Below are 72,089 nucleotides of genomic sequence, written 5' to 3'. Positions count from 1 at the left end.
CTAGCAAGACAGGGAGAAGACTCCGTTAAGAGTAAGTGAAAAAGGTTTGGGTTTTTTTTGCCACATGCAGTGTTGCATTTAAATATGCAATCCCCCACATGCAATCTGAAGTGGTTCAGACCTAGTAGAGAAGTACCACATGAGTATTCTAAATATACATATTGTAGGGATAGATAAGTCAATCTCTTTCCAGTACATGTTACTCTTGTAGGTGTCTCATTTAAATAATCATTTCTAAATACACTTTCTCTCAAAATATACATTTTAAAAAACGTTTTTATACATGTTTTTGAACTATGTTCAAACAATGTTCAAATGATCAAACAGCCCACCCAGGCTTATTTAAGCCATGTTGGGTTGCAGGGTGTGCCAGCAGCCATTTTGAATACTCAAGACTGTGTGGCTTGTTGTGTCCTCCTATCTCAATGGAGTGGATTGTGTGAGGGTTAACAACCCTCACAGAATCCAGGGCCTGTTTTAGGGTTATATGGGCACAACTGAACCCTGCCAGATTCGGACAACACAACAAGCCATGGTCATGGCTTGAATTTTCAGGATGGCACCCATAGGCACTACAGCTTGTCGTGGCTTAAATAAGCCACGACAAGCTATGGTGATCATGCAAACCCTGTCACTGTGATCCACACATTAGTCTGGGAGGTGTGGATTCAGTAAATTCATATCAGATTTCGCAAAGATTGATTTCTTCAAGCATCCTAGTAGATGCTATTAGTAGTTGTTATATTTTTCTCAGACTGAGAAAACTTCCTCCTGGATCCGCATTCCAAATTCTACATTGTTGGATAAAGTTTCTGTTTTTCCTTTCATCACTTTTACCAGCAGAACAACACAGAGATTAAGTAGTTGACACACCACAACAAGAAAGAAAATATTCACTGTAAATTACTAACAGAGACCTGGCTATATAGAAAAGAAAGAAAGAAAAGCAGGCTTTTAAAGAGAGTCTGTATTGATTCCACTCATTAATATCTAGCACAACTTTCTAACAAGCCACTTCTCATTATACTACATACATACTCTGTCCTCTAGTGTTCATTGGATAGAAGTGCCTAGATCATCAATTCTCAAAATCTAAGTTTTTCATCTTATTTATTTATTTATTTGTTACATTTCTATACTGCCCAATAGCTGGAGCTCTCTGGGCGGTTCACAAAAATTAAAACCATTCAAAATATAAAACAACAGTACAAAACCACAATATAATATACAATATAAAAGCCCAACCAGATAAAAACAGCAGCAATGCAAAATTACAAATTTAAAACATCAAGTTAAAATTTATTTATAGACTGTTAAAATGCTGGGAGAATAAAAAGGTCTTCACCTGGCATCTAAAAGCATATAATGTAGATGCCAAGTGAACCTCCTTAGGGAGCTCATTCCACAGCCGGGGTGCCACAGCAGAGAAGGCCCTCCTCCTGGTAGCCACCTGCATCACTTCCTTTGGCAGGGGCTTGCAGAAAAGGACCCCCGAGGATGACCTTAGGGTCTGGGCAGGTACATATGGGAAGAGGCGTTCCTTCAGAGAGCCTGGCCCCAAGCCGTTTAGGGGGCTTCACCAGATAAGGACCCCCTTACTACAGTAATTCCAATAAAGACAATAAAATCATGCAGTACATTAGTTGTTTCTACATCCCATTTTTTAAAGAGCAACAGAGCTATAATAACTCTTAATTTCTGAAACTGTAAGCTATGTTGTTTTAGAAAGTTCTAGCATCCTAGGAGCGAATCCTGTACTATGCATCGTGCCAGTCTAAAGACAACTGTGTTGGCTGTCAAATGGCTTCCAGGTTCAAATCACAATTCTGATTTCCACCTGAAAAGCCTTTAACAGGTCTGCCTCACCTGAAGGCACTCTTGCTTTTTCATGTGGGGAAATCCATGTGATTAACCCACAGCCACAGCAGCAGCCATAGAACAGCTTTCCCCAACCTGACCCGCTCCAGATGTGTTGGACCACAATTCCCATCATCCATAGCCAACATGACCCTGATATCACATGCAAAAGTGACATCACCTGTAAGTAGGGGTGTGCACGGACCCCCCGCTCCGCTTCACTTGCAGATCCGCCATTTTTCGGATCGGGCCGCTCCGCCCCCGCTCCGCCCACTTCCGCTCCGCTCCGCCCGGAGCTCCGGATCCGGATCCGGAGCTCCGTTTCCCCCCCCCCATAGGCTTGCATTGAAAGCTAAAAAATTATACAACTTTTTTTCTGTTCAAGTTAGAAACCTCATGTTTGGCACCATGACACCTCATGGGGATATACACATGCATGCCAAGTTTCAAAGCAATCCCATCATCCCCTGATTTTTGGCGAATTTTTGAAAATCGGGCACCCCACACACAACATCCCTGCGAGGTGGGCAGGGGAGGAGGGAGGGAAGGCAGGCAGGCATGCAGCTGGCATTTCTGGGGGCATAAGGAAGTGAGCCAAGGATAAGCCAGTAATGCATATAAAATGGAATAAATCAATCAATAAACAAAGGAGGGGTGGAATTAAAAGCAGCAGTGTTGCTGAATAAACAGCAAGAAGAATTTTTTTAAAAAGGCTATATCTGTCTTTTACCAGCAATAGGGGGACGTGCCCGGGGGAGGGGGAAGTAGCTGCCAGTTCAAGACACTGACAGCCACCAACAGCTCCGAGAAGAAGTAAAACGCTCACTTCGACTCAGAACAGGCATTGCTCCACCACTGAAAAGTGACCATTCACTTCAACTCATGATAGGCATTGCTCCACCGTTTTACTCTCTTTGGAAGGCTCTATGGCCTTCCAGTGCAGGAGAGAGTGGGGGCACGTCCACGATGAGATGCCCTAGGGGAGCTCATCCCCTTGCACCACATCGATTCAGTTGTTCACCAAGGTTAGGGTGGGGAGCAGTGCTGTGTTTCTATCTCTTATTCTTGGCTTAGTATATGATTTCAGGTTGTGTTTGTGCATTTGGTGGGGCTACTGTGTTAAAAAACACGGGGAAAAGCCCGTTCAGATGAAGAAAGAGAAGTTTCCCAGAATCCCAAGTTACCTGTTTTGCCTATGCCCTCCTCCAACTTTGGGATCATCATGACTGGGAGCTGACTCTGCCCCTCAGCCCTTTGAAAAAGGTATTTTTCCCGCCGATTTTTTAAAAACTTCTAGCCCGCGACCCGTACGATGCAGAAAGTTGAGAGTGGTCTCAAAATGACCCCCATCCACGACTCTCTGTGCACAAGAATTTTCAGAATGATAGCTTAAACCCCCCCCCCAGTTATCCCCGATTCTTTCCCTCAATGCAATCCTATGGGCGAAAAGCCGAAAACGCAGTTTGAGCCGTGCGGTTGACCCGATTTTCACAAAAACATTGCACGTGAACCACAGCACGCAGAAAGTTGAGAGTAGTCTCAAAATGACCCCCATCCACGACTCTCTGTGCACAAGAATTTTCAGAACGATAGCTTAAACCCCCCCCCAGTTATCCCCGATTCTTTCCCTCAATGCAATCCTATGGGCGAAAAGCCGAAACGCAGTTTGAGCCGCGCGGTTGACCCGATTTTCAAAAAAATATAGCACGCGACACGGACAACGCAGAGAGGTGAGAGTGGTCTCAAAATGACCCCCATCCACGACTCTCTGAGCACAAGAATTTCCAGAGCGATAGCTTCAAAAACAACGTAGTTATGCGCGATTATTTTCCGCAATGCAATCCTATGGCGAAATGTTTTCAAGATGGCGACTGGAGCGCTCCGCCTGAACTCGGAGCTCCGAAAAATGGTCGCTTCTCTTCGCCTTGCTTCTAGGGGGTCCACGGTCCGCTCCTACTCCGCCTCTGGGTAAGGCGGAGCAGGCCAATCCGCTACTGCTTCTACGCTCCTAATCGGAGCGGAGCACATCCCTACCTGTAAGTAGACTGGTTCATCCATCCTTGCAGTCTGTAGAGTGGGGGCATGGGTTGGTGGAAAATGCTTCCTCTTATGTAAATGAAGGAGCAATTTCAGATCCAAGGCACCAATATACATATACATACCAAGAAAAATACTTCCAAATCAGATTCAGATCCACACACTCCAAATTAACAATACTTAATTCTGCTGTTATATAATATACTGAGCCTGTTCAGAAGACACGCTAACCTAAGGTGACCATATGGAAAGGAGGACAGGGCTCCTATATCTTTAACAGTTGCATAGAAAAGGGCATTTCAGCAGGTGCCATTGGTATATAAATAAATATTCATAGTTTCCATAATGGTCTCCTTCAGCCATTCCCACAAAGCTTTTGCCCTGCCAGGAAACCAGCACAAGTGAATAAATGAATTGTAAATGAACAATTTCACTTTAGACCATTTAACATCTTTGTATGTTTCTTCTGTTCCTTTGCCGGCATCCTTTTTGTGCACCATCTTTTGTGCGAAAGGCAGCAAGATGCATACCAAGGAAGTAATGATTTATGGCTACCTAATGGCTCCTTTGTAACATGTAATGATGACGTTAACATGTAATCTCTGCCCACGGACATTTTTTATTTATTTTATTTTATTTTTTGCATCATGGTTACTTGTACATTGGAAACATCCTGCTCTGAAAAGCAATCCAATATGTTATCTAGCAACCTGTGTTCCTACCGTAGTTACATCGAAAGGCAGACGTGTTCCTTCTGGGCAGAGATTATGCATCACACATACTTCCACTGAGCAACGGTGAGAGGGTGTGGTATGATGCTCAGAAGGACAAGAGATCCCGAGTTCAATTACCTGCTCAGCTATGGCGCTCAAAGGGAGATTTTGTGATGGTTGATATTTACCAGCCAAATCTACTTCATCGGTTTGCTGCCGTACTCAAAATATGGGTTGGATGTTGGACTCAAAGGGGCCCAGCCCTCACTGTTTATTTATTTTTATTTATTATTTATTTATTTATTACATTTATTACATTTTTTTTTTACATTTTTATACCGCCCAATAGCCGAAGCTCTCTGGGCGGTTCACAAAAATTAAAACCATCATAAAACAAGCAACAAGTTAAAAATACAAATACAAAATACAATATAAAAAGCACAACCAGGTATTTATTTATTTATTACATTTATTTATTATTATTATTATTTATTTAGAATATTTATATACCGCTCCCCATTGAAAAATTTCGGAGCGGTGTACAAGGTAAAATGAAAATAAAAACAGAATAAAACAGTTAAAACAAAATTTAAAAAGAAGCAGAAAACAACAACACAGAAATCCAAGGCTGCATGTTAAAGAAAGGCTTCTTGGAATAAAGATATTTTCAGGAGGCGCCGAAAGGAGTACAAGGTTGGCGCATGTCTGACCTCCAGAGGCAGGGAATTCCGCAGGAGGGGCGCCACCACGCTGAAGGCTCTTCCCCTGGTGGATTCCAATCGGAGGATGGATCTAGGTGGAACCAACAGGAGCAGGCCCTTGGATGACCTCAGTGACCGGGCAGGTTGGTAAGGGAGAAGGCGCTCTCTCAGGTATCCTGGTCCCAAGTTGTGCCAACCAACCTAGCTACTGTTTTTAGAAGTCTACTGAAGAGAGCTTCACTCAACTAAACTGGGCTTGTGGGGTTCATTAAGCCCCCCCCACCTTTTCTCCCCATTAGTCAAGCACTCATTTGTTGCAAAGACAAATAGGATAAGCTCACACATGCCTTCCTGAGTTCCTCAGAGGAAGTGTGAGATACAAATGTAGTTAATAAATAAATGACCCATGGTGAGCTATTCGTGCAGTCAGACCCTCTTCCTCTCTCCCTCCCTCCCTCCCTCCCTCTCTCCGCAGAAGCGAAAGGAGGATTAGCCCTGGTGCCTTTTCTTTATCTCTCCTCATTTATCAAACCGACAGGAATTAAAAATGAATGTCCTCAGCATTATACAAGCTACTTCCTCGTGCATATTCATGGTTATTTCCTTCTTATAAAACATAATTTATATATTGTCCTGTGCAAAAGTTACCCATGTTCATGAGAATTTAGTGCGCTTTTCTGCATGAGGCTGTTAATCTGTTTTAATCCACTGCATCTGCTTTCGGTTTCATAGCAGACTTGGGATCTGAGCGCTACAAGAAGAGGGTTTCCTTTCCTGCTTTTCCACTGCATACCCTCTTGTAGCACTTTCTCACCCCCAGCAGGAACCACCTTCTCAGAGTGACCAAATGACAGGAAAAACCAGGATTTGTCAGGATTTTTGATAACAAATCCAGGAAAGGGGGGATTGTGAAATCTGAAGAAAAATTCTGATATTTTCGCCCTCCCCACTCAAAGGGCAGCTCTATATTTTTGTATATCTATGGCTGAAAACTACAGCGGCTATAAAGAGGAATGGCCTTTTATGGCTGCCATAGTTTACAGCCATAGATATAGAAAAAGTAAAGGTGCCATGACCCCAACTTCATAGGCTTGGGGAAGCAGGGCTGCCGCTGCTTGTGAAAAGGTCGGTTGGCCTGATTTTCTCACACACACACTTGCTTTTGCTGCCATCAGGACCTTTAAGATTCAGGCCCAACACTTTCACAGTCTTCACTCTCTGAGGATACGCAGACTTGATGCCTTAACCTTAAATTCTTCCTTTATTATCTCCCCCTTGCACAACCATGAGCAGAAGGCACAGGATTTTAGGAACAAAGAAAGCTTTATTAGTAAGTTGGTAAATAATAAAGAAATAAATCTTAATGGCTCTATCAATATTTATTTAGAATATATATATATATATATATATATATATATATATATATATATGATCTCTTCCACCAAATACTCTTAATGGAGGTTTTTTCCTAAGTTTAGCTGTCATGCAGCAGGAGAGGGGGGTGTTTCCAGGGGAAATCCAAGTTGGAAGGGAAGGGTTAACCCTCTCCTACTTGTGCACTCTGCCCCCCCCCAGATCTCCCCCACCCTCCATATGGCAATGAAGCTGAGAAAAAAAACTCCCATTGATGCCAATGGAAAGATTGGACTCCCAATTTTTTTAAGTGCCTAGTGAATGCCCCCAGACGTCCAAACTTAAGTTCCTGTTCATCCCTGAAGCTTACCATCTGGGCCAAATGCATCCTTCAGCCTCAATATCCTCATAAAGGGGAGAAAAGTGAAATAATCTGCATACACTGGAAGGGTGGGTGTCAATTTAACAAAGATGCTATATAGTACTTTTCAGAGGGCCAACTGCTTTATGATTGAGGTCCTGTTTGTTTATTCTCATAACAACCATGGGTAGGCGGAGAGACAAGCAGACATGTACAAGGCTACCCAGTGGGTTATTAAGCTGATGTTTCCTGTGCAGCCATAACAGTCTACTCATTGCATTGCATTGGTTCCTTTAAAAGCAACAGCTGGTGGACAGACAGGTCGCTGGAATCTGTGGAGTCTGTTGGGGCCGTGAATCCATTCTGGGTTTCAGTCAGAACCAGCCAGAACTTTAAAAGGAGCTATCGAGGGTGCTGAAACTTAGCACCAAAATAGTTTTAGTGCCTTGGATGTTCCTTTAGAGTTCTGGCTGGGTCTCACTAAAACCCCGAACGGATTCACAACCCCACTGAAATCAGAGCCACTAGCCTCCACTGCTTCGAATAGTAGTTGAATTACAGTGGGAAAGCACATGAAATTTATGAGCTCCGATTCATACGTAGCCATTTGTTCAACTTTTAACATGTTCGCCCTTCAATACTCCCTTCCTTAATAAATTACTTGTGAATGGCCTCTTTTTGCAACTATGCGAGTGGACGTCACACAGATTGGAACCTGAACCCTTGCAACTACCAAGGATTTGTTGCAAATCCTCATTCCACAACAGAAGATTGTGAAAATAAGCCTTCCAGGAAAGCTCTTCAGAGCATTGTTCTTGGTAAACACATGCTCTGAATCCCATCCTCTCTCATTACAGCTAGATACAGGCCTTAGCTGGACGTACCTGTTATCCCATGATGGAGGAGGGAAGATCTCGCGTTGTGTTTAACACGAGATCCCTCCTCTGTTTACACGCAATGTGCGATGACCTCAGAAGGAGAGGCGTTGCGCCCGCCATTTTTTATTTTTAAAGGACCAGCAGCGCACGAACGCTCGTGCGCAAAAGGTAATTTTTTAAAATTTGAATTACTTTCCTCGCTCCCCCACCCTACCCCCGATGGGCGCAGCGCTCCTGAGGAGCACTGTGCCCCGTGCACAGCTCACGGCTCCGTGGCACCCGGCCACACATTCTGCGATCTCGGGCTCAGCCCGGGACCCTGGAAAAACCAGGGCCAAAAGGGAGAGCTATATCCCGAGGCAGAGATCCCTCCCTGATCCCTCCCTGATCCCTGGATCCTCTGTGCATCATGTGGACGCACAGGGACGATCCCGGGGTTTGCCTGGGATAAAGCCCCGCCTAGCTAGGGCCACAGTTTTATCTGGAAGACAGTGATACATAACAGCAGGCAATGACAATGATTTGATTCAACTCCTCAATATATTTTGTGTATCTGATCCTGATTTTGTCCATGATTCAAAGCAGCGCAGAGATTTCCTCAGCGGTGAAACAGCTGATCCTCTGCTGATCTTCACCACAGCCCTGACGGATGAAGACAGCACCACTTTCCTTAAGAGATCAGCTGCTACAGAGAGTTTTTTCAGTGACTGCTCCTCAGAAGCCTATCCTGAAGCCCTCATTATCATTGTTTAGGCACTAGGCAAAGTGTTTCTGTTTTCCCAGGCTTTTAAGAACCGTTAATGTTAGTATTTTTAACTTAGAGCACTTTGCTTTTACTGTCTGTTTGAATGGACTATTACTTTTTAAAAAGTTTGTTGTGTTAGTTTTTCTGCTTTATTTATTTGTTTGTTGATTTCTAATTGTACTTTTGTTTCTTACTACTTTTTTAGCCACCCTGGGAACATACATTTATGTTGAAGTTATGCGATATAAACTATGTAAATAAATAAATAGATCAATCAATCAATGTGAGGCTGCTTCTTATCTGTGTCTCTCCCATAGATCTCCCCAGTAAAATCTTGGAAAAGAAATACCTGATAGGTTATCCTTACCTTCATTGGTGGCTGCTTGCAGTGGGCAGAAAAACACTGAATTACATCATGTTTAGTTAGGACATCAGAGCTGCTATAGAACAAGCAATCTATAGGAGATGGTGTCTGTGTTAGGTGCAGATAGAGGATCCAGAAGATCCTCAGAAGCAAGCATCCAATGGTTGGTGTTTGCTAAGGAGATGGTTAAAGATACCACTGGACTGTGGAAGGAATGCCAATCAAAAATTAGAAGTCTATGCTGTACTTATCAGAGAACAACAGGCATGTCTGCCATGTTCTGATCCCAAGGAGAAGCCCACAGGGACCAAGGTAGTAAAACAGGCTGGATGTTCAACACAAAAAAGAGGTCCAAGTGAGCAACTTGTTCTGACAAAGACTGAGCCAGCCTGAAGCTTTTCACACCTTCACAAGCAGAGTTCCCACTTAGACTTCACCCCTTCCTTGCAATGGGGGCAGGCTTAACGGGGGCAGGCCTCTGGCCTTGAGCCTAGCACTCCTTCATCTCTCCAAGAGCTCGTGCCAGGTGTGCTGCCTGTGTTGGCACATTGCTTCCATGGACTGTGGAGTTTTTGGAGGTGGGTGGGTGTTTCCTGGTAGAGCTAACCCAGGATAAGTGCAAAGCCTGGGGGATGCTTTCCCTTCCTGAAGTTCCTGGTGTTGCACAAAGGGCTTATGGATTCCTTTGCTGACGGGAATGAATGACTTCTATGAGACATGGGCCTTAGCTAGACCTAAGGTTTATCCCGGGATCATCCTGGGGTCATCCCTGTTCATGTAAATGACACACAGGGGATCCCGGGAGCAGGCAGGGACGACCCCAGGACAATCCCGGGATAAACCTTAGGTCTAGCTAAAGCCATGGTCTTCCAGCAAAAATGTTCAAGTTTCAAGATAGTTGCATGGATGTTTACCTGGTTTCCCTTGTCCTGGCTTACAAGAACATCCATCCTCTTTCCTGTTTGCCAACTGGCCACATCTGAAATTTTCCTCTCCCCTAAAGTGTAACTTTGTTCAGAGAGAATAGATTTTCTGGAGATTTAAGCACAGGGACGTGGAGGGCCCGTTAGACTTATAATATTTGGCAGACAGAAACAACACTTTTAGTCCAGCAACATTAGGGTTTGATCTGGCAGAAAATTGGGGGGAAAGCTGCAAGTTGGAAATTATTTGGGCTTGACCACCTGAATAACTTACTAAAAATCACAAACAAAACTACATGGGCGACAGCCACCGTCTGTGAAAAATGGCAGCCATTATGTGAGCATGGAAAATGGCCATAGCCTGGATTGCATATCACCTGGGCTATGATTCTGGCATCTACAACCAGGATTTCAGTATCAGCAGGTATTCCATTTATGACCACCACCACATTTTTTTGTTCACTAGTTATGATACCAAAAAAAAAAAACCTGCAAATGAGGCTGCTGGAATAGTGAAATGACCTCAACACGGGTTCTACATCAAGATTTTAACATCTACAATCAGGAAGAAAATTTGAAACAGATGAAGTCTTATGCACTGAAATCTACATGGCAAGGTTTTCTTTCAAACTTGAGCCCACTTCATGTTTAATCTCCACTTCATGTTCAGATTATATTCAAATTCCTTGTTTATTTCACACTGTGGCACCTGCTTGGAGATGTGTCATGGTCCTTACTTTATATTATTGTTACGCGCCTGCCCCTCAGTCCCCGAGATGGGTGAACTTGCAGGGGCCTCAGCACTTACTCCAACTTCAGTTTCTTAGAAGGAGGGCACTGGAGACTTCTGGTGTTTCTTTTATTTTTTAAAAAAGGGTTTATTTACACTGCACTCAGGACGAATGCTGAGTGCTGAGTGCTGAGCTCCCTTGGGGGAGCTAGGGGTGGCGACAGCCGACAGAAAGCTCTGGCGTGGGCTGGTCCATGAAGTCACGAAGAGTCGGAAGCGACTGAACGAATAAACAACAACAGGACGAATACCTACAATGTCACCACTTCCTCCCAGCTGCCCAAGGATCATCTTTTCCAAGGCAACCACCAAGCTCTCATTTTTGTCTTAGATTCACCCTCCCCTGCCCCAATTTCCTCCCTCCTACTCCCCCAGGCCTTGTAGAACAAAAAGGTTACCCATTCAAGAATTACAGTGTGCTGATGGGGGATCCTCAATCTCTTTTACTCAAAGACACTGAGTTGTAAGGTATCCCTGGAGGTAATTTAGACTTGTCCCCAAACACATAGCATTATTTTCACCAGAAGCATCAACCTCAAGCTTTTCATCAGTTCCTCTAGAAGGAACATCATCCTGAGGTTTTTTCATCAGAAAATCTCATTCTGAAGGTTGTCATGTGTACACCAATGAGAACATACCCACAGACTACATCCGCTATGGTAAGTAGATATCAATGGAACTACACCAGCTACTTATAAAGGTGCAGAGAGCTATTGCACAACGTCCAGTTTTTCTCCTTCTTTCCTGAGCAAAGTTGTCAATTTGAGCGGCGCTCTCTCAGAATTCCCTTCCTGCTTTTAATGACTTTGCCAATTTGATTCAAGTTGCTGCCCTCTCTCCAGCAGGATCCATATTTCAAACTGCAGGGGTTAAACAAAGCGACCAATTTCCTCTGACTAATCGGGCATGCAATTTGCCTGCTTGTATTTGGCCAAGAGGATTTATTACACTGAGCAACAATAAATGTTCCAAGTGCTGTTACGGGGCAGACCTGTGCCGCAGTTCATTAACTTAAAAGGGGGAGGATGCTAAAGTAGCATTTCTATTTCGGGTTACTTTGTTTCAAGTTCATTTTGTATTTACAGCTCCCAAAGCAATAAAATGCTTGAGAAGTCCACCACGGAAAGTAATTTTGCATGAGTGTTGCTAACTGTGTGGAAGGATGTGTGTGTCCCCCGCCGCCCTAATCCTCTCACCTTCAAGAGTGAACAGCTTCTACTGTATCACAGAGCACTTTACTTTTTCACATAGAAAACTGTAATCTTCAATCTCAGCTTCCTCACACTGAAAAGAAGTGGTCAAAACAGCACTTCTGTTTCGATTCTGAATTGAGGAATCTAGAATCGCATGGCTGAAATGGGTCTATTATATTATGCATGTATGTAACTCATCCATTTATGTAAAATATGTATAGCTAACCATTGCACCGTAATAAAAGGTGCCCGTAGTGGCTAAAATTATAAAAGAATTTATTTAATTTATTTATATTTATTTATTCGTTACATTTATATACCACCCCATAGCCGAAGCTCTCTGGGTGGTTTACAAAAGTTAAAAACAGTAAACATTTAAAAAGTATACAAATTTTAAAAACATAAAAAACAACAGTATAAAAACAACAGTATCCATTTAAAAACAACAGTTCTGGGGGCCGTTAAAAATAAACTTAGCGTTGTTAAATGGTGTTAAATGCCTGGGAGAAGAGAAAAGTCTTGACCTGGCGCCTAAAAGATAACAGTGTTGGCGCCAGGCGAGGCTCATCAGGGAGATCGTTCCACAGTCAGGGGGGCACCACTGAAAAGGCCCTCTCCCTTGTTGCCATCCTCCGAGCTTCCCTCAGTACAAGAACATACCTGATGTTGTCACTAAAAATGCATAGAACCGACAAAGCAGCCTAAATGATGTCTGGGTTTGGATTATCATGTAGGGGAAAGAATAGAGATATGAAGGCCTGGGGAAAAAAACCAGAAAAATTCAGGGAAAAAACGTCCCGTCCCCGTCCCCCCCGTCCCCGTTTTTTTCCAAAGACTTTTTTGGTTTTTTTCCGAAAAATGGAAAAAATGGAAAAAATGAAGAAAAAACGGATTACGGGATGTTTTATTTTAGCATGATGAATAAAATGTTTAAGACAAGGTGTTCAGATATTTACTTCTCCAAATGATTTCTAAAAACTGTACAGTATCAGATTATTACAATGTCTATTCACCAAGGACAAGCAAGTCCTAGGTTGCAAACTGAGACTACAACTCTCAAATGCAAGAGCAAGATGCATTTCTGCCTCTAGAGGGCACTTCCATGGAAGCAGAGACTGAATACTGATAGCTATAGGTCAGAAAATGAGTCTGATTAAATTTCATGCATATTCATTGAATCTTGGTGTGTGTGTCCCCGTCCCCCGTCCCCATTTTTCTCAGTTCTTTTTATGGGAATGGGGGCTTTATGTCTTGACACTGGAGGACTAGCAGAGACATAAATAATTTTCTTTGCTAATAATGTTGGTGGCTTCTTCAGTTGTTGTTTTTTAAAATTGTTTAAAATTGCCTGCTCCTCATAAACTGGCAGAACCTAAGAGGTTCCTTACAGTTCAGGTGTTCCTAACAGTTCAGGAGCTTGTAGCTCCATTTGTTACCAAAAAAAAGTTTAAAAAGTAAATTAAATTTGTAATAATTGTTTGAATACACTAGTTTTAATATACAAAATGTAATAATTTTATGCCAAACCAACTTGAACATAATTGCATTTTATGTTCCTAAAGTAACAAAGTGGCTTTCAATCTGTAAAAAGTGCTAATATTGCATTATTTCAATTTTTCTGAAAATTTCCATTTTTCCCCGAAAAAAAGGGCAAAACCCAGTTTTTTTCCATGGCTTCAAAATTTCCGGAAATTTTACATCTCTAGGGAAGAAGCCATTGTGGCTTCTCTACCTGCCCCTGGGTGTGCCACGCACATGGCCACCATTTGCATAATCCCCCACGATGCAGCATGGGTTGACATGACATCTGAACCTGGTGCAGGGTACAGCAGGCATGTATTGATACTCACCCTACAAGCCATAATGAGCAGTAGAGGTTGCAGGGTGAATATGAAGCCATCCCTACTGCGCTGCACACCAGGTTCAGATGACATGCCAACCCAGGCTGCTTTGCGGTGAGTTATACAAATGGCAGACACCACAATGGTGTTTCCCCCCTGCGTGATCATCCGAACACACCCGACATCACAGCAGCTAGGTAAAACATAAGCAGTAACAATAAACAGTGGGCGTCCATCCCTCCTCCCTCAAAAGCTCTCTGAAACATGATAAGGGAACCTGAAAGAGAAGAAGTGTCCTGGAGAGAAGGACTCCATCACTGTGAGGCCCCACTGAAATGGTCCTGTTCTCTAGTTTCTCTGTTTCATTGACCAGGAACACATATTCAAGATCATTGAAAATCAAGGCTAAGGTGTTGTTGTTTAAAAAAAGAGGGGGAAGTCCTCTATAGCCCCCCATATTCTGGAGTTCACACGTCTCCAAATATTTACTCTACCAGCATTCATGTAAATGTGGCAGCTTCATATGTGGACGACAGATAGATTATTGTCTTCTTTACTGGTGTTCCCCAGTGCCTGAAGACTTGTCTCTTTTGGCAAATTAACTCCACTGCTATTTAAGTTAAATATTATCTATTGACTTACTTTTTAAAGTTTTCCCTTAAGCTTCTTATAGTTATTGTTGTGTTATAAAGTTTATGATTTTAATTATGTGGACTATTGTTATTTTATTTTGTTGGATTCTATTAGCCAGTTTGACCAGCTCAGCAAAGAATGAGGAAAGCAGGATTTAAATAAATAAATAAATAAATAAATAAATAAATAGTCGGTCCATATAGTTAGGCTGCAGAAGCTATAGTAGGGTGACCAGACACAAAAGAGAGCAGGGCTCCTGCAGCTTTAACTGTTGTGATGAAGAGGGAATTCCACCAGGTCCTGCATGCAGACAAATGACACCTGCTGAAATTCCCTTTTCTATATGACTTTTAAAGATCCAGGAGCCCTGTCCTTCTTTCCATAGGGTCACCCTAATGTAGTTGCAGTTGTAAAGATATAAAGTGCTTCTTCATAACTGGCCATCTCATCCTGTTCTCCTGCTAAAATCAGCGCAGTAAAACAAGAGCTTTCTGTCAAATAACTTTGATAGTATTCTAGTTTTGTTTATAGCAGGAAGTATGAAGGCCATTTACTGCTCTGCCATATGTTAAATGACCAGAGGCGAAGGGCCCTGGCCTGTTCTTGTGCCTTTAACAGCATCCTCATCTACAGACATCAGCAAACACAGCTGTTATCACCTGCTGATGTCTGCAGATCAAGTGGCCATTAAAGGCACAGGAGCCAAGGCTGGTAAAATGAAGGAGCCTTAGAGAGACCACTGTTGCCTTCCTGAGATACAGAAAATGGTGTATAGAACCTAATTCCAGAAATGGGTGAGACATACTCGCCAATAACTTTAGGGTGACCATATGAAAAAGGAGGACAGGGCTCCTGTATTTTTAACAGTTGTATTGAAAAGGGAATTTCAGCAGGTGTCATTTGTATATATGGGGAAACTAGTGAAATTCCCTCTTCAGCACAACAGTTAAAGCTGCAGGAGCTATACTAGAGTGACCAGATTTAAAAGAGGGCAGGGTACTTACAGCTTGAAGTGTTGTGATGAAGAGGGAATTTCACCAGGTTCTCCATATATACAAATGACACCTGCTGAAATTCCTTTTTCAACACAACTGTTAAAGATACAGGAGCCCTGTCCTCCTTTTCATATGGTCACCCTAAATAACTTCATATTCTCCCATTATCTCCAGTGTAGAAGAGGTCCCTATGCCAGAGAGACCCTACAATCCAGTTTACTTAGCACAATGGTTAATCCAGACCTGTTTAATAATGACTAGTTAGTTTCCCCATACTCAGTTTTCACCTTCTTTCTATAGAAATAGTCAATATTCCCAAAGAGTAGGGAAACTGGCACTCCTTCCAATACTGATTCATGTTTGTTGGCAGACTGACGGGGAGAGGAAATCTTTTAATTGCTATATTCCACTTGTGGGAGTCATCCTATTAAGAGTGCAATTCTATGCATCTTTAAACAGAAAAAGTTCTACAACTCCTAGCACCCCTCCAGTCAGCCAATGGTGGCTAGGACTTGCTAGGAGTTGTAGGACATTTTTCTTCTAAACATGCATGGGATTTTGCACCCTAAATCAAAATTATCTTTTTGAATCAAGAGTTCAAGCACATCCTTTACTCTAAGCATTAGTATAAACAAAGGCATCAAAAGCCTTGATCTTTATGCTCCAGTGACCTCCTGGCATTTCTATTAAGAGGTTTAACAGGCTGCACTATAGCTGCTCTCCCAATGCCTGCTACAGTGCATGAGCCTTTTTCTGTAGGTTATCTCTGGGGTTCCATCTCCATCACCCCCAAAGGATTTAGAGCTTCTTTAAATGAGCATTTTATAACACGCTTGTCACTGGCCACTCACGGACATTTGCAGGTCATTCTGACAATGCTATCAGCCTCCTGTGCAGCTCCCACTCCCATTTTCCTGTTCTAATGCTATGCTAAAAATAAAACTCCAGAAAACCTGACTCTTCTGGGATAAAATCAATACATTCGGTGGGTTTTCCTGCCGTGTGCAGGTAAAGTTGCACTATAAAATGCCCACGAGAGGGCGCTGTCCCATTCAACTGCATTGAGGCTGGACAAGCCACGTGGTCATTGCGCTTTTCCTCATGTAATTACAGCTCATTGCAGAAATGGAAGAGATGCAGGAAGCAGAACCATGGTAAGGGAATGCAATTTCCCCCTATCTGAAGGAGCTCTTAGTTTAAAGCCCTCCTGATCAAACCTGCCATTCTTCAAGCAAACGTATTCTTCCCAGTCTCTATGACGTGCAGTCCCTCTCGTATCAGCAGGCCTTCATCCAGAAAGGATGAAGGGTCCATTCTCTCATACAAAATTGGGGAAACTCAGATTTATAAACTGGAAAGAAAGCATTTCTGTGGAGGACATGGACTGATCAGATGATTTCTACTTTGGATCAATTAATAGGCTCAGATTATGAGTTTTTGTCCTTTTCAGACTTGTGTGTTAATATAATTTACCTGCTACAGCTCAATGGCAATACTTACAATTGCAACACTTGCTGGAATCTAGGTTTGGCCCAGCTGCTTTTACAACTTTGGAGCCTCCAGCATTGTTTGGAACACTTATAACAGCTGAACTGACACGTCAATCCCCGACCTATGTATGTGTTTAATAGCAGCAAGTAAATATGATACCCACAGTTTAAGACTAGATTAGACTAGAGAATTGGAGTGCCCTATCTTGCCTAACCAATGGACGGTTGCTCTAGCATCTGTATCTGAAGCTTCTATGGAGCTCGGATTACGTCTTATTCAGAAAAAAAAATGTTTCGGGTCTATTGGACTCACAACGCCTTTTCAATAAGGGTTTGTCTAACTTGCATAATTGTTGGAGATGTAATGCATCTAATCCTTCTTTAACTCATATGTTTTGGCAATGCCCCATAGTTGCCCCTTTTTGGGAGGAGGTTATAATAAGAATGAACTTTGTACTGAAACAATCTATAATATAGAATAACGTACATCTCCTCCTAAATTACCTACAGGCTTCTTGGAAGTTAACACATGGTCAGCGTAGATGGATATTCAGAGCCCTTATGACAACCAAAAGACTTATACTATTACATTACAAGCACAAATTCACACTTCCCATTATGCAATGGATCAAGGACCTAATAACATTATCAACTTTTGAACCAGTGTTATATAGACGCAACTTACAAGTGGATAAACATATGGATATCTGGTCTGCTTTTCTTGAAACTTTTGTGTAACTTTCTCCTTTTTTCTTTTCTTTTTTGAACGGAACATATGATGGGAAATGATTTTATATACACAATGTATGGATTTCCACACACACACACGCCAATTTTCATGATGTATTTTCTGTTCTGTTTGTTGATATTCACAATAAAAAAGGTTTTAATTTTTTTAAAAAAAACGGATCAACCATGGTCCTATCTACATAGACAGTCGTTCACCTGCAGAATTTTTCTTTCCCTTTCCATGGACTGGAAGGATGGGTGAATGAGAACACCACTGAGCTCCAAAGGTTTTGAGCTTCCATCTTACGGTTTCATAACCCGACATGATGCAGTCATAGCTGTGTTTGGCAGTATTGTTCATTCCCACATGAATAAGCAGGAAGGGAAATTAGCCTAACAAAGCAGAAGACATCAAAATCCAAACAATCCTCTTCCTGAACAATACTCTTGCTTCTGCTGAGTATGCTAATACATGGTAATATCTATACTGAATTCTTAATCTTCCAATCCATCAACATTTATTTATCCATCAGCCTTTATGTTATGTCACTATCCAGCTCGGTCACAACCCTGCTTCAAAGTCCCCCATATGTCTCTAGAGTCAATTCCCTATTATATCAGCATGTATTTTATGCTATCTCTGTATTTCTTCAGGACCAAAGTAATGGTCCGGACCTTAAGATCATCTACAGGAGCCCTGCTCCGTGAGCCCCTGCCAAAGGAAGTGAGGCATGTGGCTACTAGGAGGAGGGCCTTCTCCGCTGTGGCATCCCGGTTGTGGAATGAGCTCCCCAGAGAGGTCCGCCTGACGCCTACACTGTACTCCTTTCGTCGCCAGCTGAAGACCTTTTTATTCTCTCAGTATTTTAATACTTAATTTTAACTTACATTTAAATTTTACTGTTCTAACTCTGTATTTTAATCTTATATCAGTTTTTGCTACTTGGTTTTATCCTATTTGTGCTTTTTATACTGTATTTTGTATTTGTGTTTTTAAACTGCTGGTTGTTTTATTATGGTTTTAATTTTTGTGAAGCGCCCAGAGAGCTTCGGCTATTGGGCGGTATAAAAATGTAATAAATAAATAAATAAAAATATTATTTTGACTAACCAACATTAGAGCTTTATAGTGGTCTGTCTCTTTCTCATCTTACTTAAATATGTTTTCTTTTCCTTTACAAGCAAAAATGTGGGGGCACTTCAACCTTAATTAAAATGTGTTCACTCCCACCAAGAGCCAAAGAAAGATTGTTTTGGAAAACAGGATTGTTCAGGGTGGACGTCTCACTATGTTCACTTGATTTAGGATACATAAGATTGCAGACTCTGGTTCTTGTTGAAAACAAATTCAGGGTTACCCATGTTGATTCTTTTCAACTCTGCTTCTGCATGGGTTGTTAAGAGCATTTTTAAAAGCCCACACCCACCTTTTTGCAGGTTAGCTCGGAGGTGCAGGGGTGGACAGAATGAGCAATTTGCCACAGAGCTCTACAAAACTGGGGATTCCCAATATATTGCTTCATATTACTAATATTAGTGGACAAAAAAGGTTGCTTCTGTTGTATTAAGTCGCTTTAAGAGCCAAGCAAGCACGAACAGGCCAGTGAACTGGAAGAAACAGTTTCACTTTTGCAGCAGAAGAGGTGAAAGGATTAGGCTTGTATAATCTCTTCTGAGGCCAGAACAGTCCTGAGCACTTGTTTCTTTTCTTCCTATCCAGGGTTGTGTGTGTTTTCCCTGCCCTGGGTTTTGCCAATGAGTTGCAATAATAAATAGTTGAGGTTTTGAAGAACTCTGATCTGTGCTGCTGTTTTCACATATACGATATAGAGCCTTCCTGATCATTCACCTTTGATGTGCTTTACAGAGAAGCCTGTTCCCAGTATTTCCTGCAGAATTAGTGCTGTAGTGATCCTTTTGCTGAGGACTGTAAGTGGGGACAAACAACAGCCCTTAGTTGGAAGGAGGAGGACTAGGCCCCAATGCTGCTGTGAGCATGGAATAAATGAAACATACATAAAATAAGAATGCACAGATGTATAGATGATAAACTGCAGATGGTAAAGGATTGCTTAAGATCTGCCACAGGGCAAGAGAGGCTTAGGGTGCAATCCTATCGGAGATTTACGAGTATCTAGTACAGAGCGGGGGAACAGCAGAGGTCCCCTTTCTCTCCTCTCCGAGGTTGCTGTTGCGACCTCGGAGAGGCTGCTGGTATGATTCTCTCCATGCTGGCTGTGAGGGAGAGGGGCGGAAAGCTCAGGCTCCTGGATCTGGGGTTGGAGCAACGTCTCTGACCTCGGATCCAGAAATCCAAACTATTCTATGACACCCCAGACTCTGTCTAGGGCCCATAGGATTGCTCTCTTTATCAGCTTATGGTCTCAACAGAAAGAAAGCTTGCTAGGCAAAGCTCTTTTAATAATTTATTTGACAAGTGTGCCAAAATGAAAGCAAAGAAGAAGCAGTTCAAATAGGTTACCTGGTTCTGTATCAGATGATTCATTAATTATTGTAATAGTCTTTTTTATTTGAATTAAGCAATGTCTGGTAATTTCTGCTCTTAATTTTTGTCATTGTAAATAATATTTACAGATACTATGATAAATTGTAATTGCCTGAGATTATAAAATATCTCTTTTGCATTCCATTAAAGTCAGTTTGCCTATCTAGTGAATTGCTATTCATGGTTTATCATTTATTTATTTATTTAAAACATTTATATCCCGCCCTATACCAATAAGATCTCAGGGCGGCGTACAGATAAAAGCATACATCATTAAATACTGCATGCTAAACTATATAATACAATTATTATGTCATTTTCCCATAAATTTAAGTGTGCTACCTATTGAAAGAATGACTGGGAAGGGGTACAGGAGGTGCCCCCCACCCCAGACTGTTTTGCTCTGAACTTTGGGTTACCTCTGCAGACCTACATTTGGCCAACCCCACTCCCCCACCCCTAGTGAAATGAAAAAGTCTTTACCCTTGATGCCACAGGCAGCCTAGGCCAGTGGAAACCTTACATCACTGGGACAATGTGGGCGCAACAGGGGTGGGGATGATTTTGGGAACAAGCACCTTAAAGATTAAGGTGTTGTTCCTAACCTTTAAAGGCCTAAACAGCTTAGGAACTGGCTAAGGGACTGCCAGGCTCACTATGAACCTGCTCGAGTATTAAAATTTACAGGAGAGGCTCTTTTGAGGACGTCATGACCTGCCAAGGCCCATTTGTTGGGCCCACATGAAAGGACTTCTCTCAAACTATGGAATACACTCCCTCAAGAACTACAATTGCTCTCCCACTCTCTTGGGCTTTAGAAAGGGTGTAGAATCATGGAATAGTAGAGTTGGAAGGGGCCTATAAGGCCATCGAATCCAACCCCCTGCTCAATGCAGGAATCCACTTTAAAGCATCCCTGACAGATGGTTGTCCAGCTGCATCTTGAAGGCCTCTACTGTGGAAGAGCCCACAACTTCCCTAGGTACAGTAATTGGTTCAATTGTCGTACTGCTCTAACAGTCAGGAAGTTTTTCCTGATATCCAGCTGGAATCTGGCTTCCTGTAACTTGAGCCCATTATTCCGTGTCCTGCACTCTGGAATGATCGAGAAGAGATCCTGGCCCTCCTCTGTGTGACAAGCTTTCAAATATTTGAAGAGTGCTATCATGTCTCCCCTCAGCCTTCTCTTCTCCATGCTAAACATACCCAGTTCTTTGAGTCCCTCCTCATAAGGCTTTATTTCCAGAACACTGATCATCCTCATTGCCCTCCTCTGAACTCCCTCCAGTAAAGATGATTTTTTTAAAAAAAAATGGGGCGCAATTCTATGGCTTGCACCCCAGAACTCAGAAGAGCCGTAGAGATGATCTCTGCCATCCTATCTTCCCACCCTATATTTTTCACTACATGGGCTTTTTTTGACCAACTATCTGAGGCAGTTCAGAGGGGGAGAGAAGGAGGCTAGAGAGGCATCAGGAATAATGGATAATAGGAACAGCTCCACATGCTTCCAGACCTAGTGGGCAATATAGCATGTTGTATCAACAGCCATATCTTGGTATGCACTGCCATCTGGTGATAATGTGTTATTCATGAAAGAAAAAGTCAGCCTTGCATTTAAAATTCATCCTCTGCCAGCAGACATCAAATAAATTTGTGGGGGGAAATGGGTTTCTGTTTGATGCATTGATAATTTAGACCTTTGAGCCTGACCAAAGGTGTCCCATGTATGTTTTATCATTGGTTCAATTGTTCCTGAAAATCTTGGCGCAGCTATAACAGAGCACAATATTTCCTCTGCACTCAGGAGATGAGTGAAAAACCTTGATACAGTAAGGTAGCCTAATTGCTGTTTGCTTCCAAATTTTCATTTTCCTGTATGGATGACTGATTTAGTAAAAAATGTATATGGGGTATCCTTCAAAGAGTTTTGAAATATTCTAAAATAGAATAAAGCATAAAGGTTTACAAAATGATGGGATGGAAAGGAAGACTAGTTTTGCTATTCTGTAATACACACACACACACACACACACACACACACACACACACACACACACAATGTTGAAGTATATCCTAGGTTATTAACAAGAAGTGATCCTGTCTAGGGATCCAGTTGTTGCATAAATTATGCCTAATCAGAGTGTCTCCAAGTCCAATATCGAAATACTCGCGAAAGATCACAGGCAAGGCGTTGAGCTCCAAACGTTTATTCTCGAGAATAAGGTGACTTCTTGGCGCTCACGCTGCTAAATCAGAGTCACACGGCGCTGAGGCAAGACAATAGCTTATATACTTCCATGCAGTGGTCAGAAGGGGAATTGCAGCTGAAATAGCCATGTGCTTTGCGTCTGTAGCCCCTCCCCTATTGGTGATATGGCTAGGGGGCAGTCAAGGACTTGGCTGGGTTTGATTGGTCAGTTTCATTTGAAACTGACCTATGGTGTTGTCCTGGCAGTTAATCAGCAATGTGGATTCAGCAGGACTAACTTAATCAATATCGTCTGGCAAGAAAGGGGCTTCGAAGTCGTCTACGTGCCACTTGCACAGGGGTAAATGGAGTTTTTACTGAGGGGCATCTGGCTACTCCCCTTCCCTGCCTTCTTGTGCCCATTCGCCTTTTCCAGGTATCCCCGGGTGGGTTCCTGGTGGGGTGTCCTAGAGGGGGTGTGGGTGCGTGTGGGTGGGTTGCTATATAGCAGGGCAACATTTCTGTAGAGTGGGAAAAGGGAAGAACTGTCCCTTTTACTTTGCTAACCTCCTGAAACTTCCCTGTATACCACAGCAGGGGAGTTTTAACCTCATGGTGCACACACACACTCATCCCTTATCTCCATTTCCATGACAGGAGCTTGAACGGGCCACTTCCTGATCCCCAATTGACACCCTCATTCCATGCCTCTTTGAGGCCACTGAGCAGGCACAAGTCTTGTCAAACTGTCCATTGCTGTTTTTCATTTTTATTTACAAATGAATATTTCTACTTACCTGGTATATTCCAAGCATGCAGAAACTACTACCTTATATGTGAGGGGGACCATTTTGCTACCAAATGAAAAGGCATGGGTGTGTGTTTTTTAGAAGGAACATATAGGATCGGCAACAAAATGTTGTAGTGTATCCCCAGACCCTAAGAGAAGTGCTCCTATTCAGGGTCCCAGCTAGCTTGGAACAGAAACTTTGTAGAGCTGTTGGAGCAAAGGACACCTTTTTTTCTTTCCTAGCTTCCTGAAAGTTTCACCTGCTGTGCTATAATACTAAAGGCTCAGAATCAGGGATAACTCTCTGAACCCAAGCAGTTTATTGCACTGAAAATGGGACAGAGTATAGTTTGGGGAGAATTTTTAACCTCATAATGCACATCCCTCCAACCCTAATGCTTACTTCTAGGATAGTGTTGGCTTTTAGAAGATTAGGCAAGCTAATTCCTTTTCTCCCCATTTCCATATTTTTTCTTCCAGTCAAGAGCTTCAGTATTCTGTGTCTCAACCGCCTTGGTGGTAGACCTAATTTCTAGGCCCACACAATCTTCCTGACTTCCAGTTCCATGGGCTCCAATGCGCCCACAGACACCTCTCTTGGCAACCTCCTAATTTTTATTTCTTAAAAAGTTCGTATGCTAGCATGCTGCAAAGCAAAGTTCTGCCTTCCAGTCCCATTTTTATCTGGGTTCAAAAGAGTGGTTTTGTGTTTTGGCGCTCAGACTCCACCTTTATCTTATACTTCGGTCCTTGTATTCTTCTAGTTTCACCAATTTGCGTTCTGGGAATAAATGTTTTGTGGTTGGCCATGCCTACCATGGAAGGCATTTTATTAATGGGCAGCCATTTTGTTCCACACCTAAGGGTATGGCGTTTCCAGGCTTCCTGGGGCGGCACAAAACTCGGGGTTTGCGGCACAAAACGGCACAAAACTAGCACAAAACTTTGGCACCGGTTTGGAGGTTCCATGACAAAGTTCATTTTTTGGTGTGTTAACTACGAACCCCCACTTGAAGTATCAATACAAAGCTCTTGGTGGCGGCACAAAACTCTGGGTTTGCAGCACAAAACGGCACAAAACTATGGCACCGGTTTGGAGTGGATCTGAGAACGTGAATTTTTTCTCATCCACCAGGCCACACCTAGGGTCATGTCGTTTTCACACTTTAGGATGCAGCACAAAACTCGGGGTTTGCAGCACAAAACGGCACAAGAGTCTGAACAAATAAACAACAACAATAACAAAGAAAAGCAACAAAAAATAGTATCATTGCTAACTGATGGATAAACTTCCAACTTTCCGAAAGAGTATGAAATGGTCCTTTTTAGCCCAACCAATAGCAGTTATCTGCTCTCCTGAGTGCTGCAGTCTTCCAATGATGCCTGTGGCCATGTTTTTTGAAACCCAGTTTTGGAAGGTAGAGCGCTGCAGAGCTGCCTGTCTGTCGTGATGGCTCTATCTCGTTTTGTGGACTGGAGGCAGTAGATCTCTCAATAGCAGGAGCTGGGCAACGGCAGCGGGAGGGTGCTGTGGGTCCCATGTGCTTCTCTTACTTAGGAGATGGCTGAGGAGTGTCCTGTATTTCATGGTGGAATCCTCTCTCTGACAGCCTGTAGCCTCCCTGGGATGTTTGAGTGGATCCCTGGGAGAGAGATCGACTTCTCTAATCAGTGGGAAGGAGAGGGAGAAAGCCCCACCCAGGGAAAGGTCCCAGAACTGGTCACGGTGTTGTTTGAACTGAGCTGGCAAAGGACATCTTGCAAAGGGCTGCCTTTCCCCTAGGAGCAAGAACTGCCTGTGCCACCCCTCGACTCATGGTTGCTCCCAGGAGTTCAAAGAGAGCCTGGAAAGTCCAGATGGTGGGAGCCGTTGGCCTGGGAATGGCAGGAGGCGAAGCAGAGGTTGAGGGCTGTGCAGTGAAGAAGCGGATGGAGACGGAGAGGTCGAGACGGAGGTGCCGGGAGATCCTGCAACACCAGATGAGATCCCAGCACCCACTGTCAGATGCTCATCTCGACCCAATGAACGCATGCCAGATCAACGCCTCCCCTGCCTTGCAAGGTCGGGACCACCCAATGAACCCTTCACTTGGGAAGAGATTAAGGAAATGCATAGGCTGAAGCCAGCCGGTGGAGGGAAGCAGCCCGAAAGGAAAGCGAGGCCCTGTACAAGAGCGAGGCGGCCATCCGAACTACTGCACAAGCAAGAAAGCCAGGAGATTCAAATGGGTCTCCGAGAGGAAGGAAACTGCAGAAGGTGAAATGGAGCAATACAGGGCGATACGAGAGGATCCCCGGGAGAGAGATTGACCAAATATTTTTCTGCAGAAGGATGGCAAAGACTTTGATGAAACCTTCAGAATAATCCAGAGTCTTCCAGCTTCCATAACGATGCAAGGAACGCAGTTCGGCATGTGGACTGCTTCTCTACGTGGAGCAGTAACAGGAGATCTGTGTATGGAACAACCTCCAGGTTTTACAAACTCGAAGCAAGCCAATCTCACATACAACCTCAAGAAAGGACTTTATGGACTTAAACAAGCAGCAAGAGCCTGGAATGAGAGATCAAACGAAATAGTGAGTGGCCACTCAGAAGCCTCCTTTAAGTCGCTCATTTAAAGGAGCCCTTCTCTGTAGCGGCACCCACCCTCTGGAAAACCCTCCCTCGTGTGGTTCGGGAGGCGGAAATGTCATAGCTTTTAAACGCCTCCTGAAAACATACCTTTTCACTCTGGATTTTAACTTAGTTGGTTTTATAGTGCCCTTTTAAACTTTAAACTTTTTAAATGTATCTATACTTGTGTTTTGGTTTTAATCATGCACTGCCTGGAGAGCCTCTGCTGATGGGCAGTATACAAATGTAATAAATTAAATTAAATAAACATGTAGCATTTTTTTTAAAAAAAGATAAATCGGTGAAAAACTGGTGCCCTGCTTCAAGTCTCCGCTTGCCCACATCCCCAGCAAGTTTTCCAGGGTGACCCACAGGCCTCCGCATTTTTTGCACCCTATCGCTTTAAAAGCAAAATTGACGATATGGGGAAACCAAGGCAGGATCTACACTACTGCTTATAACGGTTTATAAGGGTTATGATAACTGTTCAGGCCCAGGACACATTACTTATACCGTTTTAAAAGTGTTATATCCTGCTCGGTGTAGATTGGCCCCCAGATTTAAGAATTGGAAGGAAAGCATTTCTGTGGAGGACATGGATGGATAAGATGTTTCTTACTTTGGATCAATGAATAGGCTTAGACGAGTTTTTGTCCTTTTCAGACGTGTGTGTATTTAGTAGCAAAGTGGAAGGCAAAAGGAAGAGGGGCTGACCAAGGGCAAGATGGATGGATGATATTCTGGAGGTGACAGACTTGACTTTGGGGGAGCTGGGGGTGGCAACGCCGACAGAAAGCTCTGGCGTGGGCTGGTCCATGAAGTCACGAAGAGTCGGAAGCGACTGAACGAATAAACAACAATGTATTGAGAGAAGGGAACCATTTGTGGTGCAAGGCCGTGATCCTAAGCGGACATCTAAGAAGCCACGACGGGCAGCTCTTTCTGATCGCGCCAAGACATTTCCAGGTCTCCTCATGCCCTGGCTTGCGTTTGCAACAACGCCTCAGCTTTCCTCTCATGTGTTAACTCGCCGACCCCCCCCACACCCGCCACGCCACGCCACGCCGTCAAGACAACTTCGGCTCTTTCCGTGAGGAAAACGAGGAGGAAGAAACGAGGGCCGCCGTGTTCTGCTTCTCTTTCTTCGCGCGCCCCCCGCCGGTTCTGCTCGTTCATGTTCGGGAGTTTCCGCCGCTGGTTCTAAAACGGCCCTTGCGGTTAACGGGGGTGGGGGTGGGGTAGCGAGGGTTATTTATATCCGTGAGGGAGACGTTCGTTTTTCGCTGAATATAGTTTATCTCTCCCCCCCCTTTCCCCCATCCCCTTGCTTTGGCTCTTTTATTACTGCCATGAACCTCTTTGCCTGCAGTTGGCCGAGCCGGCCGGCCCAAGCACCCTGCCGACCCTTCCCGCGGCAGCGTCGGGAGCCGCTGAGGCACTTTCTCTGCCTTGGCGGCTTCCCCCTCCGCGGTCCCTCAGCCCCCTTCGGGCCTTTCCGTAGGGGCCGCTCGGCTCTTTCCGTGCGTCGGCGAGAGGGAGGGGGCAAGGAGGGAGGGAGGGAGGAGAGCCGAGGCATGCTCGGCGGCGCTTGCTCCCTGGCTGGCTCCTCTCTCCCTCTCAGTCGGCCGCTGCTGCTTGCCTGTCGCCGGGGCTGGGAGAGCCTGAGAGAGCGTGTGTGTGTTATGTGAGTGACGCGGCGGAGGTGTAGTTTGACGCGGTGTGTTACGTGGGGGAGAGAATAAAACTGCGGCGAGAGCCTAGGCGCGAACGAAAGCAGTGACGGAGCAGCCTGTAGCCGGTAAGAGGAGAAAAGCAAAGAAAAGCAAAGAGAGAAGGAAGGAGAGCAAGCAGGAGACAGACAGACCAAGAGAAGAAAAACAGGGAGGGGTGGCGGCGGCGGCGGCAGCAGGAGGGCCAAGAAGCGGCGGCCGTTGAGGCGGGGTTGCTTGGCGTCCGGGTGGCGGTGGGAAGAAGGCGACCGAGGGGAGCGCGGGAGGGGGCGAGAACCGGGCCTCGGCCTGGTGTCGCTCAGCAGGAGGGGCGCCCGCTTCTCCTCCCCCGCCCGAACCGCGCTATTTTCGTTCTGTTGTTTTTTTTTTAATTTTAAGATGGAACCTCTTCTTTCTCTTCCTTCCCGCCCTTTCTCCCCCTCTCAGTCTCTTCGCTGCCGCCGCCACTTTCTCCTCGCCGAACCCGGCCGCGCCGCCGGCCCCGCGCAACGAACAAAGAATAATGGCGGATGGCGGCGGCGGCAGCCGGGCCAGGCAAAGCGAGGCTGGCGGCGGCGGCGAGAACGGCTCTGCTGCTGTTGCCGTTGTGCTTCCACCGCAGGGAGGGGGCGGCTCGGCTCGGCTGCCGCCCGCGGGGTGTGTGGGGGGAGGAGAGCGAGTTGTGGGGAGACAACACCCGCACCTCTTCTGTGCTCACACCGTTGGAAGAGGGAAATGGCCTCAGGAGGGTTTCCTCCAGGGTGGCCCCTTCTTCCCCCCCTTCCACCTCCCTTTTTATATATGAGGTCGCCCTCCCCATCTCTTCTGTGGGGGCTGAGGTACTTGGCCGTAGTCGTGATGTGTGAAAAACGCGCGCAAAAATAAAAAGGATCCCCACGTACAACAGTCCTCTGGTGGTGTAATTATGGGCAGGAGGGGGGGAGCGCCTTTTCTTTCTCGCTCCCTTTATTGTGCTCTTTCCTTTCTCGCTCCCTTTATTGTACAGATTTTTTTTTAAAAAAAAACCCTCCAGCCTCCCTTTGTGGAGAGTAGCTACTGATCCAATGCCTGCCCTAGATGTGCCAACCCACAACGTACTCTTCTCCCGGCCTTTACTGAGCCGCCCCACCCCAGAACAGTCTGCGTTTTCCCGCCCCTCTCTAGGCAGGAAGATGCCTGGCACTGCCAGCCCGGACGACGGGGCAGCCCAGACGCTGCTGCTGGCTGGCAGAGCCTTGTAAAAGGGATGCTTGGACTTGCAGCTCGAGAATCTGCCGTTTGGGTCCAGTGTTGTTCTTCACAGCCAGATACAGGGTCATTTGGCAAGAGTTCCTTTTTCTTTTTATAAAACAACTTTTCTTTTTTTAACCTCAAAAGGCATGGCTTTAAAGTTGTGCTCGAAAAGTGCTTTGAGGATGAAAGGCCTTCAAAGTTCCTTTTTAATAAAATATTTTGGATCAAAACTGTATTCTTTGAACACTTTGTTTCCCTCTCAGCTCTGTGTCTGCATAATTACGAAAGCCTGGGCCCACTGAAAGCAAAAGTTGTATCAGCCTCAGGGAGAACAGGTTTAGTCCTCTGGGCTCCAGAGCCAGTTTTTGCAGTTCATTTGCTCAGCATGCATGGCCAACATGCTTAAGAGAGTTGCATTAAATGAGGCAGTTCTGGCTTTATTAACAAATTGTTAAGATGTACAGTTAATAGCATCAGTTTACTGGCAAAGTAACATAAGGGAATGGTCCCTTAGAAACCAAGGGTAGAAAATCTGTGGGGAGAGGGGAGAAAGTGCAAGCAGATAGTGAAAACTTATTTAAACTTCGTTTCAGTTGTGGGTGAGGATGAACGGAGCAATCCTGAATGGGGTTTGGAGATATGGGATGGGCAGTCCGCCACTTCCAAATCTCTGCTGGCTCTCAACTGCAAAGGTGGTATTTTTATTTTTGTTTGCTGGCAAAATGTTCTTTTTGTGAAATTTCAACCCCATTGAAACTAGTGGGAGGGAAATTCCTTGTGCTTAAGGCTGGCATAGGTGAGGAGGCCAATCCAAAGGGACATCATTTCGGTTGAAGTTTTGAAATTTTTATTTGATGGTCTTCTTTAACATAGAATATGTTAACAGAATTGGCTGTAACGCTAAATTTTGCAATGATATCACATTGTATTAGCTTTCAGGGACATCTACTTGATATTGAAAAAAACAAACTAACATCACTTTATTACATTTCTACAGCACCCAACAACCGAAGCTCTCTTCATGAGAATGTAGGGAAGGTTTCATCATCACACTTAAAATACAAATAAGTTACGGTTCTAGACAACATTTTAGAAATTTACTGGGAAAAGTGAATTTCATCACTTGAAACAATTGGCAATTTCAATGTACAACTCTGATTTTGCAGCTCCTTAAGTTCTAGTTAGGTTTCAGCCAAATATTAGACTTGCTTGTTTTTCCAGCATTTGTTTTTTTTAAAGATTCTTCAGACTATACCCCAAATTGCCTATTTCCTATATTTCTAGAAATAAATGTTTTACTTGAATATTAAAAAAAAGTGTTACTTTAAAACAACCTCTGCAGAGAGTTGGTGGCACTTAACGGATGGCAGCGTATTTCTCATGGAATAAAGCCCATTTAGATTAGATACTGTGGGTTGTACTCAGTGGTGGCTTGGCCTTAGCAGGAAGCATTTCTGCTTGTGCAAGTCACTAACTTCAGTGAACACTCCTGCCCACTTAAGACTCCATTCCCACTGAAAAGCTGCTGCTGGCAGTTTAGTAACCCTCTGGAATAGAAGGGGATGTGGTGCAGAGGGCTGCAGCACCTTGGGAGGATGATGAAAATTGAGTGTCCTTGGGAAGCACTTTCTGCTAAGGAAAAAATCACCATTGGATACAACCCATGAAATTCTATCCTCAGTTGGCAACTATATATATTGGTATAGAAGGGGAGAAACTATAAATGGACTAAAAGGTCATAATGTAAGGTACAGTCACTGACATTTCTTTTAAATTAAAATCCACAGGAAATACCATTACTGGAGCCAAACAAAATACCAGAAAAGAGTGTGCAAGCCATCGCACTTCATGGCATTTTGGTTGGCTCTAATAAAAGTTTGCCTAACTGGATTTTGGATTTTTTTTTCCAATCAAGGACTAGCACAGCCACCTCTAATATATTTCCAAAGTCAACTTCTCCAATAGTCATATTAGTCACTTAGGTTTTCGGAAGAAACTTGTTAGGGAAAAATATTTTAAAATACTTTCTAGATGCATAATATAACGGAAGAAGGTCTATATCCACCATAGACATTGAAATCCCTGCAGTCTTGAACAGAGGAGGAGGAGCTAGTTTGTCTGCAGGGTATATGTTTAGATAATTTTACTATTCTATCAAATAGATGTCCTTTATCCATATCTTGGTGATTATCTTCCTGCATACATTAGGTCTGTCATTTGGCTTGGTAAAGTTGGTGGAAGATGTTCATATCCCAATCACGGTATACCCAGTATGCATTCAGTGATGATTTTCCTCACACTGTGGACTCATATGTTTTCAATTGCCTCTTGATTAAATTCATGGGAAACTTGATTATGTGTTGTAACTAATAGGTGTTTGACACCCTAGCTCCCAGTTCCCCTGTACTTCTCAAACATCTTGATTGCCAGTATGTGATAGCTGAAGGTCCGTCAAATGACTTAATTCTGTACAGATCTCAGCATGGGGAAAGAAGTTGTTGGAATCCTCCATCCTTTTGCCAGATGGAGATGTTGCTTATGAGGCAACATCCAGGGAATCCAATTCTGTAAGCCATGAGATGTCTTCAGGCCACTTTTACTTTAGAAAATGTCTGTAATGTGAACATGTACCACTCGAATTAAAAAGGCCTTGGAAAGTTAAGGCATTTTTGGTAAGTTATATTCTGGAATAGGGAACACTAGTGTATAAAAACTGAACCAGTGTTACAGTGCAGCAGTTTCCCTAGTACAGCTGCAGATCTGTAATGGAGCATTATGGTTATCTGGTCTTATAAATAAATACAGTCCTCATCTTACATTTATTTTCTGCAAACTTTGTCACATACCTCTTTTATGGTTGACACTTCTATGCTTTTTAGAAGTAATTCTTCAATGTAGCACTTAAGTCATGCATAACAAACTAATGCTGGAAAACCTGACCTACATACTTTAAACAGCTTGGTCGTCTTGGCTAATATTCAAATTTCAATCCTAACCATAGGATCTACTTTTATTTTTATTTTATATTTTCATCTTTCTCCTCTTAACCTAATATAAACCTTCAAAAAGTAATAGTGCTACTGGTGTGACTCATTTGTGGGTTGTTGATTATCAGTGGTGTAGTCCAGTACATTTCATATTTCTGCCTTCTGGAAACCTACTTCTTGTTGACCTGCTTGCTGCAGTGCCCCTGTACATAATCTAAGATTCTGGGAAGTGTTTCAGGGTGCATAGAGTTCTAACCAGACTTATTAGACGTCATTGTTCTAAATGAACTGAGTGCATCCTAAAACACGTTTCTCAAGTTTCCCTTCTAATTTCTGGCTGCTCAATCCCTCCCCCTCCCTCCATACCATCTACTCCACGGCATAACATGCAGAGATCTTGCATAGACTGATGTATATGCAGCCTGCTGCTATGAGCAAAAATCTCATAGGTGGTGGGATTGTTCAACGCTCACTGGAAAGGGAAATAGAACAAAATATACCTGATCCCTCATAAAACTGCACACGGAAACACCATGAGAACAAAGTAATAGGCCTTCCCAAGTCAGGTTGGAATGACTGGCGGAACAGTTACTCCACAAATCCAAGGGCATTCAACCCAGCTTTGTCTTGGCTTCATCTGCTTCACGCTTTTATCATTCCATGGAAATGTATACACCCCTTCCAGATGTTCTGCAGCCCCTGAAGATTGCCTGTGACAATTTGAGAACTACTGTCCAAGAAATACCCTACGTTTGTGCCTTCCCAATGCAATGGCATATTGGTAATACAGATAAAGGAGCTTATCTGCTATTGCTCACCTATTGAGAAACCCCTCAATATGCTAGGGTTCCCTGAAACACTGGTCACGCTGCTGCTGCTGTCAGTTCATTTTAAGAGGCCTTATGGTTGTACATAAGGCAATCTAACTGCATGTCTAAACCAGCAAACATGCAGAATCAGTTGGAAGTAAGATTGGTTGAGCTCAGTGAGGCTTTGTGCAAACATAGGGTCATACATATTCAACTGAAAGTGATTACACTTGTATACAAATAACCTTGTAATTAGAATTGCATTTATAGTTGAACTAAATACATACATTGTTGATATCCATGGATATCTTTATGGCACTCTCTGTTTACCTTGATGTAGATAGAGATTAATGACTCCTTTAGTCCTATTTTAAAAATATAGTGAGCTTGAGTACCTTTTTATTTGGTTTCTAATCTTATAGGATACATAGGACTCGGGTTTCTCTGTAAACATTTGAGCTAGCACTCTCCAATAAATTGAAAGCTGGAATTCTTATTGAGTCAGTTTCTTGGATACTTGGGAAATGCCAGTATTTTCCATTTTGCTCAAATTTCAGTAACCTATAGTAGGTTTTCATATGTGATGCTGGAAAAAGATATTTGCCAACTTGCACGTTTTCTTTTATTATCATTACATTTCTATAATGTAATAATATTGCCCCATGGCGGAAGCTCTCTAGGTGGTTTACAAAGATTAAAACATGAAAAGAATATGCAAAATTTAAAAACACACAACAGACAGTACACACAGCAACAATATGCATCTAAAAACAACTTTGAGCAATCAGCGAAATAATAAAAACAAATGTGGAATAGATTAAAACTCATCACATGTTGCTAAATGCCTGGGAAAAGAAAAGTCTTGACCTGGTGCCAAAAAGATAGCAATGTTGGCTCCAGGTGGGTCTCATCAGGTCGATCATTCCAAAATTGGGGGGCCACTACCAAAAAGGCTCCCATTTTGTGACTTCCCTAACTACCCGTACATGTTGCATAATTTTCATATGGTTTTGAAAACTGAAGGTTTTTCTTGCAATCGGAAACTGATAAGTTCAATTTTAAGATTTTTTTTTGTTCTTATTGGCTATATTCATTTCTATCCCGGAAGAGATACCGTGATCAAGATTTTTTTTTCTCTTTTAGCTGATTTGGCAGCTACCTGTATAATAAGAAAAACACTAGTAAAAAAAGAAGTTCTTATTCTTAAACTTCAGTTCTGAAACCATTTATTTGGAAATGTCACATGGAATGTGACACAATGGAATATGGTACCAAGTAAGCATAATTTAGACTTCAATCTTTAGGCAGATTTTGATGTTAGGTTTCTTTTTTCGGCAAGTTATCTCAGCTACCATCTCTGCTTTTGTACATGCAAATGTAACAGCATGTGAACTGTATAATCATGGTTGTTCTACTGCACCAAGTAGCATAGTTGTGGGGACAGTCTTTCATCCTCTTTAAGATCATGGAAGTTGCTGTTTGCTAGTAATTTTGGTTGTCCAGCTCTCATAATAGATATGTGAGCATCTTAATAGGCTGGCCACAATGTCATCATTTTAACTTGTATTTGTGTATACAAAAAAATGTAGGTGTATTAAAATAAGGTTCCCATGCCAGATCAATTGTCACACAGAGGAGGGCCAGGATCTCTTCTCAATCCTCCCAGAGTGCAGGACACGGAATAACGGGCTCAAGTTAAAGGAAGCCAGATTTCAGCTGGACATAAGGAAAAACTTCCTGACTGTTAGAGCAGTACGATAATGGAATCAATTACCTAGGGAGGTTGTGGACTCTCCCACACTAGAAGCCTTCAAGAGGTAGCTGGACAGCCATCTGTCAGGGATGCTTTAGGGTGGATTCCTGCATTGAGCAGGGGGTTGGACTCGATGGCCTTGTAGGCCCCTTCCAACTCTGCTATTCTATGACAAGATGTGGGTGAATGGCACCCTAAAAAAAAAACACAGCCTTGAAGGTCATTATCAAGGTCACATGGGCAAAGGTTAAGCTGTTTTCAAGAACTGTCACATTTCTGAAATTAATGAACTAATTTGAACATACTATACAGGACACCAAAATGAAGATAAACAGCTGTGCTACATATAGTAGCAGTGAAAATCTATCTTTGGTGGGTGAAGTGCTATGAGGGTTCAAGTGATAAAAACACAGGAAATAATGGCTTTTGATTGCTGTACTGTATTAGCAATCCCACATAGTTATTTCAAGCCCATCTCATAATTGGTATCTAACTCATTTCCTATAATTTATACGGAATGTCCATATCAGAGTGATATTTACAAAGTTATGACCATAAAAAGAAGACTGCTACACCATGCAGGCAAAGACTCAAATTGGGAAGGAGACTTTGGGAAGAAGTGTAACTCCTAACCAGGTCTTACTCTGTAACTGAGAAAGAACACTTCAGTACAAATAGTCATATTGTGAACATATAATAAAGTAGAGCACTGATGTTATTTTGTATATTTTGTTGTATTCATTAATAATCTATTAGTGCATTGGATTCGGCGAAAGCCTGAGCCAAATCGGACACCTTTGGACCTTTTCTGGTGCTTCCTGAGGTGAAGTGGGCTTCCCTCTGAAGTGATAGAACCAAACCAGGACCCTGCGCAAGGCTTTGTTTGCAATTCAACTTCAGAAAGGCAGACAGTGTGGACACATCTACACCAAGCAGGATATAACACTATGAAAGTGGTATGAAAGCAGTATATGGTATGTGTCAATGGGTCCCAACAGTTGTCAGTGCACTTCAATACCACTATAAAGCAGTAGTATGGCTCCTGCCTTTTATATACCGCTTTCATACCACTTTCATAGTGGAATATCTGCTTGGTGTAGATGAGCCCTGTGTCTCCAAAAATAGCATATTTTCCTTTTATTCTCTAAATGCTGATAGGGATGTGGGGGGGGGGATGGGATTGAGTGATCTATAGGTCCACTTTCTAATTGTAGGACAGATTTTACTGGGGGCTCTCCAGTCACTATGCTATTGGGGAGGGCAAGGCTGTGAGATGGCCATTCATCCCGTGCTATCAGACTTCACTATGAAAAAAACCTTTAAACATATTCAATCATAATAACTCCCTAACCCCTGCATCTATTCTTCTGAAAATTCACAAGTTGCTGAATACACCTTTATAATGTGTGCCATTTTCATACAAAATGCGCCCCACAAAAAAAAGAATGGGGAGGAAAGAGAATCACACACACATTAGAGGATTCCCCTTCCACATAAACGGCTGCACCTATTTTTCTGAAACCGGTTTTACTTAGGACCACTTCTATGTTGTTTAATTTTCAGAGGAATGGTTCACAAGATTTCTGAATCTCGACTTGGGTTCAATACTGAAGTTGAAATCCTTGAGTAGATCGAAGAAGAGTTGGGACATTTTCTGAAGTGCTGAATCAGGGTCCAAGTCAAACACCTCTAGCCTTAATGAATTTGGCATATCTCTTGTATGGTCACAGATGCCAAGTTACAAGTAATAGGTGTTTAATCCTCTGATACTGTACTGCTGCTGTTTGCTCCAAGTAGAATACAGCTAAATCAGTACCTCTTGACATCATGAAAAGAGTTCTCCCCCTGCCCCAAATTAATGAAAATGCCATGAATGTTACCATCTTTTTAACTAGTTTCGAAATCCTGTGTAGATCCTAGTTTCTAAATCATGTACGTTATTGCTGTCATATTTCTTTACTGCCATCAGGGTTGTTTTGTTGTTTATTCGTTCAGTCGCTTCCGACTCTTCGTGACTTCATGGACCAGCCCACGCCAGAGCTTTCTGTCAGCTGTTGCCACCCCTAGCTCCCCCAAGGTCAAGTCTGTCATCTCCAGGATATCATCCATCCATCTTGCCCTTGGTCAGCCCCTCTTCCTTTTGCCTTCCACTTTCCCTAGCATCAGCCTCTTTTCCAGGGTATCCTGTCTTCTCATTATGTGGCCAAAGTACTTCAGTTTTGCCTTTAATACCGTTCCCTCGAGCAGTCTGGCTTTATTTCCTGGAGTATGGACTGGTTTGATCTTGCAGTCCAAGGCACTCTCAGAATTTTCCTTTTGGCTTTGAGCTAGCTGTGTCATCACATCTGGGGCTAGTTGAACTTATCCTCTGTTCCTCCCCAGTAGCATTTTGACCATCTTCCGACCTGGGAGTCCCTTCTTCCGATGGTATACCAACGTATCTCTGGTTGTACTGATCCATTTAGTTTTCACGGCAAGAATACTGGGGTGGGTTGCTATTACCTTCCCCAGGGATCGTATTTAGTCTGACCTCTCTACCATGACCTTCCCGTCTTGGGTGTCCCTTCATGGTTTAGCTCATGGCATCCTTGAGGTGCTCAAGCTCCAGCACCACAACAAGGTAACAGTTACAGTCTTCCAATAAAAGGAAAGCAAGAACACTTATTGTTCCAGCAGTCTATGGTGTACTATAAGGCTTGCATTAGTTGCTCGTCCAGGTCTGTACAGTTTTATGACCTCTAAGGGTGACAACTTTTCCTTCCTCCAGCTTAAGCAGAGACAAGCCTTATTAAGCATGCTTGTCTGTTTCAATGAGAGGCAGAAGGCTTATGTATTATTTGTACTAACTAGAAAGTGTTTTACTGTGGTTTTAATTTTTGTGAACCGCCCAGAGAGCTTCGGCTATTGGGCGGTATAAAAATGTAATAAATAAATAAATAAATAAATAAATAAATAAAGTAACTACTAGTTTTATTCCTAAGTAACTGGAAGCCTTCATCTAAGCCAGCGGTTCTCAACCTGTGGGTCGCGACCCCTTTGGGGGTCGAACGACCCTTTCACAGGGGTCGCCTAAGACCATCGGAAAACACATATTTCACAATATATAATTACATATTGTTTTTGTGATTAATCACTATGCTTTAATTATGTTCAATTTGTAACCATGAAAATACATCCTGCATATCAGATATTTACATTACGTTTCATAACAATAGCAAAATTACAGTTATGAAGTAGCAACGAAAATAATTTTATGGTTGGGGGTCACCACAACATGAGGAACTGTATTAAAGGGTCGCGGCATTAGGAAGGTTGAGAACCACTGATCTAAGCAGTGATAAGTGAGAAATCTCCCTCTACTGAAGCTTAGAGAGACTGGAAGTTACTGTTGCATAAATGCAAAGAAGTACATGTATTTGCAGGGCAGAATGAAAATGCTGGAGACAATGCTATCAATTATCATTGTTAATCAGCTCTCTTTAGCAGTAGCATACATGAGGATAGTTTTCCCTGCCCTTTCCTGGAATGGTTCAGTATTAAATGTGCTATAGGGAATCCTTCCTTGTGTGAGAGAGAAAATTCTCACATATGTCTGTTTTTGTTAACAGCAGCATCCTACCTTACAAATACTTGATTGCAGAGGAACAGCTCCATGAGTACATTAATACTAACCATATATCTAAGAACTGATTACCTGAATTTTCGTGGCCTTTGAAATTATTAGTATGCTTCAAACTTGTAATTGTACTCAGAACAAATGAAATGTTGAGGCAGCATTCAAATTATGTATAAGTACATACATGGTCTGTTGCTGAATATTTTAGTATCTGGGATTTTTCTATTAGGTTTCCCCACACCAGATTTTAAACTCTGTTTTTAATTTGACCCTTCTTGTGGCTCAGATGCTTTGCTAATCTTTGGCAAATGCCCAAGTTTTCTACTCTTAAGAAAACTTTACATATCCTTTGATGCATTGCAGTCGTGAGGGTTATATCAACTAATGTCTACAGGGCTTTTAATTACACAGAAATTTTCTAATTTATGGGACCATGTAGGGTACAATGCAGCCAATGGACTTTAAAGTCCAGTTAATTCAAATGGAAGAACAGAGCACATGTTTAGATCCTGCACATTCTCGTAATCAAGGCCTTTAAAGTGCTTGCCTTTTAATTGCCTTGTACCCTGCATTGCTAGTAGGTAGGCATTTACATATACAGGTGTTGCATCTGATAAGAACAAAGATTCATTCCACTGTTGTGCTGAAAACGTAAAAGAGCATGTATGCTGCTTATTCACTCTCTCCCCCCTGAAGCACTTCTTTGATTGGCCAGTTTGAAAAAGAGGATGTGTTATTTCATATTGTGATGTTTCAGTCACGATCAAGGAATGCTTTCTGATTGGCCTTGCCCATACACATTTAACTGCAATCTGTTGATTTCTGAAGAGACAATGCAGCAAAGTGATATCCTGGCTGTACTATACTACTGGCTGACAGGTGTTTTTTGTGTTTTTTAAAGAATACACCTACTCCCCTATATACTTTAAAAGTCTTGGCATACTTTTTGCTCAGAGCCCTACAAAGAGGTATTGCCAGGCATAACATAAAATGTTCAGCTTCCTGTCTGAAAATGGAGGTGGGAAACACACGAACAGGGGCTTTTTGGTGTGCTGCTCACAGAATTCGTAAAATGCACATGCTTGCCAACAGTAAGTGAGTGGCCACTAAGATTTATGTTCTTCCATGAATTTCACTTAGCTGTGCCAGTATGAAAGGATGAAATTTACGTTAAATGTTCACACCAGCCAGTTCTTTTCTAGAAGGAGAAGGAAAAAGCCAACCCTCTTCATTCACCACCTCTGAGAACATGCTGTTCCTGCTCTTTGTAATTATACAATTTGCACCTGCAAAACGCAAGCTAAGAATGGACACCACCTCAGTCTTACATATGTAGGGGAAACTTGGGTGCTTATGTATTAATAGCTCCATTAGCGAGAAAGTTAAATCAGACAATTGAGGAAAGTCTGTATCCTCTTGCTTGATCCAGCTGGGTACTTAACTGTTGATGGGGTGATACTCTGGCCTGTCATTTCAAGTGTCAAACTGCAGTTCTCTCTGCTAGCAGATCTGTTCATGAGTAAGCACCCTAGCTTGCCATATAAAATCTGTGTGCTTGCTGGAATGCTTACTTACGAGCAGACCCAATAATTCTTGTGATGATTGGGCAGATTTCAAAGGAAGTGCATTCCCAAGGAGCTCCTATAGCAGCCTTCTCCAATCTGGTGCTCTTCACATGTATTGGACTACAACACCTATCATCCCCAGCCAGCCTGGTCAATGTTTGTAGTCCTGACACATCTGAGTGGCATCGGGTTAGGGAAGGCTGCCCTATAGTCAACTCCCAAAGCGGAGCATTAATCAGTGACTATACCTAGTCTTGAATGCAAAGTGTAAATGCTTCCCCTGGAACATATCCTTGGAGAAGAAGCTGGAGTAAACATGCCATAAGTGGAATAAAGAATGAAAGTTTCAAGATAAGGCTTGATAACTACTGCAAAGGGATGTTTTTTCTTGTTGGAGTTAAAGATGCTTTATTAGAAGAACATTTTAAAAAAATAGATGGGACTATAACAATCTCATTTTCCTTCATGTCATTAAAAAGAGGTTACAGGTAAAAAGGTCACTGAAATGCCTATATCTGGAAGGTAGAGTGTAAAAAAACAAACTCATATTAGAGAAATCATAATAATGCTTCTTCATTTACATAGAAAAGCTTCCTTTAACTCAGGCCTTAGCTAGACCAGGCTTTATCTCGGGGTGAACCCCAGGATTGTCCCTGTGCTTCCACATGACGCACGGGATTCCGGGATCAGGGAGGGATCATCCCTCCCTTGCCCCGGGATATAGCCCTCCCCTTTGGGCCCGAGACCGCGGAATGTGTGGCCCGTTTCCGCGGCTTGACCCCGCTCCACGTGATTACTCACGCGGAGACAGGAGCACTGCGCCCATCTGGGTTATTGTGGGGGGAGCGGGGAAACCAAATTAAATTTTAAAAAACACTAACCTTCAGCACACAAGCGTTCGTACGCTGCCATCGCTTTAAAAATGTAAAAATGGCAGGCATGACGCCTCTCTTCCTGAGGTCATCGCACCTTACGTGTTAAACGGGGGAGAAATCTCGCATTAATCCCAATGCGAGATCTCCCCTCCTCTGTCCCAGAATGAAAGGTCGGTCTAGCTAAGGCCTCTGTGTGCCCGGCTGGGGAATGCGGAGAGTTGTAGGACTTCTTTCTATCTAGACATGCATAGGATTGTGTATCGGTCCGTGGCCTGTTAGGAACTGGGCCGTGCAGGTGAGCTGCTTTCACCCTGGTACGTATAGGACTACATCCTTAGGGCATTATCCTATGCATGTTTAGCTAGAAAAAGGTCCTACAACTCCCACACACTGGCTAACCAGCTGTTAACCAGGAACCCACAGGTAGGACACGAGTCCAACAGTAGAATCAAACTTGCTCTTATCTGCACACCACAATCCTTGATTCATCTCATGGTCACATTGGAATGGGGCAGGGTGTTGTGGGAGAAAGACTGAATGTTGGGAACTGAGCTTTAAATTTATATCCAGTTTTCTTTTACAAATCATTGTTTTCTACCCTAGCAGTCTGTAGACCTTTTACTAGTTGGCATGTCTGCAAACAGTTGAATATTGCATTCTGTCAGTAGCTTTGCACCACTACCAACTCTTCTTGCTTCTCCCTGCTATCTATTTCAGTATACATTAATACTGAACATTCAATAACAGCCCATGGATTATTTGAGGGTTGTTTTCCCCTCCAACAAGCCATGCTGCTCGAGTTTGGACAACACGAGAAGCCACACCCAGGCAGGTGATTAAGGTAAATGGTGCCTGGCATGTGCTGCAGCTTAAACAAGGTATAGTGGCTTGCTTAACCCACAGTGATGGTGCGAACTGTGAAGGGCAGGAAGAGGTTTGGATTTGAGAGAGGGGAAGGTGATGGGGAAGTGAGCACAGAATTCCTTGATCCAACTCTGATTGGCAAAAACAGGAGTGGAAAACCACGAAACAGGCGTCAAAGGATAATTTTTATAAATGCATTTCAACAAATGTCTTCACCAAGTGTGCAACTGTAGATAACAATTAAAAAAAAAACAAATCAATGTAACAACAGCAACACCATCCTGGAAAAGATAGATCAATAATAAAATCAGTGCAAAATGGATTATGTATTTATTTTGTGATATTTGTATACCGCTAAATATAATAAAAGCCCTAAGTGGTTCACATACACAATTTGATTCAAGCATTAGGTTTGAAAACCTTTTAAAATACTATTAATAGCAGTTTTATAAAACAGGTAATTACCAATTAACATGTGTAATCCATATATGTATGATGTGTAAAAGCCTAATATTTCTGGACTAAATAGGTGTGCTCAAAACAGTGAAGTCCACAAAACTCTAAATAGAAGCCAAAAGAATGGGGGCAACAATATAATGTATGCTATGAAAAGGCTAGCACAAAACATAGCAAGCTACCTTAGATCTGTGTAGCCCACTATGGTCTGCACTGGCTGGCAGGAATTTGGTCCTTTTCACAGAAGATTGAGCCTGGTATTTTGGGGACTGAACCTGCTATTTTCGGAATGATCGTGTGTGCTCTGCCATTGACCTCTAGGCCCTCTACAAAGCTGAAGCAGAGCGAAATGTGCCTACCCTGTTTCCCCGAAAGTAAGACATCCCCCGAAAATAAGACCTACTTCCAGTTTTGCCTCTCGCTGTAATATAAGGCATTCCCCCCCTTTTTTTTGGTAAGACCTTTTTTTTTTGTTCAACAATAAATGTGTACCGTATTCTTCTTCATGGAAAAATAAGACATCCCCTGAAAATAAGACCTAGCGCATCTTTGAGAGCAAAAATTAATATAAGACACTGTCTTATTTTCAGGGAAACAAGGTAGTATGTTGTGTAAAATAAAAGTTAAAGCAGGGTGAGCTCAAATTTCAAAGTGTAATATGTTTGCTGATACAGTCTGGGGCGAAAATGAAGTACACGTTACTTCAGAATGGCAATAAGCTCTGCAATTTTTTAAAGATGTTATTTAAGTTAACATAAACTGGATACATATAAAACAAATATTAGTATTTACCTCCACTATTTCTGCAATAGGGTACAAAGAGGGATTGGGGGTTCTTGAACCTGTAATGCACCCACGTTTTCCATTGGTGTCACAAGCCAGGCTGCCTCATGAATCTTCCCAGCCCTGCACTCACCTCAGCCCCTCTCACTTCTCAAGTCCTGTGCTATAGTCGCTCCTCTGTTCAACCCACAAAGATATCCTGGTGCCATATCAGTGCCAGTGAGAAAAACATGAGAGATAGGAACGGAAACAAAGTGAGATTAAGCAAAGCATGAAGAGGCAGAGCCCTGCAGACACCACAGCTGCCTGGCTGAGAGTATCAACATATGATCTTGGGCTGCACTCCATCTGAGTCCTGCCAGCGAGTATTGCTGCATAGTATGTGATAAGGACCGCTTTTATTGGCACAGCATTTGGGTATTCTAGGCCAGAGTACTGCCACCTCTTAACCTGTGGTCAATATTATGCTACTTCAGTGGCAATTGAAAAACTAGCCAGGTTGTTAAAGTAGGTATCTTCCTGCTTTGTCAAGTTGGAACAAAGTATTTTTAAGGAATGATATTCATAGGGGAGATATAACATTTTTGAAAGCTGATAAATCTTCTAAATTGTGCAAGCTTTTTCCTCATCGTACGTTTTTCAGTTGCAGTTTGAAACAGCCTGCTTGCAAATAGTTATATTTAATTAATGCCTATATGTTTTTTAAGATGACGTGATCTTTTGAAATGGTCAGAAGACTTATTCAATAAAGTTTCATTCATTCATTCATTCATTCATTCATTTGCAGTTTGAAACAGCCTGCTTGCAAATAGTTATATTTAAGCTAGTAAGGTTTTGTTTGTGGGTAATTAGTCCAAGGGTGGTAATATTTTGGACAGTGAATACTTAAAACTTAAGAATAAATGTAGTCTCTCTCTCTCTCTCTCTCTCTCTCTCTCTCTCTATCTCTCTCTCTCTTTGTGTTGCATTATTATTATTATTATTATTATTATTATTATTATTATTATTATTATTATTTGTATCCTGCCTTTTGCTTTACTCATACATTGGGTTGTATTATACTTGCCCTCTATCAATAGGAACTAAAACTTTGATCTCTTGCTAAAGTACAAGTTCTTGTATGACCTGCAAGTTAATAAATTAAAGAGTTGTGATTTTCTTTTGTGAGATCAACAACGCAACACTCCATATGTCTTTGATATTGTAATATGCTAAGGGATTGGTGGCAGCCTCTGACACCTATTGCCTGAGCTGTGGCGTGTCTTGGAATGATGTTTAGCTTCGTGAATTGACAAAAGATCAGCTTGCCTTAGGAAAATGCACACACCGACTTAACAGGCAGAAGCAGTATGGGCAAACTCAGTGCGAAGAAGTCCCAGGAGGTAGTCAAGCTCTGCTTTTACCTTATTGCAATTAAGCAACATGTAACTCAAGAGCTCCACTTTTCCGTTGCTTTGCTGCTTTCCCATGAATATTTTTATTGGTAAGCTCCTTGCGTAAGGACTTGTCATACCTGTTCCTTTTGAAGTTCAGTGTACATAGTTGGCACTAGATAAATAATCAAGCTAAGGGTTAGTAATCCATGGTAGCTGGAGAAAAGAAGTTAGGAAAAACTAAAAAGTAGGGGACTGAGACCAAAGTAGGCATTACTTTAATTGCAGAGTTAGCAACCAGGTCTGTTGGTGTGTTTTTTTAATCGATAGTAAGTGTGGTGGGTTTTCTCCCCACATTTTTCATCACAAATGGGAGGATTTTTTTACTAATGCTGATCACTATAGGCAGCAGAATTTTCTTTGGGATTGTAGGTGGGGAGGGAACAGTAAAACCTCTCTCTTATGCATGTTACAGTCCTGATGAAATGTGGGACTTCCCCTCCCTACCCTCACACTCATTACTGGGGAGGTGGGGGATGATTGCAAAACACGCTATTAAAGTAATGTCTCGTTTGCCCTAGGAAAACAGTTGATGGTGTAGCTATAGTCCAAAAAGAGGCCACAAAGGAGAATATGGGTCTGAGGCACTTTCCCATAATTTTTTTAATTTTTTTTTACATTTTTATACCACCCAATAGCCGAAGCTCTCTGGGTGGTTCAGAAAAATTAAAACCATGAAGAACATAATAACACAACCAACATATCTAAAACCACAAATACAAAATACAGTATAAAAAGCACAACCAGGATAAAACCATGCAGCAGAAATTGATATAAGATTAAAAGACAGGCTATGAAAAGGATAATGGAATGAAATGGAAGGGGAATATTATGATTTAGAGATAGCCAAGGAGTGGGATGGGGGAGGTGTACATTTGCCAGGTCCACACATTCTGGGGCTCCTGTACATTCAAGAGTTGCATAGAGTGGAAAAGTCTGTCTGAGAGGGCTTTTTGCTTATCACAGCAGAAAAACCATATTGATGAAATTCTTCCGTGCAACTATTTTACATACAGAAGAGGCCTTTTCAGGGTATGAACCTTGAAACCCCAAAAGGGGCAAGATTCCCCAGGAGGCTGTGTGGGCAAAAGAGGCTGAGAGGAAGCTAAAGAAGTTGAGAGGAGAGGTAATTTCTGGACTAGGTGCTTTGGGCAGAGGCTACCTCAACGAAACACGAAAAGTGGGAACGTTGGGAGGGAATAGTGGCACTGGGTGTTGTTTCACCACCTCTCTCTTCCACTGACCCACCGGGACACAGGCAGTTTTGCCTTTTTATCTTGAAAAGTCAGAGCTGCTAACCTCAGCAAAAAGTGGTGGGTGAGGCAAGGAGCAATTCCGACACCAAATCCATTTTTCTTTCAAAGTTCTAACCCACAAATGGGCTGCAATGGCAGCCTTACATTTCTACCGTTCTTGAAAGTTTCAACGGTAGACTTGCCTTAATATTTTAGGATGACCTCTGCACTCTGCTGTTCAGTTGTGCTCTCGGCTCTCCTGGAAATTAGAGAAGTGGGCTTGCGGGGGCATCCCCTCAATGGAGTTTCGCTCATGAAATGTTTCCACCCGTGGCAGAGGGAGGGAGGCCATTTCTAGCATTTCCCCTTTCTTCCTACAGCCCCCAAAATCTGAAACAGGGTGGGGAGTGGTTAAGTGGCCTGTAGAGGGGAAGGGGGCATCAGTGAAAATCATTTCCCACCCCCCTCTTCCTCCAGCGGAGGTCTGCTGGATCAGAGTCCCTTCTGCATGTCGAAGGAGCTCTTCAGTTCACAGAGCAATTAGTTAGGATCCAAGCCAACACCTGTGATGGCAGCAGCAGTCTTTCGTAATTAAATATTTTTCGCCCTGAAAATTAGTTTGTAAATAGACATTTTTAATTTGGATGTATCCCAAATTTGATAGTGATCATATACTCATTTTAACATTATTTATTTATTTATTGCATTTTTATACCGCCCAATGGCCAAAGCTCTCTGGGCGGTTGACATTTTGATCAGTAAGTACGTCGGTGCTCATTAATTACAAGGTAATTTTCAGTGTCGAGACCTAAAATAATTAATGGCTGAACATGCAGGCTTCCGTTACCACTGAGGAGGGCTGCAACCTTTTGCCGCTTTCCTGGGAGTAAGCCTAACTGAGCACAGAGGAACTTAACCTCCAAGTAAAGATGCATAGGATTGTGCTGTAAATGACTCTGCAAGCACAGTTGGCTTTCCCCCTTCCGTATGCACATCCATGCTTCTTTATTGTGGTCTCCTTGCTACCTTTGCAATTTTGGTTTAAGTGGAGCATTTCTACACTCCAGCGATTAGCATTTTGGTCTTTTTCCTGCTTTTTCAGCCTTTTATGGCCATTTGAGAACGGGCTAGAGATTTGATTCTGAAATGTTTGGATCTGGTGCTTTTCAACTACTTTAAAAAAGGAATGAAGGAAGAAGATGCATAAAATCTGTAATTTTAGGTCTTTGTAGATTTCTTAGTCACAGAGTTGTCAGCCTTGTTTATGCTTAAAGTACCAGCATCTCTAGCTTTGTAGGCATCAAATCCTGTGACTCTTCTATAATGTGAAACAAACTGAAATGAAGTGTGAAACAAACTGAAATGAAGTGATAGCAACAATAAAAATAATCCTATAAAGGTGAGCATTTTCCTCCTTCTTGATCTGATAACCTATCATCACTTTTTTAAAAAATAGAAATAACATATATGCCCAGTGATTTGTTCATTGTGCAATAAGAAGTGTGTTCAATATATTTCAGGGTTTCCTTTTCTCATTAACCTTTTTAGAACTTGCCTTGTCCAAGAATGTGTGGTTTCGAAATTCAGTTCTTGAGTTACAAAGGTAAGAACAATGAAGTATTTGATAAATAATATGTTTCTAAACAATCAAGTGGTGATGCTGGATTATGCTAACAGTCCTATTGTACCAGAAGAAAAGGGAATAATATTGATCTAAATAAATTTTTCTTTAGCAGCAAAACTAAATCTTCACTTTCTAATTTTATTTGTACGTTTAATCTGTTCACAATCTTTTCTAAAGCAATGCATGACTTGTAGTTAGTCTCTCAATCCAAGAGACTATTTCAATCAAATTCATAAAATGGCATTTTCTACCAGATTTCTTAAATAAGCTCACAACCTAAATATAAGAATTGCAATTAGTAAGTTAAAAATAAAGCAGTCACAAAATAAAATGGCTCTACCTTTGAAAACAGTGGCTTCCAACCACCTGTAACCCAAAAGTATATCTTAAAAGAAGTATTTGTTGCCTGCCTAAAAGGTCCAATCAAGTGGATATTATTTCTGATGGGAAGAAATTCCCATCAAAGGACCACCACAAAAAATGTCCTGTTTCCAGTAGCGACCAGTGTCCCCTTTGATGGTGGTGCAACCCACAAACAGGCTTCATTTCTAGATTTTAAAGCATAGGGAGATATAGATCGGAAAAGGCATTTTTCAGATATCCTGGACATGTTAAATTTGGGCCCAGAAACTAAATGGTAACCAGTGAATTTCTTGCAGTACAGATTGTATTTCTACCAGAGTGGTACTAAAGACAGTGGCCTCGTTCAAAGATGGGGAATGAACTGTAGAATCTCAGCTGTCATATGTGGCTTCATCTTCAGTTTTCACTTTTGTGAAAACCGTTGTTTGCTATAACATACAGATCAGTAAACCATTGCAAAAGTTCCTGCCACCTGTTTCCCCCCCCCCCCCCCATAAGCTTCATTGTTCCTTTTGTTTCAGGAGAAACACTCAGACATCTGCATTTTTCCCCACGATAGCTAGTGTGCCTGGTGAAGTTCTGTTGCTTGTAGTGGGCTAGTATTTATTTCATTTAGATATCACGAGGGTTCAGATGTGCTAAATATTAAACATTTCATTGAAACCAAGTCCTTTCTAGCTCTCTGGGTTCATAAATCATTCTGTTTAATTCTGATGTCACATTAAAAGGAATGTTGTGAAAGGTAGCATGTCGTTCCTTGTCATAGCTAACTAATCTTCTACAAAATCATAATTGGGCTTAGTTCACGCCAGAAATTCTTGGTTGGCATTTTGTTGCAACTCTGACTTTGCAGATACAGTTTTGCCACATAGGTTGTAAGTAACTCTCTTTTTATGTTACTTTGATCTTTCATTTGACCAGCCATGTTGATCTTGTGTTTCTTGGATATCATGTGTAACATAGGAAGCAAAGAATTGGATCCAAAGCAAAAGCATGTGAAACGGTGCTGGTGGAAGCTGACTTCCCTTCCCCTCAGAAGGGCTCTCCCAAGGATCAGGGAGACATGCTGAATGCAGGGGGCTTTCGTCTGGGGGGTGGGGGTTGAGAGGGAAGTGGGGATCCCCCAGCATCATTATAGAGGCAGCATCCATAAGCGGATCAGGGTTGTGCTTTTGGTGTGTGTCACTCCTGATTCATTTTCACTGTTCTCTCTTAATTCCCACCAGAACTGCCACAATCAGTAGATGTGTAAGCAAAAGTTCTAATATAACTAATTAATAGGGCATTGAATTGGTAACTATAATTAATAGGGCATTTAACATCCAGTGCAAATTTTATAATTTAAACTTAAAAATGAAAATTACAGAGTTCACATGAAAGAGTTAAATCAATAATAATAATAATGCTGCAAATCATTATCATTTTAGATAACTAAATGACCATGGAATCTGGCGCAGAGAACCAACAGAGTGGAGACGCGGCTGTTACAGAAGCAGAAAGCCAACAGATGACTGTACAGGCGCAGCCACAAATTGCAACATTAGCCCAGGTACGAATTCATTTTTGGACTGATTTGCTGTGTGTGCTGTTTTCTCCATCCCCGCGTTCTCAATTTTCCCATTTCAAAACAGACATTTCCCCCTTGTCTTGTTTTTAAAAAGGGAAGAACCTCCCTGGTTGATTTGACAACCCAGTCACCTAAATGGCATCAGCTGCCTTGCAGATTCCCTACCCGCATACCAAAGTTTCACTCACGGAGGCGATTACTGCCTAGGGTAATAGTTAAGACCAGCCATGCCAGAATGCCAGTCCAGCAGTAAATAGTGAGTTGTTAGGCTGGACGCACATGTGCACAGACACCTTGTCCTAATCCCTCTTCTGTGCTAAGCATGACCACAGAGGCTTCTGGGTAGGGATTTGAGGGTAATGCTTCCAGCTGCTCTACTGCTGGCATGTTGCCACTTTCCAGCCACATTTATTCTGAACGGGCTAGTAGGCAAGACAAGTCCAATGAATTACGTCAACACATAACTCTCATTGAATATTAAAGCGAAACTCAAAAAAGAATTGCGGTCAATTAATGTTTATAACAGTAACATTTCTTATGGAATCTGAAAAGTGAAAGGCTGTAACTAGATTAATTGCCACAAATTGAACTCATTTACACTTGGTTGAAATGATCATATCTTGACTTATTAAGATGATTTATGCACAAAACTTTTCCTTGCACACAAACTCTCCTCTCCTCCCTTTGTGGTGCACAACAAGAAACCTAGACATCTCCAGTTAACCATCATTTCTCATTTCATCTGAACTGGGAAATCGTAGTTACCAGCTTTGAAACAAGCCAATTTGAAGTTGGTTTAATATCCTTTATTTATTTATTTATTTATTACATTTCTATACCGCCCAATAGCTGGAGCTCTCTGGGCAGTTCACAAAAATTGAAAATATACTTTCTTCTTCCATAGCTACTAATCATAATTTGTATGAGTGCCTACTATGAGCTTCGGCTGTTGCGCCAGCTGCGCCCCTTCCTAGAGTCGGAAGACTCAAGGCTCGACTTCTGCAATGCGCTGTACATAGGGCTACTAGTTCGGAAACTTCAATTAGTTTAAAATATGGCAGCCAGATTGGTCCACCAGTACATCTAGGGGTGAGCATATTACCCCAACATTAAAATCACTTCACTGGCTGCCTATTAGCTTCTGGGCAAAGTACAAAATGTTGGCCATTACCTTTAAAGCCCTACATGTTTTGGGTCCAGGTTACCTGCAGGATCGCCTTGCAGTCCGCCCTGCACACTCAGGTCCTCTGGGGAGAACTTACTTCAGTCAGCCAAAACTAGGCTGACAACTGTTACCCAAGGGACCTTTTCTTCTGTCGCCCCCAGACTGTGGAATGGCTTGCCGGAGGAGATTCATAAAATTAACTCTCTCTCTCTCTCTCTCTCTCTCTCTCTCTCTCTCTCTCTCTCTTTCTCTTTCTCTCTCTCTGAATTTAAGACAGCTTTAGAGACTAGCCTTTTCCAGCAGGCCTACCCAGATGAATGTGAAACCCAAGAATTTTTAAGATGTTTTGATTTGTTGTACTAATGTTGTTCCCTGCCTCAATCCAAAGGGAGAGGCGGGTTGTTGTTGTTGTTATTGTTATTATTATATTATTTTCCAATTGTGATAAAGCAGGAAACAGTGTGTGCAATCAAAATGCTTGTGCATATCTCAGCTTATTAAGCTGAGATATGGCCATCCAGAAATGGCCTTTGAGTAACAGTCTTGAGATTGGAAAAAATAAACATCAGTATTATTAAAATCAACTTTACAAAATTCCAGTACATATGGTGTTGAGCTAGTAAAGGTTACTCTGGAAAGGCTAGGAAGGGGGGAAACGTGCAGTTGCTAGACCGATCTTCTAATAGAGAAATATTCAGATTTCACAGTCATTAGTAATAGTAATCATGTTCATCGCACTTTGCAGTGCTCATTCATTCTCTCTGACTCACACAAAATGCTAAGCTATGATGGGGCGTTTTCCATAACAACCCATGACGGGTTAAGCATGTTGTCTGTGAGATTCTGGGGGGGGGCTCCATTGTGCGTTATTTCCCCCAAATTAGCCGCCCTGAGAACCCACAGTCTGAGAAATTGCCTATGGTGGGGTAGCATGTTGTCTATCACACAGCATGGGTCGTGGAGATCAGCGACAAAGCTGCTTTGCAAGAGTAGCCAAACTTACTGCTGCCATTCTGCTCCTCTCAAGTGATCTGTATTCCCGCTGCAAAGGAAGCTGGGATACCTGTCTGGGAGGACTACAGGAAGAGGAGGGATGAAATAAACTATCCTGAAGCTTGTTTGCCTGATCATCTAGGAGGACCATAGAAGGTTGCTTGCATAACTGCCTACCCAGCGTAGCATATGGGGTAGTGTGATGTGTGAAACCAGCCTCTATTTTGAGTAGATTAGACTACATTGTAATCTTCATGAACAAGCAGGGATTTGAGTGTGAGACTTCCAACATTCATACCCAGCACTGGTTGATGACCAGCTTGAATATGAAGCCAGTACTAAAACTGTAAGACTGAAGGTATATACATTCCTTTGGCATTTGTCCCCAGGAAACCGACCTCTTCTGGTGCATGATGGACTACATGTAATTTCACAATTTCTGCATGCATCATGTAGGGTTCTTAGATGTCCAAGATTATACAGCTTGAATGTTTTCCATTTTTAAAAACTTTTTAATTCTGTGACCTATAGACCTACAGCAGCAAGCAAAGCTCTTACTCTTACACTCATCTGTATTACTGGGAATATATAAACAATTTTAGTGATACTAGTAGATGTTTCAAAGGAAGGCATGTATAACCATTTGCAACTGTATATTTTCATAATGGCTTCTTGCAAGAGCTATTTATTGCCTGAAGACCATTTTTGCTTGATAAAACATTCAGGGTGGCTCATATGTCCCATCCAAAGATACCTGGCTATCAGAGTTTTGCAACACAATGGGGAATTACATTCTTCTAGTGCTGTGTTGTTGTTGTTTTTTGCAATGTTGAGTCACACTCTCTCTTTCCTAGGTATCTATGCCAGCAGCTCATGCAACATCGTCTGCTCCCACTGTGACCTTAGTACAGCTGCCTAATGGGCAGACAGTTCAAGTCCATGGCGTTATTCAGGCTGCTCAGCCATCCGTTATTCAGTCTCCGCAAGTCCAGACAGTTCAGGTACATGTAAAAGAATTTTTAAAACTATGTTATCTCATAAAGCATCGAAACACTACCCAAATTGTTGTATACTGAGCTTCATTAGTCAGCATGTACCTATGACATGTCCAGTTAAGTTTTTGAAAGGAAATTCTAAGCTATCCCTTGTAGCAAGTCTCCTTTGCTGTTTCATAGGCCATGGCTAGACCAGGCCTATATCCCTGGATCATCCCTGTACATCCAAGTGACACACAGGGGATCCCGGAAGCAGGCAGGGACGACCCCTCCATTTGCCTGGGATAATCCTTAGGTCTAGCTAAGGCCGTAGATAATAGGTAATTTGTGCTACGTAAGATGAAAAAGTGACTTCAACACTGCATGTTCAGGACGGGACTAGAGGCTTAAGTTCGCCCTGGCTCCTCTGATCATTTAATTTGGATCCACTCTGCTTTTGTTCTTCCCCATCTCCGTGGCCTACATCAACCAATATAACGTTTCTAAGGGAAGTAGGTCTGGTCTGGCTTGAGCCACAGAATAATGTACTGTGGTAAGAGGAGGCAGCTTGCAGAAGGAGACCTAGAAGCTGTTGGATTGGCCTTGCAAGGAACTGTCGAAAGTGCATGCATGAAGGAAAAGAGCATCCCGGGCGGAGTCCAAGATGATTGGCTGGTCTGTGCAATCAATCAGTCCAGTGTGACTGACAAAGGAGCGAGGAGGAACTCTCCAGGTTAGCCAGAGAGTGATGCAAGGCCCAGTGCCTAGACAGGGGAGCAGCTGTGGCAGCAGCAGCAAGCATGACAGATTGGAGCTGCAGCCTCATCTCTTATGATCCCCTGTTTCTTCCAACTTGGCAAGACCTGGTTGTCTTGTGGGGGGGTGGGAGGAAGGCGTATGTGCTGCTTGATGGGCATCATTTAAAGCAGGGCAGCCCGTTTACTAACAGGGACTGGCCGGCAAGACCACATCATGCCAGTCCATCTACAACTTCATTGGCTGCCAGTCCAGGTCCAAGCCTGATTCAAAGTGCTGGAACTAACATTCAAAGCCGTAAACAGCTTGGGGCCAGGTTATTTGAAGGAATGCCTCCTCCCATATGTACCTGCCCAGACCTTAAGATCATCTACAGGGGCCCTTCTCCGTGAGCCCCTGCCAAAGGAAGTGAGGCAGGTGGCTACTAGGAGGAGGGCTTTCTCCGCTGTGGCACCCCGGTTGTGGAACGAGCTCCCCAGAGAGGTTCGCCTGGCGCCTACACTGTACCCTTTCCGTCACCAGCTGAAGACCTTTTTCATTTTCTCAGTATTTTAACACCTAATTTAACTTAAATTAACTTTGTTTTAATTCCATATTTTATCCTGTATCAATTTTTGCTGTGTGGTTTTATCCTGGTTGTGTTGTATTTGTGTTTTTAGATGCTTGGTTGTTTTTTATGCTCTTCATGGTTTTAATTTTTGTGAACCGCCCAGAGAGCTTCAGCTATTGGGCAGTATAAAAATGTAATAAATAAATAAATAAAGCCCGACAGGTATCAGCTGAGAAGGACTTCCCTGTGGCTCAGGCATGGAGGCTAGGAGCAAGGCTACTGGCTTTATAACACCCCCCCCCCCTTTCTATATCTGAAACCTTCAGTGGAGCAAGTAGTAGGTGGGAAACCGACACTCTCACATTTGCATTCTCACCACGAGAAAGGAGTAGCCTTTCCTGGTGAAAGGGGGCAGGTACTTGTTTGGAACGGATGTTGTGTGAAGGAAACAATGCATTTGCATGTGCATTTTGGGGTGTCATCCTCTAGCTATTCTTAAATAGGTAGTGTAGTTTCTGGATCACAAAAACTTTTCTCACCCTTGGGTTAGATTTAAAAGCTTTCAGTAGTCCATGATACTTTAAAAATCTGGGTGTTTAATCTGGTTCTCCTCCCGAACAGGCTCCGAAATACTCTCAGAGTCCTTTGCTATTTAACATTAAAACAGAAACTATTTAGAATATCCATCTGTAGATGTCCTAGAAGCATCTGTTTGGCCACTCTTAGAAATAGGATGCTGAGCTAGATAAACCTTGGTTCTAACTCAGCAGGGCTCTTTATTTTTTGTACCCTTCTGTAGGCAATTCTACCCACCCCTGCCATAGATACATCCCCAAAATGAGATTATTTTGATAATGACCACTGCTCTCCCATTGCACTTCATGAGTTCTGTGGTTTCTTCTGTCTATACTTCAGGTCACTAAAAGTAGGTTTCAGATTTATCCTCTTTGACATGTGAAGCCCACCAGATTTCAGACGGCATGCAGGAATTTCTAACTACAGTGAAACAAGATAACAGACAGATAACAAAGTGTTTGGAATTTAGAAGAAGCAGATTAAAGGCAAGAATGCAGTAGGAATGTTGAAATATAAAGCCAAATGTTTCACAATCCTTCATGGTTATACTAAATTGAGTGAAACCTAAACTGCTAATCTACCTGTAGTTCTTAAGCTATTTATTTCCCACAGATGAAGGCAGCTGATAACCTTGTCAATATCTATAAAAATGGGCTTTTTCAAATTAAAAATAACATTTTGTGGGTTTTTTTTAAAATAAGCAGACTTTGCCACAGTTTTTCTATATAATGTTTCATATTCAGCTATCATCAAGGTGAGCAAATGCTAGCCAGACCCAATCTGATAAGGATCCCATATCTGCCATCTGCTACAAAGCACATCTCTTGTTTGTAACATCCCCTTGATGTCCCAGAGGCTAGGGTTTATAGAATTTCATATTCCCTGAATAACTGTTAAGGTTATTTGAAGGAACGCCTCCTCCCATATGTACCTACCCGGACCTTAAGATCATCTACAGGGGCCCTTCTCCGTGAGCCCCTGCCAAAGGAAGTGAGGCAGGTGGCTACTAGGAGGAGGGCTTTCTCCGCTGTGGCACCCCGGTTGTGGAATGAGCTCCCCAGAGAGGTCCGCCTGGCGCCTACACTGTACTCCTTTCGTCGCCAGCTGAAGACCTTTTTATTCACTCAGTATTTTAACACTTAATTTTAACTTAAATTTAAATTATACTGTTTTAACTCTGTATTTTAACCTTATATCAATTTTGCTGCATGGTTTTATCCTGGTTGTGCTTTTTATATTGTATTTTGTATTTGTATTTTTAACTTGTTGGTTGTTTTATGATGATTTTAATTTTTGTGAACCGCCCAGAGAGCTTCGGCTATTGGGCGGTATAAAAATGTAATAAATAAATAAATAAATAAATAAATTAAACATGCCTCCGTGTTTCAGAATGTCCAGAAGTGATAGGCGATCACAATTTCTTAAACCTGCAGATTTTTCATGTATAGAAAATGACATTTTGATGCCAGTTCAATCATATTCTCACCTTTAAACCTGACCCGCGTTAAATATATTTAAAATGGTAACATTACTGTGCTCTTATATCTAGATCTCCACTATTGCAGAAAGCGAAGATTCACAGGAATCTGTGGACAGTGTCACAGACTCCCAGAAACGCAGAGAAATTCTTTCTAGGCGACCTTCCTACAGGTAGGAATTTATTTTCTGTTACAGACATGCAGCAGAACAGCATACAAAGAATTTACTAACTACCCCTAGGGATACCTTCATATAATTAGTATCTGGTGACATGCCAACCAGAAGTCAGTTGTATTAGGTTTTTAGTTTTCTTAATTGCTTTCTTTAAACTCCATCACACCGGGGGGTTAACACGCTCCCTACCTTCGTGTTTTCATTCCTCAGTTACTTCCTCTTTTCAAAAGAGGAAGTACACAAGTTGCATGAGCCCATTGTGTCCACTGTTATAATGGCGCTGCAGCAGGAGAGAGCAGTGATTCCGAGTTTAAAAAAGCATCGGACTTGAAGAGGGGATTTTTTGTTGCACGAGGAAGAACAGAAGGGGTGGAAGGCGTGCGGGAGGCAGACGACGTCATGTGAGGGACCTGAGCAAACTCTGTGAGTGTCCAGTAACGAGCGTGCAATAAAACACTCATCAAATGGAGCGTTGAGATATTCTACGAGAGTACAGGACAGAATTTACTGTGGCACACTCATGGTGTCTGTATAAAGCTTATTCATTGTAAACATTATCTGCCTGCTTAGAAGAGGGAGATGTAACGGACCAGGATATAACAGCACAGACCCTTTTCTGGGTAACCAGTTTGTGAAGAAAATACATATAAGAGTAGGAGATCATTAGCATTACCATAACTTTTGTTTTGTTTTATGGAGTTTAGCATTCACAGTAAAGTAGAACAAGTCTCAAACAAGTCCCTGACACTGCACATTTTTTTGGCCAATCTGTTGCAGAGTTGCACCACAGTGGGGAAATGCTAATGTATCCCTGATATTAATCAGGCAGTGACATATTTCCAAGATCGACCTGGGCAAGAAATCAGATCCTAACGCTATATAATATGATGAGTTGTTCCCTCAACCTCTTACTTCTTACTCCTAGCTGGCTCCTTCCTTTTGCCTGCACTGTTGACCACACCTTTCCCATCTTTCTTTTATCTTCACAGGTTCTTGTATCCCTTCTGCATTCACTAGAACGACTGTCCTCAGTCTGATGCCTTCCAGATGTGTTGGACTGCAAGTCCCAGCATGGCTAGTTGGGGTTTTCCCGGAGTGGCAGTCCAACATATCTGGAGGGCACCAGATTGGACAAGGCTGTGCTAGAAGTTTACCTTGATTTAGAAATCCCTTCAGTTTATTGTAACTCCATAATATCCATCCTCTCTTTGGTCTCTTAATAGTTCTCCTAGTTCCCTTCACTCTATGGTTCCTGGTGTACTTGCTCAGACTCATCTTTCCTTGTAACGATCCTTTCTTGTAACAATCCATTTGCTGTTCTTCCCCTAATATTCTCACTTTTTATTCTCCTGTTCAAAACATGTCTTTTTTTTTCTTTTCTTAAATTGATTTCTAGGCTCAGCACACTCCGCACCTCTCTAAGTTTTATTTCTGCTTCTCTTCTGCTCCTCAAGATCTGTTTGTGTCTTTTCTGATTTAGATTTTGAGCTACCTAGCTTTTTCAATTCTTAATAAATAGTTGTTGTTGTTACTGCTGCTGCTGCTACTGCAACATTTATTTATTACATTTATATCCTGCCATTTTTCCTCCAAGGAATCCAAGGTGGCATACGTAATCCTCCTCTCCATTTCATCAACACAACAACAATCCTGGGAGGTAGGCTAGACTGAGAGTCTGTGACTGGTCCAAAGTCACCTGGTGAGCTTCCATGACTGAGTGGGGACTAGAAACCAGATCTCCTGACTCTCAGTCTGACACTTTAGCGACTACACCACACTACCTATGTCTATACCTATTTAAGGTAGAGATTCCTACATCTTCTATCAATTCCAACTGTTGGGAATCAGATCCAACTGTCCAGAGACACCTTTGTTCTCGCTGACATAGTTTGCCCATTTGCCACAGCTTGTTGTGGCTTATGAAAGCCATAATGAGCTGTGATGCCCACAGGCGCCATCCTGAATGTGGCTTGTCATGTTGTCTGAACCCGGGGACTGTGGGTTATATGTGAGGGTTGAACAACCTTTGCAGAACTTATGACCTGTTTTAGGGTTGTTTAACTCTTCATGATCTGCTTGCGTCTTAATTTAGAATTGGAGTTATCTTGTTGTGTACCTAACCTTTTCAATGCTTAATACATATTTGCTGTAGTTGTTCTTACTGCTGCTTCTATTTAACTGTTGCATAACCCATAGTCCTTAGGTTTGGACAGCACCACAAACTGCCTGCTTGTCTGCAAGATTATTCAAAGTGGCCACCCGCACGTGCCATAAGCCACAATGGCTTAAATAAAGCCACAGTGGACTGTTTGATTGTGCAAACTGGCCCATTGATTCTGCACGATTCATACACTGATGGAATCTAAACTGGCCTAGCAATCACAAACCAGAAAAGGTCTGGGGTGATTGTGAATAGTTATGAATAATTCCATTAAAACTTCAATTCAGTGTGCAATAGCAACGATTAAGCATAGATAATTCTATGTTGTAATAACCTTATAGAAATCTATGGCTTTTGGAATACAGTGTACAGTTCTGGTCTCCCCATTTCAAAAAGGATATTGTAGACCTGGGAAAAGTACAGAAAGGGGCAACCATACGATAGAGAAGTTGGAGCAACTTTCTTTTGAGGAAAAGCTAAAGCATTCAGGATAAAGAAAGTGTTTCTTTACACACTACTAAATCATTGACTTTTGAAATTCACAGCCACAAGACTGATTCATGGAAGATAGGTCTATCAATAGCCATGGGACTAAATGGAACTTGCAGATTCAGCACTCACATCTGAATACCAGTTGCTGTATTATTATTATTATTATTATTATTATTATTATTATTATTAATTGCATTTATATCCTGCCTTCTTTCCTCCAAGGAACCCAAGGCATCATACATTATCCTCCTCCTCCGCTCCATTTTATCCTCACAACCACAACCCTGTGAGGTAGGCTGGGCTGAGAGTCTGTGACTGGCCCAAAGTCACCCAGTGAGCTTCCATGGCCGAGTGGGGACTAGAACCCGGATCTCCCAACTCTCAGTCCAACACTCTCACCACTACACCACACTGCCTCTCTACACTGTAGGGGTAAACAGCGGGAGAGGGCTCTTGCCTTCATAGGTGACCACTATTAGAAATGATTCTCCACAAGGTGGATCCTTGATCTGAGCTACCAGGGTTCATCATATATTCTTACTCAATGTAACCCCAGTTCTTGTCCTTACATATTACTTCTTGATTTGAGGCACATTGAGCTTGCTCAGAAACATGGTAGCCACTAGAATTGGGTAAAAAAATTCCCACTATTTTTCCCTTTTAGAAAAATCTTGAACGACTTGTCCTCGGATGCCCCAGGCGTGCCAAGGATTGAAGAAGAAAAATCTGAGGAGGAAGCAGCAGCACCTGCCATCACGACTGTCACGGTGCCAACTCCAATTTACCAAACCAGCAGTGGGCAATACAGTACGTGGTTTGCGTTTTTCATTTCTTAATTGGGGAGGAAGAGCGCATCAAAGTTTTAATTTAAAAAATAAAGGAAGCCTAGGATTTGTGTTATGAATTCTTCCAATGTGCTCAAAAACGTCCAAAGCCCCATGTTTGCCACTGTTAGGATTTAAAGTGTGGTGTCAGGCATGCTGGAAATATATAGAAAGAAGCCAAAAGGCAGTAACAACCCAGTCCGATGAGCACTGCAGCAGAACAGAAATGTACATAATGTTGGTTGCAAAGGTGCCACCTCTGCCAAAGGCCAATCCCAACACCTTTGGTGAGGAAATGGGATAATAGTAGCACACAAGGGGGTACTTGAGCAGCACCTGAAGAAGGGAGCAGAGCTAATGGAATCTGCGAATACTCTGTCCTGAAGGTATTTTTTTCTGGGCAAACGTTTCTCGGAAGGATAGCATAAACCCCTTCAGGTATGTTACCAAGGGAAGGTGTGGAGGGTAGGGGTAGCTCATACATAGGAAAGAGAAGTGTAGCTTTGGGATGCTCTGTTAGCATGTGCCACTTTGCCACTAAGGAAAGGAAGGAAAGGAACCTCTCGTGCAAAGCACTTGAGTCATTGCTGACTCCTGGAGGGACGCCTGTTTTCGGTGACGTTTTCTTGGCAGACTTTTGTAGCGGGGTGGTTTGCCATTGCCTTCCCCAGTCGCGGTTACCTTTCCCCCAGCTAGCTGGATACTCATTTTAACGACCTCAGAGGGATGGAAGGCTGAGTCGACCTGAGCTGGCTGCCTGAGAACCAGCTTCCGCTGGGATCGAACTCAGGCCGTGGGGAGAGTTTCGGCTGCAGTAATTGCCGCTTACCACTCTGCACCACATGAGGCTCTAAGACCATATGACAAAAGCAGTTGAAGTGATAGTTTATCAAGTGATAATTGACCCTGGTTCTGTGACCATTGCTCTGCAACAGCTATTGCATGCAAGCATGCTTTCATGTCCTAGTTGCAATTATCATGTGAAGTGTGTTGCCATGTGGATCATCCTTACTTGGTAAACTTTCAAGGCTGGGTGGGAGGACTGAGGGCGTAGTGCTTGTGATAATTGTTTGCCCTGGTCCCCAGTGTGGTCCTGATTTTCTTTTAGGGACTGGTGTTGCTGATATCCACCATCAATATGGCAATGCTGTGCATGCAGGTATTGTCTGCATGAATGGATGGGCGTATATGTGGCGATAATGAGGAGTCTATGCTAGAAGCATTGAATGAGGGACCATGTGGTAACGGTATTCCTGCTGCAGTCTGAATGAGGTGTAGCAGACTGAGGAACTTCATGAACGAAGATAGACCATAACGAAATAGAAAAGAAAGTGAAGAGGAGAATCTATGGGCCTGTTAGCATGGAACGGTAGCAAATCGTAGATTAATTAAAGTTTTGCTGGGTTATGGGCAGCGCACGAGCTGCTTCCAATCCGAATATGCAGTCGCTAGTCCGCCAGATCACAGGTTGCCTTGTGATGTGCTATGGGTTATTCGTGGGTTAAACAGCCCACAGTTAACCTAAGAACTAATTGTAGGTTATGTTTGCATTGTTTACTTCACAAAAAAACCATGGTGTCCATGCTTGCATGTCACAAATCAACCTGCAATCGGGTTGATTGGCAGTTGCGTATTCAAATTGAAAGTGTCTTTGCCGCTGTTACATGCAAATGTGAATAATAATCAATATGTGAATAATAAAAAGAAACTGAGTGAAGAGGCAACGATGGTAATAATAGAATGGAGATCTGACTGAGGAAAGGGTGTAAATAGAAGGGCAAAACATATATGCATGAAGTATAGAGATGAGAAGAGAATAAAATAAAACAATTCTTTACCATTGGAATTAACAGAGCTTGCCATAGGCATATAAGGAGTAGATTACTTTGCAATATTTGATTATGTCAGTGGATGTTTGTAACTAATTTTCTATTGCTAATTGTGCATTTTTTCACATTGAAAAACTCAGGAGTCACACAGTAAATACATAATGATAGTAAAGATCAGTATTCGAAGTGTCTAAATACCACTGAACTGTTAAAATACAAGTTGTGAACATGAATGCACATATCAAGTTACACTCTTCTACATGTTGTACAGAACTGTAAATATTTCTTGTTTAGTCAACTGTATTTCTTCTGCCCATCAAATAACAGCTTTTATGCTACAGAAGGACAACCTTTCTAAAGCTGCAATGCTATACACACTTACATTGGGAATAAGTTCCATAAAACGCAATGGTGCTTACTTCTGAGTAGATATGTGTAGGGTTCCACTGTAAATGAGGCTTTTAAAAAAAATGCACGAGAAGTCTCAGCTGCAACACTTGTGCAAGAAACTCAAACAGAGCAGTAGCAAAATGGTGACAAGGGTTTTTAACACTGCCCTTGTAGTGATTTCTGTGTCAGCTGCACTAGGACTGCCTTCATTGACTGTTCAGTAGATGTAATTACGCAAGGAACCACAGTATCGTATACAGAATAGGGGAGCAGGTGTGTGTGTGTGTGTGTGATATTGAGGAGGTTGACGTTCTAAGTGTTGATTTTCAACTGCCTGCTTTCAGTTGCTATCACCCAGGGAGGTGCAATCCAATTAGCTAACAATGGCACGGATGGAGTACAGGGCCTGCAGACTCTAACCATGACGAATGCAGCTGCAACCCAGCCTGGTACCACCATTTTACAGTATGCACAGACCACTGATGGACAACAGATTCTTGTACCCAGCAACCAAGTTGTTGTACAAGGTAAGAGAATTCTTAAGTGATTTGTGCAAGATTTGCTCTAGATGCCCTTCATTTGTGAAATTATTTTTTTCCATTGAGAAGCATCATGCACACAGGAAATTAGTAAAGCATAACACTTCTGAGCAAAGTTCTGCTGCTCCAAAAGGTGTAATATGCTCTACTTTTTCTGGCAATAATGGGTGATAGATTAAAGTAGTTTGTCTAGGGCAAACAATAGTTTTGGTTTCAGTTCTGTATGCTACTATCTAGACAATAGCCTGTTATTTTTTAAAAAAACTATTTGTCCTTCCTTCATGGTTTGGTTTCTGGCACTGCCAAGTGGTCTTCAGCAACAGTGACCTATTAGTGGTGGGAACATTCTTTACTTTTGGAGCAAAATAATTATTTACAAGCTAATTTAATAAGTGAGGGCGTACAAACTGGAGCTTACTTGCTCTGCTCTTGTGGCTCCTGGAAAGCACCAGCAATTAATTTAAGTGGAATTGAATGTGCCTGTTCACTAACAAAAAACATGTGTGTCAACTAAATGTGTTGGGGCAGTGGGGGGAGGCAACGCCTTTGGGGAATAATATGCAGAAAATACAGAGGCAGGCAAAGACCAACAAGGATAACCAGCTTGACAACACTAGTATATAATGTGGTACGGGTATTGGAACAGGCAGGAGAAACAAAGGAATGGCTTCTGGGAAAGATTGGGGATTGGGAAGATTAACATTCCACAATGTTAAGGCTGTAATTGGGGGTGGGTCATTCTGACGTTCATAAAATGGAAAATGTTTCACCAATCTTTTTGAAAATGAGATCTGCCAGAAAGAAATGCTTGTTTTACATACCCTGCGCGTTTCAAGAAGATTGGTGAAATATTGAGGGCAGGATGGCAGTTCAAAGTACCAAAGTGGGAAAAGCCTCTCTGGCTCAAAATGACTCTTCTTCCGGGTGGTGACCATTTCTTTGCGCACTAAAAGCTCTGAATTGGGACCCTTACCCTTCAATCCAGTGGTGGGATCTTGTCTCCCTGTCCTTCTAGTTGGTGGAATGGCTTTTCTTTTTTCAAAACTCACTTCCGTTGATTTTTAATGAATATATTTCTTTGCCCCATTAAAGGCAATGGAGGCCTCAACAGAGCACACTCAGTTGCGTCGCTCTCCCCCCTTCCTCCTGTCTCAGAAAGATTGGAATGTTGGAAATAAGATGGCCACCTGTGTGAAGAGGCAGGTAGAATTTGATGGAAGAAGCCAAGGAGATGAGGATATATTTTGAATCACAGAAGGGATAGGAGATGTAGAAGAAAAAACTGAGGGCATGTCTGCACCCTGGGATCATCCCTGTGCGTCCACATGACACACAGGGGATCCCGGGGGCAGGGAGGGAAGATCCCTCCATTTCCCCTGGATAACCGGGATGGCTTTGAGCCCGATTTTTCCCGTGGTCTCAGGATCATCCTGAGACCACGGGAGGTGTGGGCAGCTGTCCCAGTTCAAGGAGCTGGGAATGGGGCACGGAGCTCTTCAGGCGCTCCGTGCCCATCGGGAGTGGGGAGCAGGAGTGGGGCTTTTTTTTAAAAAAAACTTAATTTCCTCTTCTTGTTTGTAAAAGAAAAAATGGCCGCCACAACAGGCGCGATGCCCGGGATGTTGCGCGGCCCATGTGGACTGAGGGGGAGGATCTTGCAATTAGCATATCGCGAGATCCTCCTCCCCGGTGTAGACATGCCCTAAGAGGTGGGGAAATTATTTGAAGTGGGGTGAGAAAGTCAAGAATAGGCAGGGATGGGCAAAGCTGCAAAGAGAGATAAGGAGAAAGAAACTGAGAAGGGTTAGGAGGGCAGAGAGAAGGGGGCAGGGGCTTCACTGACATGTGATGTGAGCCGATGGTCAGAAGTTTTATACACTTGCAGTGTGGCAAGAGAGCGCTGTGGAGGAGATATCAGCCATGCCACTTCAGGTAATGTAGGAAGGGATCTGCAGTCTGAATAGATAATAGTTATTCAGGTTGCCATCATACGCATGTATAGACAGAAAAAAGCCCTGCAAGTCCCAGTATTCCTCCAGCCAGTCGTGTTGGCTGGGCCACGCTGGAAATTGTGGCACTTGTTTTTGTCTAAACATGTTAGATCAATAAAGCGCTTTTGAACCCTCTGTCGTTGGAATGGTGGAGTCGTGCTTAAGGGCTGTTTGGATCTCGTCCTTGGGTGAAAAGAACATTGATCTAACAAACATGCATAGGATTGTGACCCTCACACTGTTTTTTTTAACAGTGTAGTCTACCAGAGCTGTCAAATCTCACACTCCTCTTTTCCCTGACGGCTTTTCTTCTTAGCTGCCTCAGGGGACGTCCAGACCTACCAGATTCGCACAGCACCTACAAGCACCATCGCACCTGGTGTCGTCATGGCGTCCTCCCCAGCACTTCCCACCCAACCAGCAGAGGAAGCAGCACGAAAGAGAGAAGTCCGTCTAATGAAGAACAGGTTTGTGTGCTGTGCTGGATGAAGACATATTTCTGCCTGATGCAGACCAGCAAATCCCTCCTCCAGCCTACCCTGAAATCCTATAAAAGGATTTATTGCAAGACAGAAGTGAGGGCGTGGTTAGAAATTGGGTTGTGTTTGAAAAATACATACAGACTGAGGCTACTAACGGCAGCTTCGATTCACACCAATCTGTAGCCCTCACAGTGAAATGCAAGGTATCGTACCTCCCTCATCTAACCACACCCCAAAAATACCTTGCCGAAATGTCAGTCAAAAAAGGAGAAAGACACAAATTCAGAGAAGATTGCCAACAATTTGAATTTAAGCTAGAGTCTAGGCAAGAAAGAAAAACAGACCAACTGCAAGTCATCTGTATAAAACATATATCACCTATGTCATCCATCACCAAATTGATTTCAAGCCAGACAGCAGCATGGTTTACGTGGAATTACCCAATTTTGCCTCAAAACTGCCCTGACAGATAGATTACACCACTCTGTCTTGGTGTGATTAAGTATTTCACTCACTATGTAACAATGTAACATTATTGGTGGAACCTCACAAGAATGTTGTCCTCCTATGGGTGGAATAAGCCCCGATGGGATTTTTTACTAGGTAAATATGGAGTTGGGCAACATATCAAGTCTGTGGCAGGAGAAACTCCACCTGCTGAAATTCTCCCTGTTAGGCAACTAAGGGCTCATCTACACCAGCAGGATATTCCACTATGAAAGTGGTATATAAAAGGCAGGAGCCACGCTACTGCTTTATAGCGGTATTGAAGTGCACTGACAACTGTTGGGGCCCAGGACACATCTACGCCAAGCAGGATATAGCACTATGAAAGCGGTATATGGTATGTGTCAATGGGCCCCAACAATTGTCAGTGCACTTCAATACCGCTATAAAGCAGTAGTGTGGCTCCAGCCTTTTATATACTACTTTCGTAGTGCAATATCCTGCTTGGTGTAGATGAGCCCTAAGCCTGCATTCTGAAACACACTGACTAGCTAGTAAAACCCACTGAACGCTGAAGCTTACTTATAAGTATACAGGCATAGGAGTGCACTCTTAAATACCCAGTGCAGAATGATAACTTAACACTGTTGTGTTTCAAATTCCTGAACCCTTTGTTAATAGATTTAATTGCAGGAGTATCCAAACAGCATGGGATCAGAATACAAATCGGAACTCTGTGGCTGTTCTAGCTGGTCGTGGTGGCCTGAATCCAGCATTAGATGTTTTAGAGGAAGAGTTTTAAAATATTTTTGGTAGACTCTTGGCTGGCTTCCCTCAAGAGAAGGAGCCAATGTTGGCAATGTCAGGTGCATGCAGCAGCAGTTGGTGCCATATGTCATCCTTCTGATAGTGCAGCCCCATCAGACAAATGTGATCGTAGGAAGGATGGGTGGATCGCTGTGGCTACTGTTGTTTCTTCCACCTCAGGAAAGGAAAGGCTGCAGAGAAAGGCCAGCAGCAAGCAGTGTGTGCATCGCATACATGTGTGTTGCTGCTGTTGCCAGCTTGAAGGAATAAGCCTGAGATTTGAGTTTCCTGCCACGAGCTCTGGGGGATGATGTCATTGATTTGGCTCTCAAATAAAGCCTGGAGTTCTGTGTTAATTAAACTTTGTGTTAATTTGGATTGCATCTTCCTGCCTAGAATGTCACTGATATATATATATGCATTTGTAATTGAGGAAGTATAATTTAGGACTGCTTGTTCAAGTGGATCTTCCTCCACTCAATAGAAAGCTGCCTGAACTGTTATCATTTTTTTTAAAAAAAGTATATATGTAGTCACTAACCTTTGAGCAACATCTCATTCTTACAGCCCTCTTTTGGCAAGAGATTTAAATGGCATCTTCTAATGTCATGCATTGTTGTATTCTTCTGGCCTCTCGCAGAACTCTTATTCAGCCCTATTTAATTCTAGGCATCCTCACTATCACTCATTCAAGAGGCTTTTTGCTTACTTGTTTTGTTTTACCTAGCAGAAATGTTGAACTCAATAAAAGATACTGCTTACCTGCCTAGAAAGGAGAACTGTATTTGCTGGAGTGCCCAAATTGTTATGCCATCCAGTTTAGCCTATGTTAACAACATCTAAAATTGGTGAGCCATATTTGCATATTGACTTGAATTTGAATATCCTGTTTTGTCTACAGGGAGGCAGCACGTGAGTGCCGCAGGAAGAAAAAGGAATATGTCAAATGTCTAGAAAACAGAGTGGCTGTGCTTGAAAACCAAAACAAGACATTGATTGAAGAGCTAAAAGCACTTAAGGACCTTTATTGCCACAAATCGGATTAATTTTAGATCCCCGTTTTTGGTTTGTTAATGTGGGAGAAAGACTGGTTTGGTTACAGCCAGGAAGACAAAGTGGACGTTTTATTTTCTAAACATTTCTTTTTTTTCTACGCGCAAAACTGCCTGAAAGCAACTGCAGAATTTAATTCGACTGTGCTTTGTATTAAACTGTGAATGCTGAAACACCTGCCTCCACTTCTCCTCCTCCCTCCCTCCCTGGCCCCAAGTTATTTTCATCACAGTGCATCCTGAGAGTGAAGAAAAAGAACAGACTTCCTCGTCTCCCATCCTCTTCAAGGAATCACAGTGTTCACTTGTGAAGTTATTGGGGGGTGGGGGGTGGGGTACTTCATAATGGTTTCAAGAGTTAGCGCTGAGCTCATCTGAATGCCTTAGAGACAGTCACCCCCAGCCTCTGCCCTGATGTATTTGGTGGGCCACACGCATAACCAAGGTATGATGCACTGAGGAAGCTATGGTTGCCAAATTGTTGCATGGTTTCAAACTTCTATTATCAAAGTGTACAGCTATGTGGTGGGATGATGCCAAAGGATATGTACTTCAGGTGTATAGGTATGCAGTAGCAGGAATTAAATGAACATGTAGAGTAGAGTTAAGCAGAAGGCAGGTAGCTCACCTGTACATTCTATCTGGTTTCTTGAAGCTTTTCTATACTGTAAGGATAATTACATTGATTTTCTGTAATTGTTTCATGTATTCAGTCTTATGAATGCACATGAAAAAATCACCAAATACCTTTGATATTCTGATGGGACATGAACTCCTAGTGGTATAAGAATAGTAAAGTACAGCTCAAGTTTAGAAAACAGTGACACTAGTAGAAAGAACCATTCATTAAAGCATTACCCTTTTGGTTTGCTCTATTCAGAGGTGAAATTATCCAACCATTAGCAGAAACATAGCGAACACAGGGTACACTAGGCGAAGAAAGAAAAACTTAAGAGCCTTTCTAATTAGGTCTTCAAATACTAGTTCATGATATTTTCTCTCTCTCAATACCTTCCAATTTTCTTGTCCCCAAAGGGAGTTTAATGTTAACACTTTTGAATGCAGAAGGTCAAGAAAAATCTTTGTTAAAGATTTGCCCATTATGTACTTAAACAGTGTGAAATACATCCAGTGAACTGACTTATCAAACACTGATAGCCCAGTTAAGCCAACTGATTTGAGTAGAACTCTGTAATTTAGGAATCTTCAGAAATTTAGATTAAACCCCACAGGTTGAAAAAGAAAGCAGCTACCCTTTCCCTAATTTTTTTTGCAAGAATCTTAAGAATAACATGATTACAACAAACCCTCAGATAAAGATTAGAATTTCTATTGTTTATCAAAACATTTGGACTAGAGAACATAAATTTATTTTGAAAGTTTAGTCCCAATCATTTTGATCTTTACATATACTAGCAACAACATATACAAACCTAGACATAAGTCTTTTTTTGTTTGTTTTTATGACATGTCACAAAGTAACGATTCTTAGAATTAAAAAATAAGTTATCAAATCTAGTTTTAAGCAGCCTTTTATAAGACCTATTTTTATTTGGTGGGCAAAGTTGGTTTTCTTCCTACTATAGGGTTAGAAAACTAAGGCATCTTTAACATGTTGTGTAAGATATGTTATATCTAGATTGCGATGTGCCTTGGGCAAATTGGATGAGGCGGAATAGAAATCTATAAATAAGGACTGCCATTCTGGAAACTTTTTAATTCTCACAAAATAATCTTTTTTTTAAAAAAAGGAGATTCTTGCAAAGATTTGGGAGGAAAGATTATGGATAACTTAAATCCACGACATTTACCTTCATTGTGGGGTTGGTTGTCCCACCCCCTAAAAAAATCATTGATAGAATCATGAACTGTTAATTTTGCAGATGTCATTGTTATATTACCAATCTCATTGAAACCAATTGTATGTGATATTTTTGACTTAGGGTTTTTTTTTTAAAAAAATCACTTCTATATAAAACTAGCTATTTTTGTGTTAGATTATTTGTTTAAATTGTATCAAAATCATGCAATAATCTAATATTTCTTTTATAGAGATAGTATCTGGGACAGGGCAGGGAAACAAAGACCACAAAGGAAAAACGACCACCACTATTTTGGCATCCTCTGTAATTATCGGAGGTATTTCAGCAGAGAGGCCACCGGCAGAATGCGTTCTTATGGGGCTGACCCTATCCTAGCCGTGGCCTTTCCAGGGTTCACTTGGTTTACAAAAGAGGCTCAGTATAGATTGCTTGCAGTGTTACTGTATCAGTTGTGATAGTCCTATAGGTAAATTCAGGGTTATTCATTCTGTAATCTTTCACCAGCAATAAGATAACATTTTAGTAAAGTTTTACTTCTCCAATACCGAGATATTTAGGCAACTGGCATTCTTCATGTAGTATGAATTATGTTTTGTTAACCCAAGTACAAAACTGGCACTGGTTTATTGATCTGTGAGTTGCAATTCTAATAGCCAAAAGACAATGCGAAAAATCCTCATTTTGTACATTACTAATTTATTGAGTTAACAGCAAGATTCTGTGATTCAGCTGTTACGCACTTGCCCCCTCTGAGTAACAGAAATTTTACTAAGGGACGATTTGACAGGCTTAACTGAGAAAGAGGCGTAAAAAGGGCTAGAGCTCCATCATAGTCGTCATACATAGAATTGGTTTTAAGTACAGGTTCTATATTTTACACATACAAAAAAGCACCATGCAGGCAGTTAAAATATTGCCCAGGGTGCTCTTCTAACAGATATTCTTGGGAAATGCTCATGTATAAAATATGTACATATATAAAATATATATATATATATATATATACACAGTATATAATCTATAGCTCTGAGAGCTTCTAAGTCAGGAATGCTGAGTATTATAGTATATTGAGATCAGAAAATAAGTTTTAGTGAGAGAGAGTGGGTGGGGTGGGGTGTGTATGCACGCACATGCGTCAGGCTTCTTCTCTCCTCCTCCCCCCCCCACCACTTCCAGTAGTTTGAGCTACATTATTCTGGCGCTTATTGATATGTTGTACTGTTGTTCACTTATCCGTTTTCAGTTATCTTATTTCACTGCAATTTTTTCTTTAATTTTTTTTTTGTTCAGCTGGTGAATTAGGAAATGACGTCAACTGTTTAAAGCTCCTCTCGTTCCCAAGTTCTTCACTTTGTGCTTTGTCTCTTTGGCAGCTATAAACTTAAGGCAAAACCAATTGGAAAACATTTGGGGTTATACGAAGGGAATGAATGCGCCCTTTTGTCGTCGTTGTTGTTGTTGTTCACATACCAGAAAAAGGTTTGCTCAATTTTTAAAAATTTGTGAGGTTTTTAACAGCTTACTCCAGGCTTCAGTGATTGTCAGTAGCGTTACTTGAAGGTGAAAGCACACTTCTGTCCAGACAGGTTGGGCAGTTCTGTAGTATCTCTATTTCAGAAACCACATTCTTATCTGAAACTAAATAATGATCAGAAAGGGGAGAACTCTTAGCATCAGCAAAATTATGTATAAGAGCTGAAACACGTGATCAGCAGCCTTGTATGATATTTACAGCTGGTCTGTACCAATTCAGACAGCAGGTTGGTAATTGAATGTTTGATCCCGCCTGTAAAAAATAAATAAAAAATACTACACGTAAAATAATCTAGCATGTTAGGGAGAATGTTCAGATATAGCCCTCTTCCCTCTGACATCCTAGCTTTTAACGTGTGTGGGACCTTTCCTACATGCAGGAGGAAACAGCCCAAAGTGCAGCCCAGCAGGAGATAGACTTCAGGGTATTAATCATGTGGTTTTGCTCTTGCTTAATTTTCAGGCGCTCCTAGCATGCGTGTTGTGAACATTTTATCTGTATGCATCTCATGACTAATCAACTGACTCAGGAGAACCCCCAACGGAGGCTATTCTTTCAAGGGGCTCTGCACAAAGTGGTACCAAAGATGTAGATGTCCGTGTAAGTTAGGATTCCATTACTTCTAATGCCAGTGGAAATGTGATAGAGGTTAATAGTTATAGGAACAATCATAAGGCAAGAAGGAAAATCAAATGTCAGTGAAATTAACTACATGTTGTAGTTTTTGAATAGAATGGATTATTTCAGGAATTGAATCCTGGGGATAGAAATGCAAGAAATTCAGATTCTTTTTACCTAATGATGGAGCTACGTAACCTAACCATAACTCTTGACTATTTCCCAGTGAATTGAGATGAGTTGACATTAGCTATCACGTTGAATCTTTTATTGTAAAATGGGTGTATTTATATGTAGCTTGAACCAGTGGTTGCATATATTTTCCCTATGGTCAGATTTTGTTGATCTTCTAAATTTAAAGACTCCCCTAGTGACTCCTGAATATATTGAGAAGCACAGCCATCTTGAAACTGTTAAATAAATAACTAAGTGGTGCTGATATTAGCAGTCCGCTGCTTTGTAATACATTCAGATTTCATAGCTCAAGTCATTCAGTACAAGAAGAGAAATCAATAGCAAGTAGATCAGAAAGTAACCCCAAATATTTCAACTGGAAATGGGTTTTTAAAAATTATGCAAACTATAGTCAGGATGGAGAGACAATTTTTAGCACAAATGTATTTTTGGTTCTGCATGTGCAGCTCCCTTGCCAACCTGAAGTAAAATTTCATGCCTTTTAAAAGCTTGTTTACACCATCAGGTGTAACAAGTCCCGGGGTTTGTTCAGAATTGTGATTGTGAAACATTGTACCTTGTTTACATCGGTAAGGAATCTCATGACATCTTCCTACACCCCCTTGCTCACTTTCTCAGGGTTTGTGTATATGTAACATTTCAACATTTTGTTTCTATATTAAGAGGTATGGAGCATTGATTTCTGGGATGCTAAATAAATCTGTAGAGTGTCAAGTGGGATCTGCAGGTTACCTCAGTATAATGAGAAGATAACTACGCTGGGAGAAAGTGAATTTATTTCTGGGTACATGACTGCCAAAATAAAGTGTCAAGGTCCTAGTGTTCACCATACACCTGCAGTGTATTCTGAATGTGAGCCACTCATAATTGCACACCAACAAGAACTGCTGTAACCCTACAGTGAACTTAAGTCACATCTACATACTACTTATCTGGAGGTTCTTCTTGCTATAATGCCTCCTCCTGATTGATCTGTTGTTGATCATGTAAACAAATCAGAGATTGGCGCAAGCTTAAGAAGAATTCGTTTCAAAATAATTGATCGTGTAAACAAGCATTTGCTATCCTTAGGAGAATACTGTATCAGAGTCAGTTGCTTAAGCCTCATCCTTAGCCAGATATATGAGGGACAATCTGAGATAGAATGACACAGGAGAGGAGAAGAATAAAACAATGTGTGTTGTAATCAGAAAGGCCATGATAAATAATTGAAGGATTGTTTAAAAAATGTTTTCTACAAGTTGTACTTTATCCAGGTGCCACTCCATATTTGTGTAGTACAATTATTCCTACTTTGAAAGAACAAGAAGCTAAATGTTAGACCCTCAAATACATTTAAAGTATGACTACTTCATATATCAACGTTCTGGTTTGAGGAGCAATGTAAACATCTTCTGTAAAAAATTCTTCCTGTTGCATTTGGATATCAGTTTTCACAGTAAGAATTTGCAATTTCTTTAGAATAACATGGGAAGTTTCTGGAGTGGGGATGGCTATGTTATTTTTATTTAATGAAATTCACTCTCCCCCATTTCTGATTCTTTACCCAAAACAATCAGCACAAAACAGGGTATTGAACTTTAAAAATGCTTTCTCTTGAAATGAAATTACTAAGCAGAGAAATATGAACAAGACATGGATTAAGTTAATTTGAGAATTCCC

General features: G+C 42.1%; 1 protein-coding gene across 4 annotated transcripts; it reads left to right on the top strand.

Annotated features, from left to right (window-relative positions):
- Nucleotides 1–27,311: 27,311 nt before the first annotated feature.
- Nucleotides 27,312–66,431, top strand: CREB1 (cAMP responsive element binding protein 1). Of its 4 annotated transcripts, none has more exons than XM_063116116.1 (9): nt 27,312–27,388; nt 46,571–46,625; nt 48,437–48,558; nt 51,589–51,735; nt 55,140–55,240; nt 58,561–58,703; nt 61,284–61,466; nt 63,786–63,936; nt 66,107–66,431. In XM_063116116.1, exons 3-9 carry the CDS (start codon nt 48,445–48,447, stop codon nt 66,249–66,251), a joined length of 984 nt encoding a protein of 327 aa, XP_062972186.1. In that variant the 5' UTR covers nt 27,312–27,388; nt 46,571–46,625; nt 48,437–48,444; the 3' UTR covers nt 66,252–66,431. The 4 variants fall into 4 exon arrangements, with proteins under 4 accessions (XP_062972186.1, XP_062972184.1, XP_062972185.1 ...); XM_063116114.1 differs by having other exon boundaries at nt 27,318–27,502; XM_063116115.1 differs by lacking the exon at nt 46,571–46,625 and having other exon boundaries at nt 27,318–27,502.
- Nucleotides 66,432–72,089: the final 5,658 nt, after the last annotated feature.

The sequence above is a fragment of the Elgaria multicarinata genome, chromosome 2, assembly GCF_023053635.1.
Source record: "Elgaria multicarinata webbii isolate HBS135686 ecotype San Diego chromosome 2, rElgMul1.1.pri, whole genome shotgun sequence".
NCBI lineage: Eukaryota > Metazoa > Chordata > Lepidosauria > Squamata > Anguidae > Elgaria > Elgaria multicarinata.
The sequence above is the reverse complement of the archived record's forward strand: the minus strand, read 5'-3'. Positions and strand labels throughout refer to the sequence as shown.

Coding starts and splice junctions, on each gene's coding strand:
- CREB1 (XM_063116116.1), top strand. CDS start 48,445: ATGACCATGGAATCTGGCGCAGAGAACCAACAGAGTGGAGACGCGGCT. Junction 48,559..51,588: donor AAATTGCAACATTAGCCCAG/GTACGAATTCAT, acceptor TCTCTTTCCTAG/GTATCTATGCCAGCAGCTCA. Junction 63,937..66,106: donor GTCCGTCTAATGAAGAACAG/GTTTGTGTGCTG, acceptor TTTTGTCTACAG/GGAGGCAGCACGTGAGTGCC.